Here is a 70,932-nt window from a genome sequence, read left to right as displayed (position 1 = left end):
TCTTCCCCTAAGGTCTGTCCCTCCACAGGACCTTGTCCAGCTGCCTCAGTAATCTCGGTCTCGTCCTGGTATAGGGCTTTTGTGACCGAGTCCTCTGCAACTGGACCCTCTTCCTCTGTGTGTGTTTCTGGTTCTGCCTGTTGTGTTTCATCTTTTCCAGAGAGTCCCTTGTCTGTAGCTGCCTCCTCTGCTCCCTTCTCCTCCTCCTCCTGCTCCTCCTCTTTCTGACGCTGCTTTGGGGTTTTTCTTGGTGGACCCTTCTGTACATGGTAAGACTTCCTGCCCCCCCTGAGAACTCTGACCTGAAGTTCTGGTTCTTCCTCAGTGTCCTGTTTCTCCTCTTCATGGTTTTTCTTCCTGGCAGCTGATTTGTGTCTGGGTGAAGCTCTGACTGCTGACTTTCTTCCTCTCCTGGTTTTTATGACAGCAGCCTCCTCCTCCTCTTCAGAGACAGTTCGGGTCTTACCTTCTTTAGCTGTCTCTTCAGGGACTTCTTGTGTGGTGACTGCATCCTCTGCTGTCTCCTCTACCCCCTCTTCCTCCCCTCCCATGTCCTCCTGCTCAGCTGTTTCAGCAGGTTCAGGCCCTTCTCCTGTAGTTTCTTCTCTTGTCTCCTCTCCTTCTTCAGGAGCCTCTGTCTCTTTTTCCCTTCTCTCCTCTCCTTCTTCAGGAGCCTCTGTCTCTTTTTCCCTTGTCTTCTCTCCTTCTTCAGGAGCCTCTGTCTCTTTTTCCCTTGTCTCCTCTCCTTCTTCAGGAGCCTCTGTCTCTTTTTCCCTTGTCTCCTCTCCTTCTTCAGGAGCCTCTGTCTCTTCTGCTCTCGTCTCTTCTCCTTCTTCAGGGGCCTCCACTTGGGCGTCTTGGGATGTCTCGGGTCCTGCTGGGGTTTTCTGGTCCACCACGTCACCTTCTTCCTGTGCCACAGCCTGGGGTTTCTCTCCGTCTCCTTCTCCCTCCACACGTCCCTCAGTCTCTGAAGCAGCTACTTCTTCAGGCTCTTCTCCCGCTTCCTTCTCTTCTGTCTTTTCCTCACCTACCTCCTCAGCTGCCTCTTGTGCTGCCACCTCCTCCTTCTCCTCTTCCTCTTGGACCTGTCTGGAAGGCTTTCTTGGAGTTTTTCTGGGTTTGGCCTTTGGTGTTGCAGTGGTGGATTTCCTCCCATGTCTCAGTGTTCTCGTGGTCATGGCTGGTTCCTCTTCATCTGGGTGTTTTGCCTCTGGTACCGTCTTTGTTCCACTTCTCAGAGCTCTGGTTTCAATCACTGGTTCTTCCTCTTGGTCCAGGTTCAGGACCTCCTCTGCTCCGGCTGAGGCATCTGCTCCCTCTGCAGCAGGAATGTCCCTCTCTTCATCAACAGACGTTTTGTCCTCCACAGCAGCCCCCTCTGTGACTGTATCTCCATCTGAGGCCTCCACCTCTCCCTCCACCTCCATGCTCCCTTTTTCTGCTTCATCTGTCTCCTCCTCCGTAATGGCCTCACTGGGTTTCGCCTCCTGCTGCTCCTGCGTCTCCTCTTGGGTTCCTTCACTCTCAGGTTGGCTGCTTGCTTGAATGGTCTTTCTTCCACTTCTCAGAACTCTGGTCACCACAGCCGGGGCCTCCTGTGCTCCACCTGTTTCTTCCTCCAGGGTGTCAGATTCCTTCTTCTCCGCCTCAGAGTCGTCTTCTTGAGGCTCCTCCTCTTGGACGACCTCTGACCCTGCAGATGCATCAACCGATTCTTCGTCAACGGCTTCCTTGTTGCCTCCTTCCTCCTCTGGTGACGTTACCTCTGCTGCTGCTGCTTTTAGCTCCACCCCTTCCTTTTCCTCAACAGCACCTCCATCAGCGCCTCCATCAGCTGGGGTTTCTTCTCCCTCTTTTTCACCCAGATCCTCGCAGGTTGCTCTGGCGTCCATCAGGTCGGCATGGACCTCCTGGGGCAGGGAGGTGTCAGAGCCTGAGTCCTTCTCCTGATGCTCTTCAGTGGCAGGTGCAGCGACCTGATCCAGAGCCTCATCAGGAACAGCTGTTTCAGGGGTAGGCTCCTCCCCTTCCTCTGTTTCCTCAACAGAGACGTCCTCTGCCCCTCCCTGGGCCACCTCCTTATCCTCAGAGGGAGATGTAACGTCTTCTGCTGCCTCCTCTTCCTTTGGACTCTCTTCAGATTTGTCCTCCTCTTCTTCCTCGTCCCGTTCCTCCCTCACATCCTCTTTTTCGGTGGCGTCTCCTGTCCCCAGGTCAGGTTTCTCTGCAGTGTCTTCCAGCCCATCCCCCTCTTGGTCTGTCAGGATCTGGTCTTCATGCTGTTTGTCTCCTACAGCATCCTGATTTAAGGAGGAGGTCTGGTCTGGTTCTTCTCCATCAGTCACAGCTGACTCCTCAGAGCTTTCCTGGACCCTGGTTTTTAGTTCTCTGTGGACTCTCTGGCTGTGGCGTGTGGATTTGGGAGTCGGGGTGCTCTGAACAGTCCTTCCTCTCAGAACCCTAAGTCCCTCCAGGACTGGACTTTCCTCCTTTGGTTTTCTGTGCCTCTGAGATCTCCTCCTGGGGGTTTCATTCTTCACTGTCTCTACAGCCTTCACAGGTGCTCTTCTGGTTTTTACTGCGTCCCCATTCTCTGTGGGGACCTGCTGGGTTTCTTGGTCCTCTGACTTTTCTTCAGTTTCCTCAGTTTGAGTCTCTTCCTCCTCATGCTCTTCTCTAACCTCTTCTGTAACCTCTTCAGAGGTGATGACCACAGCAGTGTCCTCACACTCCTTTTCTGCTTCCTCAATTTCTGACGCCACATTCTCCACTACCACCTGAGAGTCTTTGGAGGAGTTCAGATCCTCTAGACCTTCAGCCTCTGCTTGAGACTCCTCAGTCCCAGGAGCTGATGAAACTGTGTCCAGGTCCTGTGTGGCCTGCTCCTTTGTCATCACAGGTACCTCCCCCTCCTCCTCCTCCTCCTCAGCTTCTTTCTCTTCCTCTTGAGAGGCCGTACAGACTGCATCCTCTCCTTCCTCCTCTTCAGGAGTCACACTGACCTCATCCTGACGGGAGAGGGACAGAGTGTGTTAAAACATTGCTCTACTCCCAGGTTAGACACACACACACACCCACACACACACACACACACACACACACACACACACACACACACACACACACACACACACACACACACACACACACACCTCGGTCTGCACCAGCTCAGAAACAGCCTGCTCTTCTGTCTCCTGTTGCACAGAAAAATGCTCCTCTCTCTGCGTTTCTGCCTCGATATCTTCGATCCTGGAGGGTGCGAAGAAGAACTAGATTAAATTCTTGTTTTTCAGAGTGTATATAACAATGATCATTATCATAACAAAATACTGAACCATGTGATGACATTTAACCCTTCAAACCCCAGGCCTTCTGGCTAATACAGCTGTCCTTTCAAAGCAGGAAGCTGCATCAGGTTTTAGGTGGAACTGGACTTGAAGGATGTTCCTCTAAGGTGGAGTGTGTGATATTTTTATCATGAGGGGCCATCATCTTTCGACAGCACTTAAGGAGGAATGTGATGTATCCTGTACAGTCTAGATAATACCTCTGTGCTCAGTGACACCCCACAGGCCTGAGGTCTGGACCACTATGGGGCCCCCTACATGTGACGACTGCTTGGTGGTGATTTTCCTTTGAATGTGTTCTTGGGGTTTTGGGTTTTGGACATTGCACTGTGTGTTTTCTGTGTTCTTTTCACTTTTTGTGGCATGTTCTTCCCTCTGCGGGACCTTTTCTTTCTCTTCACATGTTTCAGACTTCAGCCTGGTTTTTATGTATTTCTGTCTTCTCCTTCAAAAGCTCCGTTTCCATCAAGTGGTTCAGTCCAGTTCGTTTCAGTACGGCACATATTTTGTGGTGTTTCCATTGACTAATCCTGGGACTGATCCCTAAATTACAGATTCCATACCATCCTACTTTTTGGGACCCTTCCATAGGGGTGCCAGAAATATTGATCTAACCCTTGAAGGTGGAACTAGAAACACTGCAGTCCATTGATTGGTGGAAAACATTGTCACTTGGTTGTTCTTTGTAACAAAGAGCCACATGCCAATCACAAAGAGGACGAATTGCTAAATGTCTTCCATCATTGCTTCTTTGTTTACTCTTTGTTTGCGTCACATTTTTCTTCTTCGTTGGATTTATTAGCGAGGTACACTGTGTCGCTGCTATGCCATCACGTTATTGACATAGCTGGCACAGCTATCTGCATCCAGCGTACATGCTGCCTACTGAGAAGGGCACAATTGGCTGTGGAAACGCTAAATGGATCAAGTTTTACTGATCCACACCAGACCACTTGGTGGAAACAGGGTTTTTTTGTCCTGATGGGGCCTGTTTTGACCTTTGCAGGTCACACGTATGAAATCTGACATTTGAACACAGAGCTGATCTCAGGTGTCTCTGGAGTGAAGGAGCCCGGCTCATACTGACCTGATCACTCTCTCAGACCTCTTGTCTTTGATCCGTTCTGTCATCTTTATTGATCTGGATCCACTGTTTCGACCCCGGACTACAACAGGGATGTCTTCATCTATAACTGGGACCAGGATTAGAGATTACAGGGTTAATTATACAATGGCACACAGTGTCCAGTTGGTACAGCCTGAATGTGAAAGAATGAGACGCTCACCTTTGTTTGCTTTCAGTACGGTCACTTCCTCCTGAAAGTTCAAAGACAACATCTTTCTGTTAAAGCTTTCAGCAAAAGCCTCTCAGAAAAAAGGCATCAGGATTATACTATGTCATAACAGTGTAATAATAATGTAACAACAGTGTAATAATAGTGTATAGTGTACCACTATTTCAACTGTGCACTCCATTGACTCAGCTTCCTTCATCCCTGAGGTTATGGCCTCCATCACCACGTCGGTCTGCGTCACCTCAGTGATCACAGACTCCTCAGTGAAGGACAGGTTCTTTGACACTGCTGAGACACAGATAAAGACTTCTCATCATCATCATCATTTTATCCTGCTTCAACTCCAAGTTCTGAGACTCTTAAAAGGTCCCAGGTGATCTACATAGGAGCCTCTGCTCTTTTTTACCACTCAGGTCCATGGTCTGGATCTTGGTGGCTATCTTGGTCCTCTGTGAGGGACCTCCTATGCTCTCTACCTCCCACAGCAGGTCTGCATCCCCCGGGTACAGATCAAGGTACTTCTTACAAACTGAGGACAGAGAGGTTGAGTTTGACTGTCAGGAAGAAGATTCACATAGACCAGTGAGGTGTGGAGGCTGCAGGGGGTCCCTGTTTACCTTTGTACATGGATTTGGTGAGGGGGTACCTCAACCCCAGACAGTCCTCTTTGAAACTGAACACAAAGTCCTCCAGCATCTGCAGCCCAAACCCTTTCCCACGCTGATCCTTTCGGACAAATATGGAGTCCATTACGGGGAGCAGATAGCTTCTGGTGCTGAAGGAGTTACACAGGCTGCCTGCAAGAGACACAATCAGGAGGACTCTAAAAACCTGTCTCATGTGGACTCAAACAGGTCTGCTGTGGACAACATCACATTTTTAAGTCTGAAATGAGTGCAGATGAGTCAGGGACATGTTTTGGAGTCGTCTCTCAGAGAGACTGCGTCACTTACCGGCTGGTTTGACGGAGTAGAAGCCCACAGCCTCCCCATTGTTCCAGAGGATCTTGGCGTGGTCTGTCTCTCCGTGACAGAGGAAGGGGAGCTCCTCTGAGCCCATCTCTTTGGCTCTGTAGACCACTCGATTCAGGACGTACAAAACGATCCTCTCTCCTAAGGTCACCACCTGAGACACACAGAGGGAGGGGCTCTGAGATGATGTTGAGGTGACTGAAGGTCCGTCCCAATAAAGCTTCTGTTTGACTGAATCAGGATGTTATCAGAGATAGACTCCCTATAGTGCTGTCTGTGACAGACTACAGACACCACAGACATCCCTCTTTGAGGCCTCTCCTCACTGTGAGTGTAAACAACTGGGTCTTGGTTTTGTCTTTGTTAAAGAGAGGGAACCTGTTTGTGAATATCTAAAAACAGAACAAAAACCAAACTTCAAGAAATATGTTAACTAGATCTGACCTTCCTGCAGCAGGTTAACTGTCTGCAACATCTGGGACTTCAGGTATATCTTGTTTTGTCACTGACAGGCTCAGATCATGGTGAGAGGTCTGCTCAGAGCAGGATGTTGTTCTTCCAATGAGGATAAACACATTCAGATCCATCAAAAACCTGCTCTGACCTCTGAAGCTCCCGCTCGAGCAGTGTCAGCTGTTTTCAGGAGGTCATCCACTGTCCACCATCGGTCCAGGAGAAACAGGGCCACTGCGTTCATCAGATCAGAGCGAGGGAAGAGGGCCAGGACCTTCTCTTTGTCACTGGATCCATACAGAGGAACAAAACCCACACTGGAAATGTCTATGGAAACCTAGAGGCAGACAGACCGATTACCAGACAGACAGACAGACAGACATACAGACACACAGAAAGACACAGAAACAAACAGACAGACAGGGAGACAGGGAAAGGATCAGAGGGGCTTCAACAGATCCTTCTCATTTAAAGACACAAAAATAAAACACACTTGGGGCATCCAATGCAAGAGCTTTACCCCCTTTGATACGTTGTCAGATGAGTGAGTGAAAGAGTAACTCCACAAATTTCTCTAACATGATCAGTGGCAACATCAGAGTCCAAGATTCAACTGTAGAACAAAAAGATGTATCATTAACTGAAAGAGTCGATCAGTATCTTGTGAGGACTTAATAAGCTCTGTAACCTGTGAGGAGTCGATCAGTAGGCTGTGTAACCAGTGAGGAGTCGACCAGTAACCTGTGTAACCTGTGAGGAGTCAATCAGTAGGCTGTGTGACCTGTGATGGGTCGATCTGTGGGCTGTGTAACCTGTGAGGAGTCGATCAGTAGGCTGTGTAACCAGTGAGGAGTCGATCAGTAACCTGTGTAACCAGTGAGGAGTCGATCAGTAGGCTGTGTAACCTGTGAGGAGTCGATCAGTAGGCTGTGTAACCAGTGAGGAGTCGATCAGTAGGCTGTGTAACCAGTGAGGAGTCGATCAGTAGGCTGTGTGACCTGTGAGGAGTCGATCAGTAACCTGTGTAACCTGTGATGGGTTGATCAGTAGGCTGTGTAACCAGTGAGGAGTCGATCAGTAGGCTGTGTAACCTGTGAGGAGTCGATCAGTAACCTGTGTAACCTGTCAGGAGTCGATCAGTAACCTGTGTAACCTGTGAGGAGTCGATCAGTAGGCTGTGTAACCTGTGAGGGGTCCTTTGTAAAACGTGTGAATAAGAGAGGAGAGCTCACTGCCCCTTGGGGTACCTTTGTCTAAATGTAGAGAGTGTACCATTTCACTGACTTGTTGTGACCTGTCAGTCAAGAGAGAGTAAAACCGTTTGATAATGACAGGGTTAACCTTTAAACTGAGGAGCTTCCCAGCAAACAGGTGAGGTCTGACAGTGTCCAAAGCCGAGCTAATGTCTACAAATAAAACTCCGTCATAAGCCTTTGAAGATGCTTGTGTATAGGATGAGACACACTGAGAACTACACCCTCTGAACCAAGACCCTTCCCACACACAAACTCCAGAGGGTGGAGGAGAGGAGGTATTACAGGTTTAATCATGTTGACAATGACCCTCTAAAGCTTTCCAGATTAGCACAAGTTAGTGAAAGTTAGTAAATCCTGAGTGACAGCAAGATCAAAAATTGGTATCTGGTTTACCACCCCTGGCTAAATGGAATATACCACTTCCTACTGGAATATTCCAATTTTTGAACAAGTTCTATAAGTGGTGTACCACTTGTTTTACACTGGTATAATCTGTCTTCTGAGTCTTGTAGTTTGTTTTATTGCCTTAATTGTCTTTTCTTGTACATTGTGTGTGTGTGTGTGTGTGTGTGTGTGTGTGTGTGTGTGTGTGTGTGTGTGTGTTACCTGTGTAGAGTCAGACAGTGTGAGGCGTTCAGGTGAATCAGGGTTGCTGTATAGGAGGTGGTTCACGTATTTCTGGGCCGACCGTTCCAGCTCTGCATGGCTGACATCAGCCAGCAGATCCACTGGGAACTCCATCCCTGCACAAACAAGCAAATTAAACACAAATAAATAAAGAAACCTTCAAACTAAAATAAAGAACCAAAAAAAACAAGTAAACAAAGAGAAATGTAGGCAGAGACAGCGACAGACACTATCCTCTGTTCGACATTTGATCTCAACTTGCTGGTTGAACCTCAGAATAATAAGACGTTCCACACAGAAACTTGCTCCTCTTTATCTTTCATGAACTTTGAACCAGAGTCCACCTCTGGTAGACTTCAGGCTGCTTCTACAAGCCCACCTCTGTCTCTGGTCTCCCCCAGTGTAACAAGCAGTGCTCTAGTTCCCTGAGGAAAAGGTTCTCAGTTTAGTTCCTGTGCAGGTAAACTTGACCTTCTCGCCTGATTTAATCCCTCTGTCACGACCAATCCCAGCTAATCCCTGCCATCTCCTGTGAGACCAATGAACTGTTCCATGAATGGAGTTTAGACTGCCAGAGACAGGAGCTGGACCAAAGTGTGGATCAACAGGGACCACTGAGGAACACCTGGAGCTGCTGTGGCCAACATGTCAATCCATCGCTTAGTGTTCAGATGAACTCCGACTTCTATTATAAAACTACGGGAGCGGTCACACTGGCCATCCAAGCTAGGCTGGATTCCAGCATGAATTGGACCTGGTGGCCCATCACAGGGCTAACATTCAGGGTCAGACTGAGTCCTTCACACCTTATATCTCCTATGATTGATGCACGACACACTGTCACGTCCTGACGATAACACCCTTCAGTCCTGTGGCGTATGTAGGCGCAGTGTGCGATCTCTGCACGGGTGGAGTGCGAGCGCAGTAAGGCCTGTTGATTATTACAAGAAAAGTTCTGTTGGTGTCCAGCAGGGGGAGACCGTGGGGATCCAGCCTGAAGAAACTTCTAACCTCAGATAACTCCACAACATCAGTCCACAGCTCAACAACACATTTCACACACTTTCTTCTGATAGGCATCCAATAAAGCATGGAGATTGATTCCAGCAGGACCGGTTTTCTCAGAGACTAACCCAGAGGGAACGTCTGTGTCTACACATGCATGCTGGTAAACAGGAAAACAGCCTGCAGGGACATCCTCATCAATACCAGAGCAGAGCCGCCACAGCTCATATTTAACCCCCTGTTAGACAGAGAACAGGTTTCAGGGCTGTGTGAAGACCTGGATCTGAACTGTCAGTCTTCACAGACCTGCTTATTTCAAACAGAGCTCTGAAGTTTTCACGTGCAGCTCTTGGTGCAGTTGGAGGGTTAGGCCTTCCTGGTATCACTTTAATGAATCTCTCTTCCTGGGTCATGATCAGTTTAAAGATCTCAGTTCTTTCCATGATACTCTAGTAATGTCACACATGTTCAGAAACGCCCTCTGGGGGACGAGAAGGGGCCCACACTGTTACACACTATAGTCCTATTTCAACCAAGTGGTCCGGTTTAGATCAGAACAGTTTGGTACGGGTTGGATCAGTAAATCCTGATCCTGTTTGCGTTTCCACAGTCAACTGTGCCCTTCTTGGTAGAAGTGTGAACTGGATGTTGTGACCCCACCAGCTACATTGTAGCATGGCGCCATAGCAAAGCAACACAGTGTACCCTCCCTGAAGAAAAGTGAAGAAGACAAACGCGAGACAGTTTTGTTTGGACAGCGCGTCACTGTTCGTGACGTCATTTTCCAAACAAACAGGAAGTGGACAGGAGATTTAAACATGGCAGGGTTGTGTGTTGTTCTTTATTACCGCTGTCACATGGGAAGTGGTGATTTTTTCCACCAATCAACTGACTGCAGTTTTTCTAGCTCCACCTTATGGGGCTGGATTAGTATGTCTGGCACCCTAACAGTAACCTGACATGCCAGATGAACAGTTTCATATATCCGCCACAGAAATATTTCACAAGTCCATCTGGGTAGCAGCTCTTCCGATTTATTTTCAGAGGCAGGACTTTAAAAAAAATCCACAGCTGGTGATTCGACGACTGTTCTGATTAACACACTCACCACGGACCAATCCGTGACGTAGCTTATGTGAGCCGATGCTTCTAAGAAACAATTGATGAAACAATAGATGAACAACTACTGAACCACGAGAAAGAGCTGTGAAAAAGGCGTTAGACGACAGCTTCCGTTTTTATAAATTTAACTTAAGAATCGTAGGAATTCTGACAAGTACGAAAGTCTGCTGACGTCACGTCTGCTCCCACAGCTCCCGCCTCTCTTGCCTGATTGGGCCGGTCAGAATTCAGTGGAGTGAATTTGTTGGACCTGCAGGAGTTCAGAAACTGAATCAGGCAGGTTCATCTGCTCTGCAAGGTTACCCTAACAGAGGGTCACAAAATAATTGGAAGTTACAGAACAGTAATTTAGGGATCCGTCCTGGTTTTAGTCAAAGGAAATGCCAAAAACTGTGCATTATACTGAGACAAACTGACTGAACCACTTGGTGAAAACAGGGCTCACGTGAACATCACAGACCACAGCTCCCAGCTTCCTGTTCAGAAACTTTTAAAACTGTACTTAGTCTCAGATTCACTGTAAACAATAAGATCCACAGAGGCCTCACCCTGCCATCCTTTAACAAACACCCCACAGCGGAGACGGCGTAACAAACAGGGACTTCATACAACAACAGAAACAGCACAGGCCAGAGGGCAAAGGGACACGCACACAGAGTCACACACTGTCAGTGACCATCAGCAGCAGGGCAGAAAGTGTGCTGAATCTTTTGTGAGTGAGTGAGGAGAGGATCATCAGGGCTGGCATCAAATGTGTGTGTGTGTGTGTGTGTGTGTGTGTGTGTGTGTGTGTGTGTGTGTGTGTGTGTGTGTGTGTGTGTGTGTGTGTGTGTGTGTGTGTGTGTGTGCGTGTGTTCACGAGCACACGTTGGGCCTGACTGAGGCCTGCCTCGGGGGAGGGGAGTAGTGAGCATACCGAGCATACATCCACAAACCACACACACCATTCACCGTGTCACAAACACTGCTCTACTTTCAGCAGCTGGTTGCACACACACAATCAGTGTTAGTGATGAACAGCTCAGTGTTTTCTCCACGGCTGGACACTCCACCATACACTCCCAAACATAAACACTCCTCAACACACTCTGTAATTTACAACTGCAGTGGAAACTTTAAACTGGGTTTAACTGATCTGTTATTACTGAATGATATTCATGTGAGATTTTCAACAGGACAGAGCTCCACAAGAAAAGTTACACAAGGTGTGTCTCAGATCTCCAGAGTTTCATCCTTCCTTCCTCCACTTGCGTCTTAGCCCCACCCACCAGAGATGATGGAGAGGTGACGGGAACAAAGAGAGGAGAGAGGATGGAGGAGATTCATTTTTAGAGCAATGAGACGTCCTTTCCTCTGAAGCGTCACATGAAGCGATGTGTTTCATTGATGACAGCATCAGCTGATCACCTCTGGATAATCTGTCAGTCAGCTCTAACAGCTGTTTGTGCGTCTGCACATGTGCGCTGTAATAACTCTGATCAAATAGAAACAGTAACAAAGCTCTGTCTGTACTTAACTGCTAAAATGCCTGATTATTAAATTATTTATGAATTATTTAGCTCTATCTAGAGCATATCTGATGGTGAACTCTGAAATTTAATATAACATGGTTTATTGTGTCTCGGGAAGATATCATTTATTAGATGTCAGTGAAAGTAGAAATCCTGTTCCTCTTCACTAACCTCATGAATAAAACTTTAGGAACTCCAAAGGAAATGGAACAAGTGTTTCATTCTGACAGACTTTTCTCTCTGACTTTAATTATCTCCACAAAGAAAAAGGGAATCAACAGGAATGAGAGAAATAGCCCATCGCAAATGAATATGATTTTTCTGTCTATTTTATCTAACAATATGAATTATTTCATTGGATGATGAATCTGATTCAAGCAAATATAAGCTGGGTATTGATCCTCTGTTTTATTGATTTGATGACGGTTGTGTTTGTGTTCTTCAAACTCACTTCAAACCCTTTTTTAATTCCAGCTTTATGACCTGATTCTGAACCTTTCTCAGTGCCTGTTTTCAGCTCGTCTTTTCTCTCATTAAACACTGTTGATGTGAAGTTTCATGTAGAGAAATCTAAGCCGCCGCAGTGTCCATTTAGTGAGTGATATCCCATGTGGGGGCACTGAGGCGTTACCTCGATCATCACTCTTCCAATCAGTCTCTTCCCTCTTCTCTCCTCTCTCCTCCGAGCACAATTATTGCTTCAATATGGTGACTCAGAAAGTACTTCCTGTGCCGTGGAGGAGAGAGGAGACTGCAGTTTATCACGTTCCTCTAGCAGTGAGTCAGTCCCTATTGAGCTCCATGTTAAAACAAACTGCAGTTCTCTGAGTGTCCACTAGAGTCTGTCCCTTTGGCGCTCATTTGTACGTTGCTAGGCGCTGCCCTCTCTTCTTTGTCCGTGAAAATTAGCTGTTAGCAGCCTGTAGCATGTCAATGCTAACTAGTGTAAGGCTTGATAATTTCCCTCAAGGTGAGGAGGAGGAGGTGAGGATGACGTGCTGGTTCTCGGGTGTGAGCTGGGAGGTGACGACGTGGACCTGTCCTTCCATCCATCGTTGTTGGGAACGTGGGATCTATCTCCGGTGTTTGTTGTTTTCTTAAATGCTGCGGTGACTCCTGAATTTCCCCTCGGGGATAAATAAAGTATTTTCTATTCTATTTGTCTCTTTATGATGAGGCTGATTTTAGAAACAGCAGCTCACTTATTTGCAGCACATTAAGGGGCCATTTACACAACAAAAGTTTTAGGTTTAAAAGCAAAAGAAGTGTTGTGTTTCGTTTTGTAGCCAACCTAAAATGCAAACTTTTGAAAACAGCCTCCAGAGTAGAATTTTTCTGAAACACTGAAGTCACTGTCGCCATGTTAACAGTTTTCATTGGAAACACTGACATCATGCTCCGCTTAACACGGACGGTCCAACAGTTGTTGTGTAACATTGCGTAACATTGTTACAATCGTTTTGGTCTACTATGTTGAGCTTGTGCTGCTTAATCTGTTGGATCTGCTGACTGTCTTTAACAAAATGAGCATCTGTTGCTCCACTTCTGCTCTTCAGTGGAGATCTCCCAAAAGACGCTTCTGGACGAGACAGTTATAGCACCAACTACAGGCCTGGCATGCTTACTGCAGCATATTCAGTCTGTCAGTGTTTCCATGTAAACGCAGATTTTTTTTTTTCACTGTGCTTTTGAGTTTTCAGGTGAAAGGTTTCCGTTTAAATGGGGCCTGATGGTTAAAGGTATAACTGAATAAGGGGCGTGGCCTCTTTGACTGACAGACTTGAGCTGAAGCTGTTAACCAGGTGGCCAGCTCCACCTCTCTGTGTCCAGATTAGCAGGAGGTTATTAGGGTCAGTGTTCCCAGCATGGGGACGTCCATCTTTGGCCTTCAGGAGGAGCTGAGTCAGCCGTGGAGCTTTCTCTCTCTGTCATGTGAAAGGTGTGAAGCTGCGGCGTAGCCGGCACTCTCTGACGGACCCTCAGTTTTCACCTCAGGGTGGATGTTTCAGGTGAACTGAGGAGCAGATGATCCATCAGTGTCTGTCCACATGAGCTCCATGAAGACCCCGCTGACCCCGCAGAGAGCTCGTCTGTGCAGGAAGAGAGGGGGGAGGGGGGACGCTCTGCTCTCTTACATCACAGGATCCCTTTTAAAGGGGCATTCTGAAAGTTTCAGGCCCTTTGTGAGTAACACAGCTTCAGTCATGTGGTGTTTATTCCAAACAAACTGATCAGTCTGCCCACTTTGAGGTCTTCTTTTTGTCCCTGACAGGCTCAGGTAGTTACTCTAAGAGTTTGAGCGCCTTACAGAGAGAGGGAGAGCTGTTTGTTAGAGAGGAGGAGGGTTTACAACCACAAACACAGGTTACATCACTCCACACACTACACACTACACACTTAACACACTCTGAGGAAAGACTTAGCCTTCATGACTGAGTAAGGAGCAGACACTCTGCAGGTACAGATCTTTATACAGGTGAGAATGAGGACAGAGAGAGGGTTAGTTAAGGGACAGAAAGAGGGACAGAGAGCCCCAGCAGCTGGACTCTGGCTGCAGGAACACGGTGTTCTGGTCAGAGGCAAAGGGCATTTTGAACATGTTTCCTTTTTTTAACCCAAAACACTGAAGAAGATGGTTCCAGAGCCCAATGAACCCACAGCTCAAACTCCAACACAGCCCATCAGAGACAGAGAGACAGGGAGCGCAGAGCGGCAAACAGCAGCGCTGAGTGCGCACTTTGTCTCCGTTCAGCGCACAAACCGAGCGACACAAAGAGCTCAGCCTGACCGAGAGAAACCGCGCTAACCTAAAGAATTCCACAGCCACTGGAGGTGGGAAAGGGGCTGGGTGGGTGGGTGTGTTTGAATGACTGGGGGTGGGGGTGTGAGTGAGAGCGCGGGCATGGGTGGGTGTGTGCTCTCCTGCCGCCGCGCTGCGAGATGAAGAGTTAAAGAGTGAAAATAACTTTCTATCAAACACTGAGGAGTCCCCTCCGTGGGTCTCAGATGAGTCCCCACCGTGGGTCTCTGATGGGTGAGGGTCTCCCCTCTGTGGGCCGGTCCTGTCTCTCTGTGAGAAGAAGTGACAGAAACCCCAGTGCTCACTGAAAGCCGCGCTCTGTGCGTCAGAAGAGTCCCAGAGCCTGGACAAAGTGCCAGAAAAGTTCGGATAAAAGCTCCAGGAGCGCGTTCTGTGGACACACACTGCAGCACCGTCACACACACTCCCTCAGACACACACTCACACTCTCAGGTTGAGTCCACAGAGAGCAGAGAGTGAAGCAGCAGCAGCTCCTCTCCATTCAGAACATTTTGTTCCAGATAAAAACAAGTTTGCAGCGCGCACCCCGCGGCCCTCTGCGTGTTGGAGCGCTGACTCTGAGCTGGCTGTGAGTGTGTGGGAGTGAGTGTGTGTGTGATCACACACTCACAGTCAGAGCTGCACTCTCTACTTTTAATGCTGCCTGCTTTTCACTCCAGCAGATGCCGCGGCCGCCCTCAATTCTGCCTCCAAGTCCGGAGTAAAGGCGCACAAAGAGACACACAACGACCGGACCGCGTGCACGGACACACACTCTGAACACACTCTCTAAAAACACACACTCAGAGCTGAGCTACAGGAAAGTGCAGAAACTCACCTCTGCTCTGCACACGACGCTTCTTCTCCTCCGAAAAACTCTCCTATGTTTTTAAATTCCGTGAACACGCGTTGAGTTTATTGTTGGTAGGTGCGACGCTCCGCGCATGCGCAGACCATGCCACCAATCCTGGTGAGCTCTCTTATGTAACCGAGTATAATCCAATCTCACCCGCGATAACCCGTAAAGCACTCTGCCTCAGTTGGAGCTCCATCCCTCCGAGAGCCGACACCTGGAAATAAAACCACTTCTAGCGGCATGCTTCCACCGTCACGGAATACAAAGACACACATCCTCAGACTTAGAGCTCCACAGCAGAAAGAGTCACAGCAGACCCGGAGTATTCAAACTATTAGCAATAGCATTTCCTCACACTAACAGATTTAATCTGAAATCATTGAGTGTGAACCCTTCACCTGATTGGATCAACCAGCTGTCCCACAATAGAAACCACACTTTAAAGAACAATGAAGTCTTCAGCCTGTGCATACTTACTAATGTAATCCTGAGATCTACTTAATCACATGCATTATTAAGATACAGTTGAAGTGACTATATTTTTAAAAATTATTTTATTCATCACTTTCTGTTGGGAGTCAGCTGTCCCAGCCTCAAAATCCTTAATTACAATTTATGAAAATAGCATTGAAATGTTTTAAGCCAGTTTCCTAAATACTGAGGTTGGATAAAGGTTGTCAAATTAAAGCATTAATCAGATTGATCCCATCATCATATATAATCTGATTAAAACTCTTAATTTATATATATATATATATATATATATATATATATATATATATATATATATATATATATATATATATATATATATGATATTTGATTACATTAAATAAATAAACAAATACAAAAAATAATAGTTGACCGACATAAAAAATTATGCACACTGTAACAAAAAAAATCAAAATTTACGGTTAATAACGTGTATGATAACTTTAAAATAACTCCACGATAAATAGTTGGATTGCTTTGCATGACAATACAAGGCAAGGTCACGGTCATTTCTGACACATGTAAAAGTACAATCCAGATCCTGGCAATATTCTGGATACTAAGATCTGGAATATGAAATATGTACTGAGTCATCATCATTTTCAACACTGTCAGGGAACAAATTATGGTACAAACCTGCAACTAACACCAAATTGTAGCAGACAGTCTGCTGAAAGGGAGCATAACATTTAAGTAGGACTAAAGTGTTGGTGACAATCACAATATGCTTGGCAGAGATCTGCGCTCTCTGTGTGCTTTTCTTGTTTTTATTGCGACAGCTCACTGAAACCATGAATGAGGAGGGAAAGCAGTGCATATGAGACCCTGCTGTGCATTGCGATGGTGCTTAGGGGGCACAGTATGCCTGTGCTTGGAGGGTATGGACTGGCTGTCTGTGCTCCATATGGCCCAGCCAAGGTTGTAATAGTTAACTAAAATGAAACTAAAAACAAAAAATAAGATTTGAAATACATTGCAGTTAACTCAAACTAATAAAAACTAGAAAAGAAAACAAAAACGCTAAGTAAACTAAAACTGTATCTTGTGTTCAGAAACTAACTGAAACTAACTGAAATGAAAGACAAAATGTCCTTAGTTATAGTTTTTGACAATATTAATAGCCTTTAGGATTTAAATTAATCTGACACGTTTTCCCAACCAATTTTAGACAGTTTTAGGCAGTTGTCAGCGCTGTACGGCACCATCATAGCGGTGTATAGGGATGAGCTTGTTTACTGCACTGACTGGCTGTGCGCTGTGCTGCGACGAAACGTAGTGGAGCAAGGAATCAGAGCATCTGTCATAGTTTGATTGTTACAGTGTCCAAGTTTTTATTTATTGAAGCTCATATTATATTGTTTTTTATAATTTATATTAATATTATTTTTATGCATTTATGTCAACATTATTTGATATAATTTATGCTTATATTTTTATAATAAGTTTATATTATTTTCATGTGTTTAAGGCAGCAGCCAACATTTCGGTATCAGCATTGACTGAGCAGTGAGCACTATGTTGGACTTGAAAATACACAGTATGACAAAATATTTACTCTGACCTTTTTGAATCCTGCGCCTGGTTAATAAGGTATGAAAAAACTAAAAACCTTGTTGCAAAAACTAAAACTAAATAAAAACTAGAATGCCTGCTCTAAAACTAATTAAAACTAAACTGTAATGGAAAATAAAATGTCAAAACTAACTAAAACTAAACTATAATGACAAATCCAAAACTATTATAACCTTGGGCCCAGCCCACGTACCCAGTGATTTTTACATTTTGTTTGATAAACGCCCCTATCTCACAATGATAAAGAATCCTTTAAAAAAAGTCCTGGATCCAGACGGTGAACCGGTACTTTTTGAGTAATGTTGTTTGCAGACAAAGTGACTAACTCCTTGGTGGAGGTAATTAATAAGTTTGTACCAATTATGTCCAGATGCACCCCTTGCAACAGCAAGTGGATTGTTCCCCACATACCCCAGGGCATCAACTTGCACCCTCCAAGGTGATGCCCACATCATCCAGGTTAACCTCTGGCTCTGCTCTCCGATGGATAGGACCTAGTGCACATTACTGCCACCTCCTGCTCTGGAGAGGTGTTGCAGATGGGATTCCTACCTAAACCAATTAGGTTGAGTTTACATATAGCAATCATGCAGTTTGAATGATTTTGCACATCATGCTAATAATAATAATGATAATAATAATAATAATACATTTTATTTGTGGGCGCCTTTCATGACACCCAAGGCCACCTTACAACAAAAGATAAAAGCAACATTGTAAAACATCATTAAAACAAATCATCAGAATAAAAGCAAGTGAGGTGCAATGTTCAATTAAAGTGAGTAGGCCAGTTTAAACAGATGAGTTTTGAGTTGAGATTTAAATAGGTAGATGGAGTCTGACTGTCGTATGTGTGGGGGGAGCGAGTTCCAGAGTCTGGGTGCTGAGCAGCTGAAGGCTCGGGCACCCACGGTTGTGAGGTGTGAAGTAGGGATTGTGAGTAGTCCAGCAGAGGTTGAGCGGAGGGTGCGGGAGGGAGTGTATTCATGGAGTAGGTCACAGAGGTATGAGGGGGCTAGGTCATGCAGAGCTTTGTAGGTGAGGAGAAGGTTCTTATATTGAATGCGGTATTTGACAGGGAGCCAGTGTAGTTGAATGAGAACAGGGGTGATGTGGTCCGAAGATTTTGTGCGAGTGATGATACGGGCAGCCGAGTTCTGAATGATTTGCAGTTTATTGATGAGTTTGGTGGGGAGACCGGTGAGGAGGGCATTGCAGTAATCAATTCGGGAGGTGACAAATGCGTGAACCAGAATTTCAGTGCTGGATTGGGACAGTGTTGGGCGGAGTCTGGAGATGTTGCAAAGGTGGAAGAAAGCAGTCCTGGTGGTATTTGAAATATGAGGTGTAAATGAGAGGGTGCTGTCCAAAATGACGCCGAGGCTCTTGACCTGGGGGGAGAAGGGTATAGGGAAGCCGTTGATGATGATCGGAGGAACTGGGGTGCATTGTGATCTGGTGAGGGTGGATTTGGAGCCGATGAGCAGGGCCTCTGTTTTATTGCTGTTGAACTTCAGGAAATTCCTGCTCATCCAGCTCCGAATATCTTCCAGGCAGAGGATGAGGGAGGTGGGAGGGATGGCAGCGGTAGGTTTGGATGAGATGTAGACCTGAGTATCGTCGGCGTAGCAGTGAAAGTGGACCCCATGGTGGCGGAGGATTGTGCCCAGAGGTAGGAGATAAATGATGAAGAGAAGTGGACCCAAGACTGACCCCTGGGGAACACCCAGTGAAACACCCAAACATCCTGACTTATGGTTCCCTAACTGTACAAATTGTTGGCGGTCGGTGAGGTAAGATGTGAACCAGGAAAGTGCAGCACCAGTGATCCCAATGCCAGCCAGGCGGTCCAGGAGCAGTGGATGGGAGATGGTATCGAATGCTGCACTGAGATCGAGGAGGATGAGGATAGTGAGTAATCCAGAGTCAGCTGCACAGAGGAGGTCGTTGGTGATTTTGACCAGGGCTGTTTCAGTGCTGTGTTTTGGACGGAAGCCAGATTGGAAGGGTTCATGAAGGTTGTTAGTGTCGAGGTGAGATTGCAGCTGTGCAGCAACCACCCTTTCGAGAGTTTTGGCGATGAAGGGGAGGTTGGAGATGGGACGGTAACAATTAAGATCGGCAGGGTCAGCACTGGGTTTTTTCAGGATAGGTGTGATTGCTGCCAGTTTGAGAGCGGGGGGTATAGTACCAGTGATGAGGGAGGAGCTAATTATGTTAGTAATCATGGGGGTAATGGATGGCAGACAGGCTTTGAGAAGGGAGGTGGGAAGAGGGTCGAGCTGACAGGTGGTGGTTTTGGCTTTATGAATGAGTTCGGAGATGGTGTGTTCTGAAACTGGGGTGAAGTCAGAGAGGGAGCTGATGGGATGTTGGGCAGTGGTGATCATCCAGGGTGGATCATTTGAGGAGGTGCAGCATGAGGCCAGTTCTTGGTCAATGATGTTGATTTTGGAGCTGAAGAAATCCAGGAAGGCAGTGCACTGATCAGTGGATATGTTTGGAGGGAGGGTTTTAGGGGGCTGGAGTAGGTGACTAACTGTGGAAAAGAGGACTCTGTTGTTGCCTGTACCAGTGTTAATGAGATTTGAGTAATATGAGGATTTTGCTGTAATGAGGGAGTTCTTATAATGTTGAAGGTGATCCATGTACATCTGGGAGTGTACAGTGAGTCCGGTCTTTTTGTACAGTCAATCCAGTTGACGGCCTTTGGCTTTGAGCTGGCGGAGGTCGGGGGTAAACCAGGGAGCAGTATGAGTAAATGAGACTGAACGGGTTTTCAGGGGGGCCATGGTGGTGAGGGAAGAGGAGAGACAGTTGTTATAGTGAGTCACCAAGTCAGCAGGGGAGGATGTTGGTGGAGGGCTGGGGTAGGAGCTGATCAGGGTGGAGAGATCTGTGGTGTTGATATGTTTGATGTTTCTGAAGGAGATGGTCCGTTGTTCTCTGGCTTTGTGTAATTGGATAAAAATGTCAAAAAGTACAGCACTGTGATCAGAAATGGGGAAATCAGTGACATCAAGGTTAGTGGGGGTGATGTCAGTGCAGCAGATTAAGTCCAGTATGTGACCTTTCTTATGGGTTGGAGCGTTGACATGTTGTGTGATACCAAGACAGTCCAGGAGTGATGTGAAGTCGTTTGCAAAGATACAAGATGGGTTGTCTATATGAATGTTGAAGTCACCAAGGAGGATAACAGTGGGGGACATTGCACATACAGTCGTTAGCAGTGATGAGAATTCATTGAGGAAAACTGCAGAAGGTTTTGGTGGTCGGTAAATGGTAACAATGATTGTGGGTTTGGGGCCTGTGAGTTTGACAGCTAAGCACTCAAAAGAAGAGTGATGGGGGACAGTGACAGTGGTGACTTTAATGTTATCACGATGAAGGAGAGCGATGCCACCTCCCCTCCCTGTTGTACGGGCTTTACTAATGAAAGAAAAAACAGGTGGAGCAGCCTCATTAAGCAGTGAGAAGTCATTTGGTTGTTGCCAGGTCTCAGTAAGGCAGAGAATGTCCAGGCTGTGATCCACAATAAAATCAGCAATCAACAGAGCCTTGTTACTGAGAGATCTGATATTCAACAGACAGAGTTTCAGACAGGTGAGTGGTGTGTATGTGGTCGCTTTGCATAGGGGGGACAGTACAGTGTGGTCGACAGTACGGGCACTGCGGGAGGGGGGGCGGGGCTTAGTGGACCAGAAGGAGCGGATGTTTGTATTACAGCTGTGTTGTGTGTACTGCAAGCTCCGTCCAGAGCCACGGTGGATGTATCTTGGTCGTTTGAGGATGGAGTAGTGGGGTGCAAGCTGAAGTGGTGGGGTCCTCGTGAAGGTCCGGAGACGTAGCATCTCCGCAACAGAGTAACGGAGCGGCGGAGTTGCGCTCGTGAGAGTCAAACATAGCGCAATCCAGAGGAACAGGTTAAAAATCCACATGATGTGAAATTGGCAGCGCCTTAATCCAGCAGTAGGTGATCCAGGTGATTATGGTGTAACCGCAGAAACAACGCGGGAGATGCAGGGGAGCGGAGTATGCTGGTTGTAGCTTCACTGGAGACAGGGAAACCAGTTGGACGGCGCCAGGGATTAGCAGCCGGCTAGCCGGCCGCCAGGCGGACACCAGCAGAGTATCGGTGTGACGGGGAGGCGGCGTCCTTCGCGTTGACAGCAATCCGTGGGCACAGGTAAGCGTCCAGGAAAGCTGGCAGGGAAGCAGCGGAACGGTCCGAACGGGTGTGCTTCGTGGGGCACACCAGGGCAGGTTATCCAGCCACAGCGCGGACAGGAGCCAAAGTATAGTCCAGTTACAGGTGAGCCCTTAACCAGCGAAGCTAGCTCCAAGCTAACGAGTAGCAAAGTAGTAGCAGACAGGTAGAGACTGCTAATTTGCTGAAAAACTGCTGTTGTAGAGTCACATAATGTAAGGTCAAGCCAGCCGTATATATCAGTAGTGTCAGAAGACCAGCAAGCATACAATACAATGTATATTGGAGACAAGAAGCATTAAAAAAGAGCGATCAACAGCGGGTGAGGCGCGGGTGAGGCGCGGCAGCAGCTTGCCAGCGGTCCCCTCTACCTCTACGTTACCTCAAATGCACTCTAAGGGGTTGTTGGTCAGCTAAACCAACATGATTCAATCATTTTTAACCACTAAAAAAGAAATAATGTAGAAGTAGTAGAAGCAACACGTTTCTACGGCCAGTTTCTGATCAGAGAGTCTGTATTTAGTGAGTGTCTGTCTTTGAGGGCTCTTTAATTACATACCACCTGAAATCTGTCAGTAATTATTACTCAAACTTCCAATTAGTGCAAGCCAACATAAGCTGGGCTAGAGCAAATTGATGGTCCTATAAAAAAGGTTGTTTTTTCACCAAGCAGTTAAATATGACACACCTCATGATGGGTAAAGGCAAAGAGCTCTCTGAAGACATTCACAACCTGATTGTTGCTCAGCATCAGAATGGAACTGGTTACAGACTAATATCAAAGCACCTGAATATTCCAGTCAGTACAGTTGGGGCCATTATTCACAAGTGGAAGAAGCACCACCTTCCCATCAACAGGCCACGCACAGGAGCTCCTTGCAAGATTTCTGACCAGGGAGTCAGAAAGATAGTCAGAAGAGTACTCAACGAGCCAAGGACCACCCTGAAAGTGCTCCAGAAAGACTTGGAGGCAGCAGGTACAATTGTCACAGAGAAAACAATATGCAATGCACTCCACCGCCACGGCCTCTATGGACACTCAGCCCGCAAGACTCCATTCCTCAAGAAAATGTTGAAGCTGGTTTAAAGTTTGCTAAACAGCATCTTGACAAGCCTGTAGAATACTGGGAGAATGTTGTCTGCTCAGATGAGACCAAAATTGAACTTTTGGCCTGTCATACTACAGACCATGTTTGGAGGAGAAATGGCTCTGCACATCACCCAAAAAACACTACACCAACAGTGAAGTTTGGAGGGGAAGCATCATGGCATGGGGTTGTTTCTCATCTCATGGTATTGGCAAACTTCATATAACTCACGGAGCAATGAATGGAGCCATGTATGGGGAAATTCTTGATCTGAATCTGCTGCCATCCACCAGGATGATGAAGATGAGACATGTCTGGACCTTCCAGCAGGACAACCATCCAAAGCACACGGCAAAGTTGACTCTCAAATGGTTTCAAAAAAAGAAAATCAATCTGTTAGAATGGCCTAGTCAATCACCTGACTTAAATCCATGAACATTTGTGGAAAGAACTAATGAAAAGGGTTCACCAGAGGGCACCAAAGAATATTCCAGATTTAAAGACAATCTGTGCAGAGGAATTGGCCAAAATCACACCTGAGCAGTGTGGGCCATTAGTTCAAACATACAAGAAGCTTCTGGAAGCTGTCATTGCAAACAAAGGCTTCTCCACTAAGTATTAGATGAGTCTCAGTTTGTGTGTTCAATACTTTTTTCCTGTGTTATCGTACTTAATTCCACATAATCATTATTTATGGACCTGAACGTTGTGATTTTTTTTCATGTGTGGATTATTTGAGTTAATACCAATGTCTGGTAGAAATTTTGTTTGAATTGCAGCTTTGGAAATAAATGTGATGAGAAAAAAGTTGATGCATTCAATACTCATTTTCCCCACTGCATCTCTTGTTTCCAGTCTGTGTCAGTGATCCTCTTCACATGGCTACATGCTGTGACAGCACTCACACATTTGGATCGTACATAGTATCTCTGGGATGTAGGTTGAGACAGGGTAACTATAGTTGATGGCCAGTTACTCACAGTTGTTGAGGTAAAGTCAATCTCTGAGTAGGTGTAAGTAATGACTGTTTGAAACTGTAAAGTAACTGGATATGGGCTCACTCTCTGAGAGGGACCAGTGTTGTACACTTTGCCTGTGACCTGAATAAATGAGGATCTGCCCAAGTTTCTGAAGTTTGGAATGGTATGCCCCGAGAGCTCATTAACCACTGGGTGTCATAATAACAGCCCTATGAGTGTCCCCAGTGTGTCGTCAGCATTTTGTTTCATCACTTTATTTGACAGAGGCCATCCAAAACAAGAAAGCTGTCAAGTTAGAGTTAGCTACAGAGCTAATTTTCATCTGTGGTCCCTGGTTCCCTGGTCAAAATTTTTCAAATTTATTTGGTCAAAATTGTTTTTGGTCAAAAAAAAGAAAAAAAAAAGAAGGGGGGCGGGGGCCTTCACAACCCTGTTATAAGTTCAATGAACACGAAAAAACCACACACAAAAAAAGAACAATGACAGCTTATGTACCCCATTGGTGTATTTTTTGGAGCCCGTTTTATTTCTATTCTTTATTTCAATAGGAACATGCACTAATTTTTGGCATTTTATTTTTGGGCAAATTTTCCAAAAAAAAAAAAAAAAAAGATAAAATAAAAGGGTTAGCCCACTTTTTTTCCCCCATATTTCCCAAAGTTTGGGGGAAAAACCTCTGAGAGCCTGGATGTTTTTATTAGAGCCCTTATGACCAGTGATCAAACCAGATCAATGCTAGAGCTTCACACAGCTAACCTTCAAACAGAGGATTGTTCTCTGACTGAGGATCATCTTCTGTTCCTCCACTGGAGTCTGACATGGATCACAAACACAGACCAGGTCTTTTCTATCTCTCTTTCCTGTTTGCTTCATCTCCTGCTGGCTCTGGCCTTCTTTCTTTCTTTCTTTCTTTCTTTCTTTCTTTCTTTCTTTCTTTCTTTCTTTCTTTCTTTCTTTCTTTCTTTCTTTCTTTCTTTCACCAAATAAACTGGAAACATTTTCATTCTTTCTTTTTATGTTGGCCTGAAGGTGGTAAGATCACCTCAGGGTTTAACTCCTTGTCTAATATTTCAAAGGAGCAGAAGTATTCAAACATATGAGACTAGCAAAGATCAACCACATGCTCCCAAGCCCTTCTGTTCTGCCTCCCTGTTTCCCCTGTCCTTATTGACCCAGGTGACAGCAATGGTTCACTCTGATAGAAATGTGCAGCTTCATAAGGTCAGATCAGCTGGTACTGATCCACAGAGCTGTGCAGAAATTTGGGTTGAAAAAGGCACTCATCATCCTGATCACCGACTCTAATCTCCAAGATGGCGCTCCATGATCTGCTCCCTGCACTGACCACCCTTCATTTCTACATCACTGTGAGCTCCTTAGACCGCCGCCTTCAGCATTCAGACACAACAGCTTCACAGCAGAGGAGAGGTCTGTTTGAGCTTGATTTTAAAAACAGAGGGGTAACTAGAGGGGCATATCCACCCCTGCCTCTGGATGAAGATGAGGCGATTATAAAGGTCTCCAGAGCCTCGATCTTTTCATCATCGTCCTCACTGATTCAGCCTGGCTGCATTGCTGCCACCTAGTGGACAACTAAGGGAAAGTTAAACAGGAGAGCTTTGTGAAATTTACCCAGAACCAGCTTCAGAGGACCAGTTCATGAGCACACATCAAGGGACTACAGTAAAGCTCCATACCTCTAGAAAGAAAGGCTCTGAATAAAGATACAAAAGATATTGTTTTCAGTTAAATGAGTAAAAAGAGTTTATTACATGATCAAGAACCATGAAAAGTTATCCAATCTGTGGTCTCAGTCTCTGACAAACCAGAACCACACATGTCATTGATTCACCTTAAAAACAAACACTCAGTATTTTCCTCATTTTTAAAGGAACTCACTGAAACACATGCATCCAGGGTCAGACCAGAAGCAGATCAGACCAGCAGCAGATCAGACCAGCAGCAGGTCAGACCAGCAGCAGGTCAGACAAGCAGCATGTCAGACCAGCAGCAGGTCAGTCCAGCAGCAGGTCAGTCCAGCAGCAGGTCAGTCCAGCAGCAGGTCAGTCCAGCAGCAGGTCAGAACAGCATTAGGTTTGACCAGCAGCAGGGCAGACCAGCAGCAGGGCAGACCAGCAGCAGGTCAGACCAGCAGCAGGGCAGACCAGCAGCAGGGCAGACCAGCAGCAGGGCAGACCAGCAGCAGGTCAGACCAGCAGCAGGGCAGACCAGCAGCAGGGCAGACCAGCAGCAGGGCAGACCAGCAGCAGGTCAGTCCAGCAGCAGGTTAGACCAGCAGCAGGTCAGACCAGCAGCAGGTCAGACCAGCAGCAGGTCAGACCAGCAGCAGGTCAGACCAGCAGCAGGTCAGGTGTGTGTTATCATGTTTTTTCTGTGTTAAGTTTCACTGCTGTTATTTCTATCAATTAATGAACTGAGTTAACATTAGACAGGGAGTATCATTTTAATCATTCTTATCTTATCATTTGTTGTAATTATTTTAAGATTTATACTGAACACTGCTGGTTTCCATGATGGAGGCAGAGTTCATCACCTTTGCTGCAGACAGCCTCCAGGGGGAGCAGGTTTAGTGAAAGGTTTCCCCCCAGGGGGAAAGTATTGAAAGTGTACAGCCTATAATGACATGCATAAAATCCCCATCTATAGCCTACCATAACAGTACATAAGTCTACCAGGCACTCAACAGTCAAGATTAGTCAGCAATCAGCTTCCCAACATCTAAATTCACAAGACAACATTAGATCTCAGAGTAGAATCAGGTCATTCAGAGCTTCTCACCAGATCTCCCTTACCTGCACACAACAAGCAGTCCTGCCACGCTGCCACAGGACTCAGACAAAGAGAGGCACTAAGTGCTCACACCTGACCTTACACAGACAGGAAACCTTACCTAGCCCTACCTGCAGAGGGGAGTGTTTTATCTCTTTGTTTCAGGCCTTACATATAGTTCAGGTAACAAGCATTAAAAGGACACAGCAGCACATTTTAACTGATGTCCTAACAGAAGGCATCAAATCAAAAGGACAGAGCGAGGGGGAATCCTCCTGATAAAGATCTGAACCATGCTACAAACACAAAACCAGCTCTGCCTTCATTCACTGCAGAGTTTTCATGGGTTCCTCTGTTTACCTACATCAGAGGGAGCCGGAGCACACACAAACAGGGAGGCTGAGTGACGCAGGATCCCCCTGGTGGCCGTACCATGAACACGTCGCTTATTAAACCTCCATAAAAAAAATGAACTATCCCTTTAATAGAATCTGCCAGCTGTGTTCAGTGTCTCTCATGTTTTTTTTTTCTTTCTTCTGTTTGACTCTGGAGCTCTTTATCCCTCCTCTGCTCCTCCTGTATTCAGCCTCCTGGGGTACAGTGTTCTCCAACATGACCACGTTCTCCAGGATGATGCTGGTCTTGGCTCAGTGCTGAGGAAAACTGGGTCCAATGAGAGCTGCCCCTCCAGAAGGTGTTGAGGAGTCCTGGTTCTGCAGAGGTGTTCCTTCCCTCTGGTTCTGATGAGGCTGATGGTTTCTCCTTGAGGTGTCTGAGGCAGCCACTGGTCACTTTGACCCTAAACGTCACAATGATCACTCTGTTCTCTGACCCCCTCTGACCCCACAGGGAGGACTTCACCCTCTGAGGGTGAGTGTGGAACATTTCAGGGGCAGGCCACGCTGAGATAAGCCTGGCTAACACGACAGGGTTTTAAAAATAGCCATATCATCTCATCTCGTCGTCTCACCTGTAAGCGTGACCAACTTTTGTCTTTTGTCTTTTGTCGAAACAGCTGTGATAATTTTTGCAGGACATGCTGTACAGACATTCATGGTCTTGCCACAAGTCAACAAGATTGCCCTGCAACCAGGGGCGTATTTAGTCTTTTGGGGGCCCAAGGCAAACCCAGTCAATGGGGCCCTCCATGTCCTTGTAACTCATCTTCCTCAGAGCTAGACTGGCCTTCCCTGGGTCCACTGTCTCTTTCTGAGAATCAAGGCATGAGACAGTGCTAATCTTGTACATGGTAACTTAACGCAACTCAATGCATTTCCTCAAGTTTTGTACTTTAGTTTGATTTTGAAAAAAAGTGAATACATCATTTAGTCACTTTGTCCTGGATTTGAAATCTTTATGGTCAATTGACAGCTTATTTGTCCCACAGTGGGGAATTTACAGAGTAACAGTAACAAACAAGAAAGTATGAAGTGAAAAACATTACAATAGGTAAATATTGAAAAAAATAATTTAGTAAAGAAAAATATGTAAATATCAAGCACAACATAAAACTGGAAAAAAATCTACTGAAAGAGGTGATATTTACAGTTACCATACTTTTTGGTACTATTATTTTAAAGTTGATGTATTTTTATTTGACCCCCTGTCCAGTGAGTTATGTTTCCAAAAAAGAGATTTTGTACAATAATCACCAACTCAAAAAGTTTGATTTATGAGAAAATGATCCTGTTTCCTGGGCTAGATAAAGTCCTTAAAATCCTAAAAGTCTGATATGTTTATCTCAGATCTCAGAGCAACATTGTTTTTATTTCTGACTTGGTTGGAAAATAATAAAAAATTGGGGAAAAAAGTGTTTTTACCACTTTCTTCCTGAATCAAATTTTCAGATGTGTTGTAACATGGAATAGCCCACTGAATAAGAAGGGAGGGGGAGTACCCAAAACCATCATTAAAGATGAAGCCTTTTGATGTATTTTGGAGCATGTGAAGTAAAATTTAGAAAAAAAGAAATGCTTTCAATTGAAGAGAACTTCATAAATCAGCTTTTAAGAGATGCTCTGGGGGCCCCTGGGAATCTTGGGGCCCCAGGCAACTGCCTGTGTTTGACTAATTGTAGCTACGCCCCTGCCTCCAACTCCACTGACCAACACACCCTGACAGTCTGCTCCTTCGTAGTCACCATCTTTGTCCCTCATAACTTCTCATCATTTTTGGTTCCTTGTAGGCGGCTCTCTCTGATTAGCTACTGTCATCCTCAGTGAGAATGAATAGCGTAATCATCCTGATAAATATCAAACATGTTTTAAAATGATCGGGCGGCTCTGATGAGTCTGTGCCATCACCCACTCAGGCTAGAACAGGGCCGTTCACTCTGGGGCCAGTGGGCCAAAGTTATATATATATATGTATGTATATATATATATATATATATATATATATATATATATATATATATATATATATACTCATTATTATTTTCACACTGCAAACAGCTTGACTTTCTAATTCATTATCCATTTATTGTTGCGCATCCTCTACTGACCACAAATGAACACTGTGTTACATTTGGAGTAGGGTGGCGCTTGTCCCGTCAGCTCACCTCTGAACGTCCATGACCAGAGAGTGAGAAGATGCAGGGTCATGGCTGGGATGGAACGTATGAGGCAGTGTCACTCTGACAAGAGAAAGTTTAAAACTAGTTGAAAGTCAGAAAGTCACTGTTTTAAAATAGTATAATCTTGGTAAATTAATGTAATACAGCTGAAATTTAAAGGGGGAAAAAATTGAGCAGAATTTCTGTTTTATTTATATTCTTTATTTTGGTTTTATGGAGCATGTTGTGTCCCATGTTGTTTTGGTTATATTGCACTAAATGTCTTTGAAGACATAGGCCTAGTATTTGTGCAAGTATTGATGTTTAGTAATTTCATGCTGTGAAATAAGTAAAGAAGGGATTTTTCATTTTCCAAATTACTTTTATGAGTATTTATTTTGCATAATTCTGCTATAGTCATATTTAATATCATGCACTGCAACATGAATGTTTTGGCCCACCACCCTCCACCCTGATTCATTTTTGGCCCTTCACTAAATAAAGAGTTTGGGAACCCCTGCACTAGAAGATAATCTGGACCAAACATTAGGCCCAACATTGGTGCTGGATCAGACTTCTCTGACGATTGTCCGGAGGGCTGAATCAGGGCTAAATGGGCCTGAGAATCCTGTAGTGTGAGTCAGGTGATATGAGAAGTGTTCTCCAGGTGTAGAGAGCTGCAGTTTCCACGGAACTGGACCTTCTTCACCCTGACTCCATCTCACTGACTTTGTGTCTTCTTCCAGAGGACCATGAAATCACCCTCTGTCCACAAAGCCTGAGCCCTACAAGTGTGTGTGTGTGTGTGTGTGTGTGTGTGTGTGTGTGTGTGTGTGTGTGTGTGTGTGTGTGTGTGTGTGTGTGTGTGTGTGTGTGTGTGTGTGTGTGTGTGTGTGTGTGTGTGAGCAGCTATCACATACAGTGCTCTCTGTATTCAGCCTGATTACCTCATGTCGTGAGGTGTTGGTTGGAACCAGCGGCTGTCTGCTCAGACAAGGCCTCCATTATCCAGAGAGCTGTGCTCCATGGGCGTTCCCCTCAGCCTCCATCAGTTATAAAGCTGCCTTTTCATGCTAATGAAAACACCAGGTCCATATCTATCAGGACGATAGAGCAGAGAGTGAGTGGCAGGGAGACGAGCAGAGCCGTCCTGAGTCTGCAGCAGACTCTGGAATGATCTGAACGTGTGCCTCTGGTTCAACATGAACCCCTAGACATGCTGTTTCCTTGTGTGCCTATAAAAAGCTACCATGTTGTGCACTCAGCAGATATTTGCATTTCACTGAGAGTGTTTGTGAATAGAGTAAACAGAGAAGTGTTCCCGGCACCAGGTAGAGACAGAGAGGAAAATCAAGTTTCTGTCCAGGATCATAACCAAATTTTTATCCATCGGCTGTGTTATATATTCTCATTCTTCAGCACAGGGTCAGTTTCAGGTTTGAGGCGTGCCCTATCTTAGACAAACAGCAGGTGAACTAGTAACAGGGCTCCCCCCCCTCCTCTCAGACCTGAAGCCTTAATCCTGAAGCCGGAGCCTGCTCCACTCCTCTGGAACAAAGACGGGCTGTTCTCTCAGAGGTTTTTCTGGTCCATCCAGGTCCCAGGCATCACCACAGGATCTGGGCTGATGACAGCCGGCTGAGGGGCCTCACTCTGGACCAAGCTCTGTGAAGGTGGGGCAGTGTGCGCTCAGTGTGCTGAGTGTTTACCCACCATGAGTCGTTAACGCTGAGACACACAAACAGGAGGGTTTTCACAGAGCCCGCCTGCACACAGAGGGCAGGGACCACTCCCCTTATATAGGTGTGTTACCTGTTTGGAGCTAACTGTCTGTGCCACGCAGCCCAAACGCTCACCTAGCCTGACCAGTGGGATGTAGCTCCACATGTTTGGACCACACGCTTCACGAATCACGTGTTTTTGCCCCCTGGTGTCGGACAGGACTAACCCTCTTTAAACCATCTGACAGAGGAGTCACAGCAACACGCTTCACTTCCTGGAGCGGTTAAGTATGCAGTGACGTTTTACAGTGACGCAGCAACATGGCCCTGAATTGGCTCTTTGCTGATGGAAAACCAAACTGGTCCTAGAAAGATTGTGATTTGAACAAACTAAGCACTAGCACTAGCACCACCACCGAACAAGCACTGGTGGAAAAGGGGGACACTGACAGCTCAGGTCTGTCACTAACAGCCTCAAAACCTTCCAGCTGACCACTCTCAGGCTCAGGGTTGTGTTTTTATGGCTCCATCCTGTCCAGGTTTCCTGCTTCCTCTAGGGCCGCTGGTGGTTTGTATGAAGAGGTCACCTCACAGGATCAGAGCTCAGGCATGTCGTAGACCTCTGTTTCCCCCCAGACCCGAAGAATCACAACAGTTTTACAACAGTTAGCATTTTCTGTCCAAACATCATGAATATAAAGAAAACACCAAGTGAAACTGAAGTTTAAGGAATGTTTATGTGAATAAATGTAGAAACATGATGCCTCAGGGATCTGACCTCCTGGACTGGTTCTCCTTTGACCTGGGAAACAGGGAGAGGTGAGATAAAGTCAGGGGATATCACAGATCAACTAAAGCCAGGCACTTCGCCTTCCTGTGACAGGAAATGACATCACAGATGTCAGACTGACTGCAGAGAAAACATCAGTGAAATTGGTCGTGACTCATTTTGCCACACGAGAAAGCCACTGGCCCACTGACAGAGCAATAAGCATTTATTTCCCAGAAGTCCTTTGGGATCAGCTCCTCCAAATACTGCCACTATGGGTGCGTCTCAAAGCAAAGTGATAAACTGTAGTCTCCTCTCTCCTCTCTTTGCTTTCTTCATCTCTCCATCCAGGGGCGTAGCTACAAAGCATCTCTTAAAAACCGATTTATGAAGTTTTTCTTCAATTGAAAGCATTTCTTTTTTCTAAATCTTACTTCACATGCTTCAAAATACATCAAAAGGCTTAATCTTAATTGATGGTTTTGCCCCCCCCCCCTTCTTATTCAATGGGCTATTCCATGTTACAACACATCTGAAAATTTGATTCAGGAAAAAAGCGGTACAATACACTTTTTTCCCATTTTTTTTTCTTATTTTCAACCAAGTCAGAAATAAAAACAATGTTGCTCTGAGATCTGAGATAAACATATCAGACTTTTAGGATTTTAAGGACTTTATCTAGCCCAGGAAACAGGATCATTTTCTCAAAATCAAACTTTTTGAGTTGGTGATAAACATTATTGTACAAAATCTCTTTTTTGGATACATAACTCACTGGACAGGAGGTCAAATAAAAATACATTAACTTTAAAATAATAGTACCAAAAGTATGGTCACTGTAAATATCACCTCTTTCAGTAGATTTTTTTTCCAGTTTTATGTTGTGCTTGATATTTACATATTTTTCTTTACTGAATTATTTTTTTCAATATTTACCTATTGTAATGTTTTTCACTTCATACTTTCTTGTTTGTTACTGTTACTCTGTAAATTCCCCACTGTGGGACAAATAAGCTGTCAATTGACCATAAAAGATTTCAAATCCAGGACAAAGTGGACTAAATGATGTATTCACTTTTTTCAAAATCAAACTAAAGTACAGAGCTTGAGGAAATGCATTTAGTTGTGTTAAATTACCATGTACAAGATTAGCACTGTCTCATGCCTTGATTCTCAGAAAGAGACAGTGGACCCAGGGAAGGCCAGTCTAGCTCTGAGGAAGATGAGTTACAAGAACATGGAGGGCCCCATTGACTGAGTTTGCCTTGGGCCCCCAAACGACTAAATGCGCCCCTGTCTCCGTCATCCCTGGCGGGAGGGGCTTAGACGCAAGTGGAGGAAGAGAGGAAGAAACTTTTGAGATGAACTGACCAAAACAAAGATGGCAGCCTTATAAATCAGTTGTTTTAGATACAATCATTTCCACAGAGCAGCTGCAGGTCCCACAGTCAGAGGAGGTCTGATGATGAGTGCTGAAACAGGAACAGGTGAGTGTGTGGTCATCTCATAGGGTAGCAACACATTTCCTGCCTTGACCAGCTAATTTGGTACACAGCAAAAAGAAGAAAAAAAAGGCAAATAAACTTAAATCTTATCAAGTGTTTTTGTCTTATTTTCAGTAGAAAATGTCTTTGTAGATTTAATACGAGCCACATTCACCTGAGCAGTACAGAAAACATTTTATTTCAAGTCATTGAAGAAAAATATGAGGTCTGAATTGTATAAGCCCAACAATGACTGATATAAAGTGTACTGCTCCTGGATATTGAGGCTCATTCTTTTGAGAATGGCGCTGCAACCTTACCTTAACCAGTATAAATCCTGAACTGAAAAATGGATCCTCTTCATGGGATATTTGGGAGTTGTCTGACTAAAGAAGTGGGATAATATATTGACACATCCTCACTAGATGTGCACTCACAAAAGGGCAAAGCGGAAGAAGTGGGACTGGCCCTTTAACTCCAGGAGACTCTTTGAGCAGGGAGAGAGTCACTCCATCAGAACACAGAGTTGAAACATTTTGTGAACATCTGACTCCACTTCACTCACATTAATCACCATCAGGAGCAGAAACAACTATCTGCCTGGGCTCTGGCTGAGGCCCAGCTGCTGTTTGGCTGCTCATTCCTCCTTTTCCCTGCAGCCAGTCCTGGAGCCGGGCTCTGCGCTCTAATGTAATTACTTAAAGAGGGGGTGGGAGCACTTCATTTCTTGCACTTCTGCAGCCAAAGAAGGCTCAAAAACAGATCTGATATTTAACTGGACTACCTGGGGGATACCAAGGGGTTTGCCAAAAGTTTCTGTGCTGAAACTGAGTCGTTCCTTCCTGAAGCAGGAGGATGACACAGCAGCTCTCTGAGAAAGAGGAAAAAAACACCGGCTCAGTTTGGACTCACTTCAAAATACCAGAGCAGAGCGAGAGAATGATGCTTATTGTTCACTGTCTACCTGCAGACACACACACACACACACACACACACACACACACACACACACACACACACACACACACACACACACACACACACACACACACACACACACACACACAGAAGGGGCACAGGCTGAGTGTTCACATTTCACCTGTCCTCTACAGCCCTGGGCTCTGAGGAGCAGCCCTGAATCGGCTCCATTGTGAGAGGAAGGCCGATGAAGAAGAGGAGACACCACAGCGAGGCCTCCTGCCCACTCCACAGATCCCCACCGTGAAGAAAGAACACCTGATCCTTGGCCATGAGCTGGAGCCTCTGTGAGCACAGCTTCAGGAACATTAAAGTCAAAATGTCCCTGAGTCAGTGTCCTGCAGTCAGCTGGGTCTGTGTAGGGACTCTGATGGGGGCTGGAGGTCCTGATCTAACAGAGACAGATCAATTTAAAAAAAAAAGCTGCAGTGTCTGCAGCAAAATCCTACATCTAACTCACACTATGTCAACTCACACTATCAGAGTCTATCCTATCAGAGTCTTTCAGCTCAAAGTCTGTCCTTTCAGAGTCTGTCCATTAGTGTCTGTCCATTCAGTGTCTGTTCACTCAGAGCCTGTCCACTCACAGTCTGTTCATTCAGAGTCTGTCCATTCAGGGTCTGTTCACTCAGACTCTATCCACTCAGAGTCTGTCCACTCAGATTCTATCGACTCAGGGTCTGTCCACAAAGAGTCCGTCCACAAAGAGCCTGTCCACTAAGAGTTTGTCCATTCAGGTTCTGTTCGCTCAGATTCTATCAACTCAGACTCTGTCCACTCAGAGCCTGTCCACTCAGAGTCTGTCCACTCAGAGAGTGTCCACTCAGAGTCTGTCCACTCAGAGCCTGTCCACTAAGAGCCTGTCTGTTTAGGGTCTATTCACTCAGACTCTATCCACTCAAAGTCTGTTCATTCAGAGTCTGTCCATTTAGAGTCTGTCCACTTAGAGCCTGTCTGTTCAGAGTCCGTCCACTCAGAGTCTGTCCACTCAGAGCCTGTCCACTAAGAGCCTGTCTGTTCAGGGTCTGTTCACTCAGACTCCATCCACTCAAAGTCTGTTCATTCAGAGTCTGTCCATTTAGAGTCTGTCCACTAAGAGCCTGTCTGTTCAGAGTCTGTCCACTCAGGGTCTGTTCACTTAGAGTCTGTCCATTGAGAGTCTGCCCACTTAAAGTCTGTCCATTGGGAGCCTGTTCACTAAGGGTCTGATTACTCAAAGTCCTTCCACTCAGAGTCTGTCCACCCAAAGCCTGCCTGTTCAGAGTCTGTTCTATCAAAGTCTGTCCATTGAGATACTGTTCACTTAGAGTCTGTCCATTGAAAGTCCGTCCACTCAGAGTCTGTCCACTGAGAGTCCGTCCATCTGAGATGTGTCCACTTAACAGCCTGACAGATCTTGGAAAGTGACTCCACAGCTGAATCATCAGCTCTCTGAAAGAGTTTAACTCACTCTGAGTGTTATTACTTTCGAGAAGGGAAGAGTTATAGACCTGGCTCCAGGTTTTGCTGACTGAACAGGACTGAAGTATATTAGTGAGCTGGAAGCTGGTGGGCCAAAAAATCTTTTCTGAAGACAGTCTCCTTATTCAAGCCGCTGAAAAACCTGGGGACATTTCAGGAATTCAAGCATGAGAGGAGAGAGCAGAGCACCGTGGAGGACCTCTTAAACTAAACTTGAGGGTTGACACTTCCACAGGTGATACTTCAACCTTCTGATCTGAAGCTCAGTCTCCAATGGGACTCAACTTTTTTTTTCATGAACCCACCACAACACTTCCAGACCTATACCTTTAAGGTTTCTGGTCTGATCTTCCAGCAGGGCAGGAGAGTCTGTTCTTTTAGACATCAGGGGCCTGTGTCATAACTCTGGACAGGGTTTGATATGTCACCTTAAAGGACCCTGTGAGGAGTTTCTGGAAAAAGTCCCCCTTCTAGACATATTCCTAATCCTAATCCACACTTTAAAACGAGGTTATCAGCACCAGTAATGGTTATTTCTTAGATTTCTGATCAGGTTAGACCACAGACTGTGAAATATAACCCTCATCTTGCTCGGTTCAAAGTGAAGCATCTACAAAAACTCACAGCACAGAGGAAGCTTCAGTAGTGTTTGGCTGGATAAGACACCAATTTATTTATTAATATTTATTTATTTATTATGACAGATTTATTTATCTCAGACAGTTTCTGACTGAGGAAACAGCAAAGGGACCAGGGCTGCAGTGCATCCTGGGATATTAAGGCACTGCTGTAATGGCTCCAAAAGCATGAGAACTCAGCACCAAGAAAAAAAACAATAAGACAGTAAGTAAATAACCTCAGATGCAGAAATAAAATCATTTCAGAAACAAGGCAAACATCTTAAAAATACAAGAGTCCTGAATCTGTGGAAAAGAGAGAATGAACCTTTAGAGAAATCTCTGTCCATGTTCAAACCACTGATGGATTTTACACTCAGAGTTCAGTGATGGATGGAGTTCAGCTCTGACTGAGCAGCAGCTCCTCAAACTCACACAGTGTGTGTTAGCATGCTGAGGCTTTACAAAATAAATACCTGAACACCTGCTTCTTCACTTTACTTCACTCTCCTTTCTCTTCTTACTGCCCTTCACTCTTCATACTCTACTTCACTCTTACGCTTTATTCCCTTTAATCTCCTTTACTCATCTTCATTCTCCTTTATGCTCCTTTAGGCCTCAAATACACCAGAAAGATCTCCGCCTCATTGTGTCTTGACAGTGTCTGTCAACTTACACCAGCTGCATGTTCAGTCTAACAAACTGTATGACTGACAGACAGCTAGAGTCACAGACCGAGGAGTTCCTGCTCTTCCTACTCCATTGATAAGTCTCTCTTCATTCATGTTGGGCTGTAAAACCTCAAACCAGTTGACTCCTGGTTTGGCTCTGCTCATTACGTTTTTTTTTTTTTACCATTTTAGTCAAGATAAATACAAACTGATTTTGACATGTTTTTTTTTTTTTTTTGAAAGTCACTGGGTGTTTTTAGCTAGTTTGGAATGAAAACCAATCTGGTCCGTTTGCATGGCTGTGTATTACCTGCAACAAGACAGACCAGCCAGTTGATATGTTGATTTGAACGTAGGGATGGGTACTGAATTAGGTACTTTTATAGATATCCACTGAATTCCTGTCAAAAGTACAGGGAACTGATTCACGAAAAATCAAAAGGTACCATGTTTAGGTACCTAAATACATCCTTGTGACTGTGAGGGAGTGGGAGAGTAGGTGATTTTCCATGCTGGACATGAACACAGCTTTATAAGGATATATATTGGAAAAATAAATATATTAAAGTGAAAAAAACTTACATTTTATTATTTAAAAAATTGATATTTTTTACCACATAAACACAAAAAAGTACCGTAAATTGGTAGCGTTGAGTGCCGATACCAACTGCCAGGTATCGTATCGTTTCAAATGTGAAAGGTACCCATTCCTACTTGAATAAAAACCTATCTGATCCATTTGCCGTGATGGAAAAGAGATTGTGTCTGCAGTGCGTTTCTGTTCTATTATGGCAAACGGATCAAAAAGGTTTCCATTCCAAACTAGCTAAAAACACCCAGTGACTTTCAAAATAAAAAGCAAAAATGTGTCAAAATCAGTTTGTATTTCTCTTTACGTCAACAACAAACAGACATGATGAGTGGAGCCAGATCAGGAGTCAACAGGTTTTAGGTTTTACAGCCCAACAAGAATGAAGAGAGACTTATCAATGGAGGGGGAAGAGCAGGAACTCCTCGGTCTGTGACTCCAGCTGTCTGTCAGTCATACAGCTTGTTGGACTGAACACACAGCTGGTGTAAGTTGACAGACGCAGTCAAGACACAATTAGGCGGAGTCGGACAGCAGACGTATCTGGGGTATTTGAGACATTACTCTCCTTCGCTCTTCAGCTCTACTTCACTCTTCTTACTCTCCTAACCTCTTCCCACTCTCCTTCACTCTGGTCACGTTTCTACTCTCTGGCGTTTCTCCATCAGCTTCTCCTCCAAACACCTGATCAGGACTGGGTCAACCTTTGGGTCAAACTTGTTTGCGAACCAGTGTCCAAAGTTTAGGAGCCAACGGAGTTCAGCCGCGCCATAGATACAGACACTCCTCATGTGTGTTCCTGTGCATGCTGGGTAAAGACTTCCCTCTAAGTAGTTCCATTTGACAAGGCGTGTTTTGCTTCTCAGGTCTGTGATGTCCCCCTCTGACCTGGGAATGTGTCCGGGGACCCCTGGGACCCGGACCAGGGTGGCCCAGAAGTGTTCATCAGGAGAGTATGTGTCAGCAGACCACGACAGGAAGTCCTTCACCACGGCGCTGCTGCTGATGTGATCCACAAACTCCCGGGACAGGACAAAGTACGCGCTCCCGATGAACACCTCAAATCCGGGGGGTGGAGCCTGTTTGGCAGTGGCGGTTTTGACAGGGATTCGTCTATACTCGTACGGAACGTTTCTCAGCTCGTGTGTGAAGCTGAAGCGTTGTTTCTTCAGCTCGCTGGGTCGGCTGGACTCCAGCATGTTGCTGCCGTTCAGCTGCTTCAGCTCCGTCACCAGCTCGTAGTTTGTCTTCAAAGGAAAGTCCTGACCACACAGGTTGATGACATACCTCCACTTGACCTCTGACCTCAGCAGGTCAGAGAGACAGTTGAGGTCAGCGTTGAGCCTGCTGATGTGGGCGTATTCCACAGACTCCAGTTTGGAGGCAATGAAGACATTGGGCATGCACTGGGCCAGGTTTTTAACGGCCTTCACAAATGCCGGAGATGACTTCTGGTCGTAGTGGATGCAGTAGATGTTGTGAGGAGCGTAGATGGCGTGAAGGATCCGCTCCACCATGGGGGCGTTCTTATGCACCACCAAAGAGTAAGCCAATGGGAAACTCCGCTCGGTGTCTGACACAGGGACGTCATGGTAACCCCTGGCTCTGATAAACATCTGGCACTCTGCAGTGAGACTCACCGTGCTCTCGTCGTCCAGTTCAACGATCACTTTCCGTTTCAACTCCAGAGCCTTCCCGATCTCCACCGGGTCCAGCTCGTAGATGGCAGAGCAGTTGACATCATACCCGTGGTGGTTTCTGGACCAGCTGCCAGTGATCCCGTACGGCTCCAGATAGACGCCGTCCCTCACGGTGACTTTGATGTAAACCACCTTGAGCAGACAGACAGCCAGCAGGGACAGGGAGAACAGCAGACACCTGTGTCTCACTCGGTGGGTGTGGGGACTACATCTTACTTTCATTCTGGGGACAGAGATGAAAAACAAAGAGCATGGAGGCGTTAGTTCACCTGTGGAGGCTCTGATGTGGGCTCAATGAGGTTCTGAAGGTGCAGACTACAGTCCGCACGGTTCGGGCTCAGAGGGCAGGTCATAGGACGGATAGACTCACCTTGCTCGTGAGGTTTTTCATGTGCGGCTCTCTTGCTCTGCAAACATCTCCCACAGGTTCACCAGAGACCCTTCAACACAAAAAGGAGCCATCAGTGTCCAAACACCCCACACACTCACTCTGCTTTAACAAAATCAGACATTTAGAGCGTGGTCACACTGGCCATCCAAACCGTGTCGTGCTTGAGCACGTCTGCCCCCCTGCAGCACTGTTCCCCAGCTGTAGAGCACGGCCAGCGGTCACACTACCCCTACGTGAACCAGACTTTAGCGGGTATCACACACGCGCATGGCCCGCCTCCATCATCATGAAGCCTCTGTTTACATGAAGTGCGATCTCATCAGAGTCAGCAATGAGACACAGAGACCACTGCTACAACTTTACAGACTTTTGGACTTATGGTGAGTCGTTTTCACCCGACACAGCCCTCTAACACCCCCGCTTTGTCTAAAATGATTGTCGAGAGGCGCTCGTGGTGATTATACGTAATGGATCGCACGCGCTGTCCGCTTGCTTGTGCTGGTGCATGAAGTAAACCGTGCTGAAGCCCACCTCTTCGAAGCGTGCCAAAGCACGGAAGGGAATCGTGCTCAAGCATGGCACAGTTGCTGTCACACTGGGCTTTCCAAACGTGCTTTAGGGCTGAAGCGTGCTTAGGCGGGATTGGCCAGTGTGACCGCGTCCTTAAACACCAAGTGGAAACCTCTGCTGTGTCCAGGAGGAACAGTGTTGGATCAAAATGATTTTACTTCAGTGCCTTAACCCTTTAACTCTGGCTGACTGTCATTCTGATACAGTTTGTGAAAGCTGAGACGCTGCTCTTTCAGCCAAAACGTGGATTTGGGGGTAATTTCACTCAGACACTGAGGGAAGCCTGTAAATACACAAAGCTAGGAGCAAATGGGTAAAAGCAGAGAAAACAGAACTGAGCTTTCCTGAAAGGGCCAAAAAGGGTCCTTAACCTGGGGCTCTGGAGCCTCATGCAGCTCTTTGACTCCTTACCTGTGGCTCGTTGTGGCCTTTTATTTTTCTTACAGAGGGTATTGATGATTAAAGACACTGACACTAAATAAAATCATGCATTAACATTTTGTTGCACTAAATCTTCTGTTAATAAAGCCCACAACTGCTCTACTTCACCTCCTACAACATCAACAACCCACCAACTTTATTAAATTTCATTTTTTTTTAAATATTTGTAGACTTCTAATAAATAACCAAGACTTTGCATGTACAAATTCATACATTTGAAATAAATAAACAAATAAAACAAAAACAAAAAAAACCCTTGTGATTCAGATAATTATTCACTAGATTTTAACTGTTTGTTTGTAACTTTATGCACTTTATTGTCTTTATTGTGAAGATAAAGTAGATTTTGTGGCTCCTGAACGACTCTAATCCAGGTGTGCTGAGGCAAAATGGCTCCTAGGAGAGTAAAGGTTGCAGACCCCTGATCTAGATTTTTCTTTATGTATGCAATTATCTGTGTGTATTGATGCTTGTGTTGTGTGGGGACTTTTTCAGAACAGTGTACCACGTCTTGTTTGTACAATATGTGCAAAATTCAAAGTTCAAAATGTGCAGTAACCTTTTTAGAATACAGCACCATGCTGTGTAAGTGTGTGTGTGTTGTGCATTGTGTAATATGGTGCATGTATTTACTGTGCTATGGTAGAACAGTGTGCCATGTCTTCTCTGTCTTGTGTGAGCTTGGTTTGAGGATTGCACTGTGTGCTATCCTTTGTAGAACAATAAGCAATGGACTGTGTTTAACAAACTAAGGGACAAAGACTGTTAAATGTTTTACTTCATTCAAATTTGAAGTTCATCCTGTGAAAAGTGTTTCCATATTTGATTGCAGTGCTTTTTTCATTCACTAAACCTCTAAAATCCAATTGTGTTCTTGTGTTTATTTTTATTTTACACTGTTTTACTCTCATATGACTTGCAGTAAACAGCTGCATGCAGATTCTTTTGTTTAGTTCTTATTCTATTCCAGATAAATCCATTTGAATTATATCAGAATAAATTGTAGTTTCTCAGGCTGAGTGTGATGCATTTTTCTCATGCTAATTTCAATCTTAGATGCTAATACAGCTAGCTAAACAATGGCTGACAGGAGTGGGGATGGTTGTAACACATCTTCAAAAAGTATTACATCCCCTTATGTACTACTGAGAACATTTGATTGATTCTAATAATGTCACATAACATATAGGCGTGCAAAAGACAGACTGACAGAGGTGTGCCTGAAGATGTTTTTAAAAAAGCATCTGTTGAAGTCACAAAGAACATCATCATCATCAACATCAGTCAAATCAGTCACAAAGGCTCATAGAATCTGCGATGTTCCTAACAATCACTGCAGAAGCTGAGGGTCCAGTGGTGATCAGTGTACATTACTGGACCCAGTGATATCCCAGTGTAGGTTACTGGACCCAGTGATATCTGACCTTAGGTTACTGGACCCAGTGATATCCCAGTGTAGGATACTGGATCCAGTGATATCCCAGTGTAGTTTACTGGACCCAGTGATATCCCAGTGTAGGTTACTGGACCCAGTGATATCTGACCTTAGGTTACTGGATCCAGTGATATCCCAGTGTAGTTTACTGGACCCAGTGATATCCCAGTGTAGTTTACTGGACCCAGTGATATCCCAGTGTAGGTTACTGGATCCAGTGATATCTGACCTTAGGTTACTGGACCCAGTGATACCCGACCTTAGGTTACTGGACCCAGTGATACCCGACCTTAGGTTACTGGACCCAGTGATATCCCAGTGTAGGATACTGGATCCAGTGATATCCCAGTGTAGTTTACTGGACCCAGTGATATCCCAGTGTAGGATACTGGATCCAGTGATATCCCAGTGTAGTTTACTGGACCCAGTGATATCCCAGTGTAGGATACTGGACCCAGTGATATCCCAGTGTAGTTTACTGGACCCAGTGATATCCTAGTGTAGGTTACTGGACCCAGTGATATCTGACCTTAGGTTACTGGACCCAGTGATACCCGACCTTAGGTTACTGGACCCAGTGATATCCGACCTTAGGTTACTGGACCCAGTGATATCCTAGTGTAGTTTACTGGACCCAGTGATATCCTAGTGTAGTTTACTGGACCCAGTGATATCCTAGTGTAGGTTACTGGACCCAGTGATATCCCAGTGTAGGTTGCTGGAGCAGTAGCAAGGTTTCCTCCGAGGGGCAGGAGGAAATGTTGCTCCTCAAATAAGAACAAAAAGCCACCACTCTAGGTTCACAAACAGGTTGAATGTGACTTTGATTAAAAATACACACACACAGACACACACACACACACACACACACACACACACACACACACACACACACAGACACACACACACAGACACACACACACACACACAGACACACAGACACACACACACACACACACAGACACACAGACACACACACACACACACACACACACACACACACACACACACACACACACACACACACACACACACACACACACACACTGTTTTTGTTAGACCTCTGTGTTCTTTACACAGCTACACGGTAGTGTTTGAGCATACATACTGTTACAGATGAACTCTTGAGTTAAACAGGAAGTGAGTTATGGTCAGTCACAGAGAGAGACATTGTTCTGGATTGTTCTATTTCAATAAACCTCTTTTTGAGGGGCATGATCTCGGTTTTTTCTTTTTTTTGTTTAATTGTAATAACTTACATCACTTGGTGAGCACTGTGATATTCTTGCAGAGGTCTGAATTGGTGCCATTTGTAGTAAACACATGTGGGAACTTTGCACTAATGTTTGAGAAAGACTCAAAAGTTCAGTGAAGTTGGAGCTGAAGCAAAAAGTGTTACAACCATACCCGGTCTTCCCTGACTCCAGTTGTTAAAAACCTCCAAGTGTCGCAGAGAAATGGGCCACAGCGCTGACTCACAGGACATTTTCTGACCTATTTAAAGTCACAATATGAAATGATAAAAAGAGCATGCAGACGTTTTGAGGCTCAGATGTTTAAGGGTTAAGTGAATTTAGACTCAGAGCTGAAATACCTTTCACTTTCCTGCAGTGTTTAGTTTCTGCATGCTTCCTCCCTAACACACTCCGGACCAACATGACTGACCTACTGCTGCCAGTGTTGGTCTGATTTCTGTGACACACTGAGCTTCCTGATCCCAAACACCAGTTGAAGCAGAAACTAAACACCTCACTCAGCGTGGTTATAAAATTGAACTCATCTCAAAAGCTTCAGTATGCCAACAACCAACACACCAATAATGGTTATGGAGCAGTGATCTAATACACTTCATCAGAACAGAAAAGAACTTCTTCTTCCCTCTGAAATGTGCTTATTAAAACCAGAACGTAGTCCCCTGACCCCGGTTAGACCTGAAGCTACATTCCTGAGGATTCACACCGAGGGATTCCTACTTTTCCGTCCGCTTCTCTCTCCCGCAGCAGCCCCACTACGTGCTGGGTAAATTGTCCTTTTAAGGAATCACATGATGCAGCAAAGAGCGGAACACAGTTTACCCTCAGATCCTGGATCATTCAGACACGGACAGTAGTCACAGAGGGAGCAGACAGAGAAGAAGCCCTGAACTCACCACGCGTGAAGAAAGGTGCGCTTCTGCGGCGCAGAGCGCTCCTCGGTCCGCTGTGCGCCCGGGGAAGCTCGCGGACTGAGGGGAGTGTCGGGGGGGCAGAGTCCCGGATCAGTCCGCCCCCTGCCCGGTCACAGCTCACAGCACGTCACAGCCACCAGTTACATTCAGCACCCTGACACTAATGATTAACCTCCACCGCAAAAAGCAGGGAAACAGCAGACTGGACACGATCCTCATCAGTATGACTCAGAGACCACACACACACACACACACGCACACACACACACACACACACACACACACACACACACACACACACACACACACACACACACACACACACACACACACACACACACACACACCTAAGACGAGCCACGCCCTCCTGGAAGTTTTTGATGACAGCATTTGTAAAGTCATCATTAGATGTGACTTGATGCTGACTCGTCCTCTGGCCACAGACACACTTGAGCTTGTTTTTAGTAAAAAATCTGATGCAAAAACATCTTAATTCATAAATTGGGCTAAAAGAAAACACATTCAATAATATACAGATGAAAAAAGTGCAGGTCCTTAAGTGTCCACAAGACTCAGTTTCTTGCAGTGGGTCAGTCCCCATAGAGCTCCACGTCTACAGGGTGGGCTGGAAAGATTTACCCATGGTATATCTCTATTTTGTTTGCTTAGCTTTTGTCCTAGAAACTTAAAATTTTGGATAGTTTCTCTTAAAAGGCATAGCTTTTAACGTACCTGAGTTCATTTCTTTACTCATAATGATTGTCAAATATGGCATCGAAGGGTAAGCGCGACCAGATCGTGGCCTTGAAGGAGGCTGGACCGACAACAATGCAAATCATGAAAAAGGTGAATGTTTGTCGTAAGACTGTCTACAATGTCATGAAACGATACAAGAAGACTGGCAATACCACCAGCAAGCCAATCCCTGGAAGAAACGTTCAGTCCGGACCAAAGGGTTGTTAAGATGGTGAGGAAGGGAATCCTCTCAGGAGCATGAGGGCAACAGTAAAGGAAGTGAACATCTCAAGAACTTCACTGAGAAGAATCGTCAAACAGGATCTTGGACTGAAAGCACCAAAAATGCAACACAAACAACTGATTTCAGCTGCTTCTAAGAAAAAACTGCTTGACAGGGAAAATGATGCTGCAGGAGATCAAGAATGCCACAAACTCCTGGTTTGGTCTGATGAGAAGATCTTCACCGTTCAGGCAGTGGTCGATTCCCAGAATGACGGGGTTTATGCACCTAGTGCACAGCACCTACCTGAAGGCTGCAGAACTTATTTTTGTTGTCAGAAGCCAGCTGGAGTCATGGTGTGGGCTGCTGTTGCATCTGATGGCTCAAAGTCTCCTTTGGTCTTCATTCAGGAGGGTGTGAAAGTGAACAGCCAGGTGTACCTTCAAATGCTTGAAGAAAAAGTGTTGCCTTGGTGCATGGCCTCTTTGACTGACAGCTTGGCTATCTATACCTGCATTTCCACCTAGCAGTCTGAGTCAGTTCGTCTTGGTACGGCACAAATTTTGTCTCGTTTCCACTGACTTATCCCAGGACTGATCCCCAAATAACCGAGACAAATGGTGGGGTACCAGACTGAACCAATCCGCTCTCAGAAGGTGGAGCTACAACACAGCAGACCGTTGACTGGTCGGTAGAATCGTCACTTACCGTGCAACAGCAGCTGTATGTCTCCTGGCGGCACACAGACTTCTCTGAAACAAAGCCTGATTGTTCTTTGTATCAAAGAGCCACATGCCAATCACAGAGAACAAAATGCTGCATGTCTTCCATGTTGCTCTTTATTTACTGTGCTACGTTTTTCTTCTACGTTGGATCTATTAGTGGGATACACTGTGTTGTGCTACACTACATGCGGCTGTTGGCATCCAGCTTATACGTCGCCTACCACAAGGGGGCACAGTTGGCTGTGATAACGCGAACAATACCAAACTTAACCAAGCCAACCCGTACCAAACCATACTGATCTGAACCGGACTGCTTGGTGGAAACGGGACTTGAGGCTCTCTGTGTCTGTCAGTTGCTATCTGTGGCTGTTTGTGATTTTCTGTGTCTTCTGGTAGCTATCTGCGGCTACCTGAGCTAACTGTGGCTTTCAGTGACTATTAGAAGCTATCCCCAGCTATCTGTAGCTTTCTGTGGCTACTTGCAGCTCTGCAGGAATCTGCGGCTATTTGTGGCTTTCTGTGTCTATTAGTAGCTATCTGTGTCTTTCAGAATCAGAATATTTCATTGATCCTAAGGGAAAGTTTCATTTCAGTTACATCCCTTTTAAGACATTTCAGAAACACACAGTGAAATGGGAGTTCAGGAATGGGAGAAACTTGGGAGCTGCTTGTGTGCCCAGCGCCCTTTTATAATAGATATGAAATAAAAACATTGGGAGAAGAAAGGGAAAAAAAAGGTCAATTCCAGACTATGCCCCAACAGGGGGTGTAGTTTGAGATTAAGAAAAAAACGCCACAGCATATAAGCACATCATAACAACGAACAAAAACTCAAGAATCGCACATATGTCACTGCACAGACATTGAGGGATGCGCACGCAGCCTCTCTCGGGCATGTACGCATCATCCCTCTTCAACTAGAACTGTAACAGAGCAAAGAAGGCATTGAGTCTAATGTTGTGTGTGTGCCATGCGACTTTATGTGAGTGTTTGTGGAAGCCTGTGGACTTCATCCCCACACCGACTCAACAATGTCTCTGCTGTCCGATGATGCCAAGGCCACAGCTGTCCCCATGGAGACGGCCTCGAAGAGTTCTAGACCAGAGACAAGCCATGGAAGGTGCCGGATGGGATGGGGTAGAGCATCTGTCTGCATACCATCCAGGAGAGAAGAGTGTTGTCAGTCTCCCAAGGCTGATGTGGAGGAGCCAAAAATGAGATAAAGATTGTTAGGGTCAGGCAGACTTTCAGTAACTTTCTGTCTGCCTTGGAGTTTTTACTGGTCATCTCTGTGGCGATTCCAAATGACCTAATTTGGTGGCCCATTACAGCCAAGCTGAGCTGACAACTTCTCCAAGTTGTTATCCATCCTATCCTGCCTGCGATTAGGTTCTATCTGCTATCTGTGTTCATCTGTGGCTAACTGTGGTTGTCTGTGTCAACTGCGGCTCTTTGTGTCAATTAGAAGCTTTCTGCAATTATCTGTGGCTATCTGTGGCTTTCTGGGTCTTTTGGTTGCTATCTATGGCTATCCATAGTTTTCTATGTCTACCAGCGGCTGTCTGCAGGTATCTGTGGTTATCCATGTCTATCTGTGGCAATCTGCAGGTATCTGCAGCTATCTGTGGCTATCTGTAGCTACTCTTGACCTGCTTGTTGTCCTCACAGTATTCAGTGATGAGGAGTCTAATGGACACCGGATGTGAAATAGCTTTGAGATTACATACAAAGTCAATGCAAAGACGCATTCGGATGCCGATTCGCCCCGGATGGCGCGTAGGACGCATTTGGAATGTCGGCGTGTTTGGTTTTCACACATGTGAAAACAGCTTGTTCCACATTCTGCATGCCAACTAGGGCTCAGTACACATCAACAATTGTCAACCACAACTGATATCAATACCTTCACTTCGATACTGGTTCCTAAACAGTACCAATTATATATGATTATATAACTAATTTGAAGTCAAAAGTCAATTTTAACAAAAAGAAAATTACATAGTACAGTACGAATCCTGAGTCTTATTTTTCTACAGCAGTTTTCTTTTAAAAAATAATAAACAACAAATAATTTTCCTGTGCAAAAGAACAGGTGCAAACGAGTACCAGGTCAGTGCCTGCTGAGTGCACCTTAATTGTGTTTTTAACTATGAACAAACTTTTATCTGATTTTTTCTATAATGTCAATATAATCCTCCTCCTTTCTCCACCAGTTTTGGGACCACCAAAACTGACCAGTGTAAGCTTGATTCATTAGCAGCGCGTCTTCTCAGGCTGCAGCATTCGTCATGGGTCATACGTGCTGTCCGTGTGCTTGTGCTCGTGCAGAAAGTGAACAGTGCGGAAGCCCACCTCTCTGAAGCGTGCCAAAGCAGAGAAGTGAACTGTGTCTGAGTGCGGCACGCTTATAGTCATGCTGGCCAAACTATCTACACTTTAGGGTTGAAGTGTGCTTCGGCACAGGGTGGTCAGTGTGTCTGCGCTCTGAGAGGAATGCTGTGTTAGTGAGGAGGATTGGTTTGTCTGCATGTTTTCGACAGCGGAGTGGCTTAGCATGGCACTCAGCGCAGCTCGTTGAGAAGCAGGGTGGGTTGGGGATCAATACAGCCTTTCACGTTAGTCTCCAAACTCCAGAGAGTCACCAGATTTGTCGGTAGTTGCTTTTTTTGAGGAAAAGATGCTGGAGCAGTCTGACAAGACGCCAATTACAGCAACAAAGCCACTAAGTTGGCAACAACCTGCATTGCAAACCCCACCCACCTGTAACATTACAGCCATTCATCATGCATTAGCAGATCATGATCACATGATTAACCCTTAGGGTGCAGAAACTTGGCACCGAAAGACAAGACATGTTTTGATGCTGGGGAATACCAAAGTAATTCGGTCAATGCCATACAAGAACCAAACTGTGGTACCCAGCCCTAATGCCAACAAACTTCCTGTACATCCTTCATCATAGAGCATTTAGAAACACAGAACCAAAGCCAGCACTCTTCAAACTGTAACAGCTCTCTTTATTGGTTTAATTTAACACTGCTTACATTTTAACTTGTCACTGAACATGGCAGAGAGGATCCCTAAAAGTCAGTTCACCACGAGTCTGAACACTCCTCATTTATGAGCTTCTCCCAGAGAGGATCCACTATGGCGTTGGGCAGAAACTCTTCATCCTCCATCAGATGAATGGTTCGAACCCTCATCAGACGCTTAAGGCTGCCGTCCCCTGCACAGACAGACAGACAGACAGACAGACAGACAGACAGTCAACCCTCCCTAATGTGCCACAGCTCACAGTGGCTGAAGGGGGACACACATGAGGCAGCTGATGAATTATTGACTCAGAAGGAGCCACGCTTCAGTGCCTGCCCGCCTGTGGTCTGTGTGAGGAATGTCAGAGGCAGGATGTCTGTAAAGCTGAACGTGGGGGACACGTCAGCTGACAGGAAGTACAAACCTGAGCTCAGATCCTCCACAGCAGAAGTGGAGGGGCTGTGGTTGTCAGGAGCAGTGTTAGCGTGTGACTCCTGGTCCAGTGTGTAAGAGGACAGAGGTTCCCCTCTCAGCATCACCTGCAGGATCAGAGGTCAGAGTTCACATGCCTGTTCATAAACCATGAATCATTGATGACGCTGTCCCAGTGTCCACCTGGAGGGAAAGGTGACACCTGGAGGCAGCTCAGGTATCTCTCATCTGCTCTGAAGCACCATAAAACAAGTGTCTGTTACATGTATGTGATCCTCTTAAAGAGCTGTACATACAGAGCCCACAACATCACAGGGAGCGCTCAATAATTTACTGACTGACCCTGAGACTGTCACAGGAAAGAGCAGAGCCCTGAACCTTATCCCAAACGACAGGAGGAAGGAAAGAGTCTGCAGGAAGGTGTTTTCACATTTGTCTCAACTACCAGGAAGAGAAAGTTCACCTCAGCATCAAAGAGCATTAAAAAGCAGAGACTGTCAGACTCCACTGTACTTCTCCTTTAACTTCATCATGTCAGCCTCTGACCTGCCTCTGTCACTCAGACATCCCTCTGTCTGCCAACAGCAAACTGACTTTTTATTTGACACGCCATAAAACCTCTTTCATCAAGTCTGACAGTGGTTCTATAATTAGGGGTGCATTTCAAGTTCATGAGGCTTATCAATTTGAGTAAATATTAATTTCTAAAAACGACCAGTTTTACAGTGAGTCACTGAGGAGCATGAGTGGAATCTCACCAGAACCCGTCCTTCTTGAAGATGAGGTGAGACGTCGAGGTGCGACAAAATATGGCTACGGCTATAAATGATGATACTTTGACCTGTGATAAAATATTGTTGTTCCAGATCTTAATATCAACACTTATGTTTAAAAGGGACATATCATGCTGATGCCTGATTTAATACTTACATATAATATAATAAATTTGAAAACAAGGCCTTACACCCTCTGAATTTTCAAAAAATGAGATATTGTATTTTTCTGATATCCTAGAACGAGATTTGATGCCTCTGAAAATAGGTCATTGCCAGTTGGCTGCGAGATTTCGATCCTCATGACGACACGAGGTACCTTTCTTTTTATTGGAGTAATCTGATAAAGCAGCTCCTCCTCTGTGATGTCAGTTAGTCACACAACCGCCACCGAGGGATACACCCACCAAGAGCTGAGTATAAATGTATAAACTCTATATGTTACAGTACCGGTTTGACTCACCACACTGAAGCGTCCTGAGATGATCTGTGTCCAGGTGGATTTTCTTCCTCCTGAGCTGCAGAACCGTCCGGGTCTGACTCGGGGTCCAATACAAAAGGACGTATCCTACACTCTGCCATTTTATTAGTGCTATCAATGCATTGCGGTGAAGTTTTAGCAAACAGCAAACTCGCTCGGTCTGCTCCATTCAATATGGTGATTTTGTAAATACTGCCATACTGCAAAAACCGCCCCCCTGGCTCTACCCCCTCCGCCCCTCTGATAGAACTGACCAATCACAGCACAAAAGGCTGTGACGTTGTGGGGTTACTGGAGGTCATTCTCCAAAAGGAGCGTTTCAACGAGATCTTCAGAATGGCCTAAAATGAGGATATTGAGAACGCTATTGTGGGACAATGAAGGAACTAAATGACTTGTACTGAGGGCAGAAATGCTTTACAGGCATCCTAGTCTGGCATGGTGAAAAGGAGAAACAAGCATGATATGTCCACTTTAAATACAATTATCATTCAAAATTATTATTATATAAAATATTTTACGTGAGTTGGAAGTACAATATTTTTTTAAATTGCCAGCACTAGTTATACTATATCATACTATTGTGGTACTGTGATATTGTATCATGAACAAAGTATCGTGATGTGTATTACATCGTGAGGTTTGCCAGTACTCATCCCTAATGAGACGGGCTGGGCTTAATTTGACTGACGAGTAATGCTGAGAAGGGGGGCCCTGGCTTTAAGACTGAGAGCCACTCAGGGTGAGCATGGTGGACCAGTATGAGTGAGCGTTTCCACAGTGGAGCAGCCCACTCACTCTGCTCACTGAGCTGGGTTTCCACAGTGAGCTAAAGGTCATGAGGAAGTTAAACACGTTTCTACATGCACTGATGTAGTGAGGTGTCAAACCTTGTCCCAGGTGTATGCTGAGCTGACAGGGACCTTGCCACCCAGCACGGACCCCAGCCAGTGTTCAGGAGATGGGTGCACTCTGCCTTGAAGGTCCTTCAGAGAAGCGTCAGCCAGGACGTAAGCACAATGCAGGTGGGGCTGCAGAGGAAACAGACACAGTGATTCACTTTCAATATCTCTCTCTGTCTCTGCTCCAGGCCTCTCTCATGAGTCTGGTTTTGATCCAGGTCTCTGCCTGGTTAAGGAGCTTTGTTCTTGCCTCTTTAACTCCCTGAGATCAGACTGAATCCTGCCTAAAGGATGGTCTTGTTGTCTGCCTGAATCTGGAGTTAGTCCAGCTTAGAGCAGGACCAGCTGTAGCTGTGCCACGGCATCTGACAGTAAACCACACTGAGCATGCTCAGTCCACAGATCAACAAAAAGCTGCCGTGGCTTTCTGCTGTTGCTTCCACTGTTTGTGGAAGCCCTTAAAAATCCCTCCCTGAGGTCAAACCTCTGGACCCCCCCTCCTATCACATGAGAGCTGGTGCTGCACAGTATCAGACACTTTTTGCAGGAAATGCTCCATGCCCACTCCACTCAACCCACTCTGTGATTGACACAGACTGCACATGGTCTCACTGTGTCATTGCACACTCTTTCAGGAGGTGCAAAGAGAAGTCTGCTTCAGAAATGTTCAACCACAGCGATGTGAATAGTCCCTTCTTCCCACCCACATCTGTTTGTGTGGCAAGAAAAATGAGGTGTGTAAAAACAGATGGACCAGCTGCTGTACAGGATTCCCACAGTAGGTGGTGTCTTATGGTGAGCTGTCTCTGTCTGTGTAGACTCTGATGAATCTGGTCTGACATGAACCAGTCTTTACAGCTGCCACTCACTGCAGACAAAGAGGAAGACGCCTCCCAGAACCAGTGCAGGCCTTCACTGTATCAACCATATTTATTGAATACATGATATATATCAGGGGGAGGGGGTGCTGACCCATTATTTAAGTAACATCTTTTTACTCGGACAAGCACTGTGTTTGGCATCATAACTTGAACACATATAGCATTTTCTTCAGCTAACCCAATATACTATGTAACCCAGTTGAGTAACTGAGATAGTTTTTGCTGTCCCACACGCGGCAGTTCTGTGGCCAAAATGTCTTGTTGATGCCAGAGGTCAGAGGAGAATGGACAGTCTGGTTGGAGCTGATAGAAAGACAACAGTAACTCAAATAACCACTGGTCACAACCGAGGTCTGCAGAAGAGCATCTCTGAACACACAACACGTCCAACCTTGAGGCAGATGGGCTACAGCAGCAGAAGACCACACCGGGTGACCCTCCTGTCAGCTAAGAACAGGAAACTGAGGCTACAATTCACACAGCAACACCAAAACTGGACAATAGAAGATTGGAAAAACGTTTTCTGGTCTGATGAGTCTGGATTTCTGCTCCACATTCAGATGGTAGGGTCAGAATTTGGCGTAAACAACATGAAAGCATGGATCCATCCTGCCTTGTATCAATGGTTCAGGCTGCTGCTGCTGGTGTAATGGTGTGGGGGATATTTTCTTGGCTCACTTTGGGCCCCTTAGTACCAACTGAGCATGGTTTAAAGTCCACAGCCTACCTGAGTATTGTTGCTGACCATGTCCATCCCTTTATGAGCACGGTGTACCCATCTTCTGATGGCTACTTCCAGCAGGATAACGCTCCATGTCATAAAGCTGGAATCATCTCAGACTGGTTTCTTCAACATGACAATGAGTTCACTGTACTCAAATGTCCTCCACAGTCCCCAGATCTCAATCCAATAGAGCACCTTTGGAATGTGGTACCTTTCAAATTGGAAATGATACGGCACTGATGCCCAGTACCTTGCAATCAGTATCAGTACTCAACAGTACCAATTTTCAGTACTTTTTTGTGTTTATGTGGTAAAAAAATATCAATTTGTTGAATAATAATAATACAATTCCGATCCATTTAACATATTAATTCTTCAATATTTGACTTAGCAATGCTGTGTTCATGTCCAGCATGACCTACTCTTCCACTTCCTCACAGTCAAAAGGATGCATTTAGGTACCTAAACACAGTACCTTTTGATTTTATTTGAATCGGTACCCTGTACGTTTGACCGAATTTGGTCAGTACCTATAAAAGTACCCATCCCTAGTGGTGGAACGGGAGATTCTCATCATGGATGTTCAGCCGACAAATCTGCAGCAACTGTGTGATGCTATCATGTCAATATGGACCAAACTCTCTGAGGAAAGTTTCCAGGACCTTGTTGAATCTATGCCACCAAGGACTGAGGCAGTTCTGAAGGCAAAAGGGGTCCAAACAGGTACTAGCAAGGTCTACCTAAAAAAGTGGCCGGTGAGTGTATGCGATATAGGGCTGGGTATCGCCACTGATTTTCTGAAAGATTCTATTCCGATCCACAAGGCCCTGTTTTGATTTGTTTCATGATCTGATTCCATTCGATTCAATATGGATTTATTTAGTAATAATGAAGTTTCAATACTTATTCTACTTTTGCCAGGGCTTAAAGAGAAAAAACAGTGCCTGAAATATCTTCTTTTTCAATAACTATGCTAAATTTGGTTTTTGCATGGTTATTTTTCTCCCTGTCACCCCTTCCACCAGGGCTGTGTTTAACAGCTCATTTGTTCACAATTTCACAGAGAAGACTCACATTTACAAAAAGACTTTTTTTATTCTGATGCTTGTCTTTTCACTTCTTCTCAAAGAACTGATTCTCATGACTTCCCAACAAAACTGGTATTATTATCTTTAAAACTAAGATTAATAGGAGCATTATTATGATTTCTCTATTTTGCTGTAATACAATAAATATAACGCAGTTCCCTTCATTGTGAAAACAACATCCCTCCACTGTAGCTATTCCACAAACAGGGCAGACTGGGGGAACAAATTAAACACACCCTTCCCAACACCGCGTGTAGGCTTTACACGATCACAATTTTTGGGCCGATCACTGATCACCGATCAGTGAGTATTAAAAAACCGATAACTGATCACCGATCCGATCACGTGAGGAGCAATATTTAAACTACTTGTTTATGTACATATGTACTTATGTGCTGTTTCCTGAGTATCAGTCTTGCCGTGCCCCAAGCTGACTGAGATACATGGGTTAAACATCAATGACCTCTGGAGGGCATTAAAGGACTGACAAGTTCAGTTAAGTTCAGTCTGGACAATCAAAAATATAACCCAAGACAAAAATAATTAGCCCAACTTATAGTAATTAAATTACTTTATTGTAATTAATTACTTTCCTGTAACAAGTAAATACTGCAAATTAAGGACAGTAATGCTGCCTCAAACATACTGCAGCATATCAATTAAATTAACAGTCACAGACTAACTCTAGTGCAAATTAGGGCTGTGTATTGATAAGGTTTTAACGATTCCAATGCCTTATCAATCCCTGCTTATCGATCCAATTCCTTATCAATTCTCTTATCAATTCTCAAAAATATGTGGACACACCCCTGCATGTCAGCGCAAATCTCTCTGCAGGTACGTTATGTTGCTTCGCTCATCAAAAGATAGATTTATGCTGAACAGAGGGTTCAACTCGTGGATTAGAGGGAGTTACAACGCAAAATGGGACTTTACTTTCCCCAGGTAAGAGTCAAACAACTCCCCAAGCATGCAACGCGTCTCTGTCTCTGTCTCTCTCTCCAGTTAAATTGATGTGGATCGCCCATCTGCGTCCCGTCTGCCTTTCTGCAGTCACAAACAGGATGAGCGCAGACGTTTGTCTCAAAATACTCAAAGGGCACGTAAAAATAATAAAAGCCATTGTAGAAAGTTGTGCTCTACAAAGCCAGCAGTGTACCTGGACACATCGTTGGCTTCTAATCCCTCCAAGACCGACCATGTCAGTCCGAGACCCATCGAGAACGGGAGACCTCGAGACCAAGACAAGACTGAGACCAAAGACTGTCGAGGCCGTGACAAGACCGAGACCACGAAAAAGTGGTCTCAAGACCAAGACCGGTCTCGAGAACTACAAGCCTAATTCCCGCATCGTCTTTTTTGGTGAAATATAGCCACACCTTGGACCGTTTAGCGGGAGCCGGTGACATCTCTGCAACTGAGAGGTCTAGCAGCAACAACAAAAAGCACATGGAACGACGTCACCGTGCATTGCTCGTGGGGTGCGTTCGTTTGCTGTGTTAGCACACCCCGGGAGGAATCGATAGGGGAACCGAAATGGAGTTTTACTAGCAATTCCAAGGAATTGGTTAACTGCGGACCTGGTTCCAAATTAGAACTGGTTATCGATGCGCAGCCCTAGTGCAAATAGAACGAAGCTGCCTCAAAACATTCATAGACATCCACGAAATTAACAGTTTTTGAATCATTAATCATTTGCTCTCGGATTCAAACAAATAAACATGTTGATGCTGTGAAGCTAGTTTGGAGTAAATGAGACAGATTAAACACGACCATGACGTCATTGATTGATCGGTGATTTATGACATGACGCCCGATCCCGATCATTACAAAAAATGCCAAATATTGGCCGATCCGTTATAGCCGATATGATCTGTGTAAAGCCTAACCGCGTGTTAATGAAGCAGCTGATGAGGATCAGTCTGAAGACAGACAGTGAAGTCATGTCTCCTGTTCAGACCTTCAGAATTAAATTGAACATCCTGTAACAAACAACCACCTGTTAATAACTTGCGCAAGCGTCAGCTGTATGACAACACAGACGTAATGTTGAAGCAGGACAAAAACACTGAAACAGGTGGTTTGACGCTGTCTCTCTATAGTTCTGATTAAACGTAACTAACGTTAAATAAAGTTTGTTAAACTGAGATGATTGTTTGCCGAAGTTATGATCTGATGAATTAAAGTCTGCTGTGCCCCGACGTAGCAGGGGAGAGCGTGAGGAGACACGCTGATCCAGATGCATCTCAGGCTGATCTTTACTTCATATAACCTTTAAAAAACTTGCTGTAAGATATACAGAGAAAATGTATGACTATATTTCCCACTTGCAGGAACGGAGTATCCCTGTGGAGCACCCACAGTCCAAAACTGAAATCTGGTGGAGAAAGGGAATATTTTCCTTTGATCAAAAGATCCATCCTTGGACTTAATGAATAGATATCAAATTTTGAAAATGAGAATACATTTTTTTAACCCAGCCCTAATGTGATATCTATATGTGTGGGAGTCTCTTCAAAGACTGAGGGCTGGCATGCAGTGAACTGTAACACTGGGTCTCTTTGGCTGGACTAGACTTCATAAGCAGCCTGAGGTCTGGTACTTTAACTGTTTATCAGGATGTTTGTGCATCACAGAATAAAGCGGGTCCAGTCCTGGGCTGTTGGTTGGTTTGACAGGGACTCATGCTGCCACTGAATCAGTGTCAGTGGATAACTCATGAAGAAGAACCTAAGAGTGCTCAGTGAGAAGTCTGACCTTAATGAAGAGATGCAGGGCACATCCAGGATTCACTAGCCCACCCTGCATAAGCACTGAGAGGGATCTGTTCTCAGATTGGCAGTGAGCAGAACGTCTGGAGGCTGCAGACCTAGGAGCTGGTTTGATCAGATCTTTCTGGTGTCTTTCTCCTGCTTTTTGTTGACGGTTCATGGGCTGAGCAGAAAGCTGGGCCTTCTTTTTCACAAACGCCTCCACCAAAAACACCTGCTTCTGAAGGATCTCCACTAACTTCCTCTGACGTGAGGCGAGGGAGACGAGTCGAGGTTTCAACACACGCTGCCACAGAGAGGCGGACACAGTCCTGCAGAGAGAATCAAACAGCAGTTATTTAGAGAAGTAGTCTGCTGGCACAGAGCGGGGCTAACAACAGCAGTTAAAGGCTGCAGCTTGATTAGTGCTGGCTTCTCTCAGGGAGGATGGCAGGAGGAGAGAGCTTCACTGACTGTTTGTTTGGAGACGTTTCCCTCAGAGCAGAGGAGGAAACTAAACCTGTGTGACTACAGCCAGCTCAGGCAGGACGAACACTACATCACACCTTTAAACTTAAGTGTGTTTTCAATTGAGTGTGTTTTTACCTGAGTGTGTTCATACCTGCGTGTGTTTAGACCTGTGGGTGTTAATACCTGGATGTGTGTTTATACTTTTGTGTGTGTTTTACCTGTGTGTGCTTTTATTCTTGTGATGAAGCCCATGTGTGTCTCTACTTGTGTGTTGACAATATTGTATTTCTACCTGAGTGTTGTATACCTGAGTGTGTTTCTACCTATTTTTGTATATACCTGAGTGTGTGTTTCAACCTGAGTGCGTTTTTTTCCTAAATGTGTATTTCTACCTGTGTGTGTATCTAACTGAGTGTGTGTTTTTACCTGTGTGTGTTCATTTCTGAGTGTGTGTGTTTCTACCTAAATGTGTTTTTACCTCTGTGCTTGTTTATTCCCTAGTGTGTGTACATCTGTGTGTGCGTGTATAACTGAGTGTGTGTTTTTAACTGTGTGTGTTTATTTCTAAGTGTGTGTGTGTGTGTGTTTCTACCTTTGTGCTTGTTTAATCCCAAGTGTGTGTACATCTGTGAGTGTATATACCTGTGTGTGTGTGTATACCTGAGTGTGTGTTTCTACCTGAGTGTGTGTTTCTACCTGTGTGTGTGTTTTTCTACCTGTGTGCGTTTTTACCTTTGTGCTTGTTTATTTCCAAGTGTGTGTACATCTGTGTGTGTGTATATACCCGTGTGTGTTTCTTCCTGAGGGTGTTTTTTTCCTAAGTGTGTATTTCTACCTGTGTGTGTATCTACCTGAGTGTGTGTTTCCACCTGTATGTGTTTATACCCGAGTGTGTGTTTTTACCTGTGTGGGTTTATTTCTAAGTGTGTGTGTGTTACTACCGGAGTGTGTTTTCGCCTGTGTGCTTGTTTATTTCCAAGTGTGTGTACATCTGTGTGTGTGTATATACCCGAGTGTGTGTTTCTACCTGAGTGTGTTTATTCCTAAGTGTGTGTTTCTACCTGAGTGTGTTTATTCCTAAGCCTGTGTTTCAACCTGTGTGTGTTTATTTCTAAGTGTGTGTTTATTCTTAAGTGTGTGTCTCAACCTATGTGTGTTTATTCCTAAGTGTGTGTTTCAACCTGTGTGTTTTTACCTGGGTGTGTTTAATCCTAAGTGTGTGTTTCAATCTGTGTGTTTATTCCTAAGTGTGTGTTTCAACCTGTGTGTGTTTATTCCTAAGTGTGTGTTCCTACCTGTGTGTGTATACACCTGAGTGCATTTTTCTACCTGAGTGTGTTTATTCCTAAGTGTGTGTTTCTACCTGAGTGTGTTTATTCCTAAGCCTGTGTTTCAATCTGTGTGTGTTTATTCCTAAGTGTGTGTTCCTACCTGTGTGTGTATATACCTGAGTGCATTTTTCTACCTGAGTGTGTTTATTCCTAAGTGTGTGTTTTTTCCTGAGTGTGTATATTCCTAAGTGTGTTCCTACACATGTGCATGTTTTCAGAGCAGCCTTATTTTAAGTCACTCTCTGACTCTTACTCTCAGTCATAAGGACACTGTGTGGACTGACCGCTGCTTCCTGGTGAGCTGATCTCTCTCCATTAAGTGTATGTCCAACAGCTCACTGAGCTGGTTCTGGATCCTTGTCAGAGCAGCACCAAATCTGTCTGGAAACACCACAAAGTTAGATGTTGATCCTGATCAGCAGGACATTTGTAGAGCTGTGTTAATGATGTGTCTTCAAAGATGAGAAAGGACTCTGCAGATCTCATTTCTGTCACCACCAGGGGGACGGCACGGTGTAGTGCAGACCCGTGGGTTTAAAGGGCAACTCCATTTTTTTTGACACCTGGACCTTATTTATAGGTGTGTGCATGCTCATATACTCACTCAGACAAACATTGTGCAGCTCGGAGTCCTTCAGAAGTTATTCAGATCGAACAGATTTTAGCCGCACTTAGCGGGGGCCACGGCAAGGGAGCTTCAGCGTAGGACATAATCTCTGCAAAATCGCTCATTTCGGCTATATTTTTTTCATCCATTGCCAGTGTTATCACAAACACACTCCTCTTCTGTTGCCAAAGGCGAACACTGTCCACAAGCCCGGATTGGCTGAAGACAGGGGGGCCTCATGTACAAAGGCCCTAAGCACAAAAACGTGGCGTATGCCCTTCTTCACGGCAAAGTTCGACCATACCAAGAGTGAAATGCTCGTGGAAATGTGAGGTGCCTCATGCCAACTTCATGGCTGGCGCACACACCTTTCTACAGCTGTTGAGCCTTTGGCGACATTAAGAGGTGATGCTGGGAAACAGTTCACACTTGTGAACAATTAATACACCCACCAGTCTGCGGTTACATGAGTGGAAATAAAAGCATGCGCAAAGTTGTGTAAAAAACGTGTCAAAACAACGACAGCTTTATCAGACTGGGGGCTCTGTAAACAGAGGAATAAGCAGAGAGTGCGTGTTCAGAGACAGAGAGGATATACTGAACCGTGGTGACACCTGGCTCATCAGACACTTTAGGTTTCTGAGAGTAATCCAGACTACAAGCTGGCAAAGTTTGGTCTTTTTAACATTTATAGTAAGAACACCAAAAAATGTTAAAAACACGGTTGATGAACAGTTAATGCGCCCCATGTACAGACAATCATTTTGATGAAATACTGATGAGAAGGAGCTGAAACATGACACACTTTCTTCAAGGTTCCCACCAGAAAAATGTGACCTCATGTGGCTTTGGAGCAAACCATTGCTGATTTATAGGGGTTTTTCAATGAGTAACACTGTTGACACAGAGTTCTCTGGCACACAAGTGCATTATTTGATCTAAATTAGTTATTTAAATAGTTTCTAAAACACGTTTGTCATGATTCAATGATTATTTTGAACAAATAAAGCTGAAAACATTGGTTTGTACCTATGACACTTTTTACTGAAGTGGACCTAACGTGCATCACTGCCCTACCTGCATCCCGTGGAGCTGAAAGGAACCTCGTTGACATTTCTGTTTGCTTCTTCCAAAGCTCCTCCAAAACCATCACAAAGCTTTCTGTTTGGCTGATCTGTAAGAAGAATAAAAGCTCAGCGTGTCTTATTCCAGCTGCTGGAGATTTTTAAAGCACATTTGAATACTATGAAGGCCTGAAGGTGTAAATAGCTCGAACACTCTTAGCCTTGGCGTGTTTTTCTCTCCGTTGAATGCCAGCCAGCTCTCTGGCGCTGGCTCTGTCACCTGACTCTCTGGGTTGTGTGTTTGGACTGAAGTTTCTCTGGCTGCAGAGCTGTTTGTGGCACTGAGCCTCAGAAGATTTACGACCTGAAAGAAGTCAGCATTCAGACCTCAGCTGCATTCAACACTCAGAACTTTAAAGGCATCAGCACAGTTTATAAATGAATTGTGCACTGCAGTGAAGACTCATTCTGTATTTCAGTCAGACAGGAATATGTTTCCTTCATTGGAGAGGTTTCTTCTGGTGTAGATTTACAACAAAGATGTGCTTGCTAAGTTTCTGTGGGATTCTTGGTTAAAGTGAAATGCTTGAACACTTTTGCTCTGCAAACTCAGAACGTGAGTGCACCTGGATGTTTGTGCTGTTCGGATGCTTCATGAGGCTTCTCTGCAGAAACCAAAGAGTCTCTGAAAGTCAGGAGCAGCCTTTTCATCTGTTCCTCCTTTGCCAAGTCCAAGGCACTAATGCCCCCAAGCGTCCTGTCACAGGTGTTTGACCCAAATTGAAGGAGAAGCTTTACCACCTGTGAAACAAACAGATTGAACAACCTTAACACTGACCCACTCCGGCCAGACTTACAATCAGATGTCCAATCAGTCACCCACTAAGCAAACCTAAACATGGTAACCGTGCATCACCAAACCCTGAAAATGACAGGTGCAAGATCTGGTGGCTCTAAAACCAGCAATCTGAGCAACCAGAGCAAATCTTTAACATGGACTGATCACAGGAAAAACAAAGTCAGATCTGATCACAGTCAAACTCACAGTCAGATCTGTTTACAGTCATATCTGTTCACGGTCAAACCTACAGTCAGATCTGTTAAAGCTATGGTCTAAGATTTGGAAGCTTTGTACATCTCAATAATACCGGTTATAGGGCTGTGATGGTCCAATGGTCCAATCTACACAATATAAAGACCCAAAAGAATGAAAAAAATGCATTCAGTATATCCGCTGCAAAGTTGCTAGTTGACCTAGCCGAACCACACATGGTATGCGCGGTTCAGATAGGTACGTGAGTCCATCCAATCCATCTCCCTCGCTTTGCACCGTCATGCCCATGGTCCCACCTCGTCCTTCCCCACTACCCCTTTCACGTCAGCTAGCTGCTCAGTTACCGAAGCGCCATGGAGCCAGAGATGACGACTGACGCCGAGACAGCTGAGTTTCTGTTGAACACTAGCGGCCATGGATCCAACACAATCACAAACATTTCTCCCCCACGTCACAGTGCCTCACCACCACAACAAGTGCTTTGCTGTATCTTCAAAAGAAATAAGTGTGATCTTAATGGCTGTCCGTTCAACTCTTGGATTTTGGTCCACACACAGCTCAGTAGCGCGTCACGGGGAAACCGAGGCTGTGCTTCACATATCAGCTGGCAAACAGCTGTTCGCAGAAACAGGTAATGACTTTGTTTCCCACAGTGGGAGATGTCAGCTGAATAACTCTGGTTAGTCTGTACCTGTACTGGCTAATGACTGAACGCTGCTGGTCAGAACAGGTCGGCTCTGTCAATGGATTTTAGCATAAGTTAGCCACACATCTTTAGCATTGTAAACTGAGCTGGTGAAGACACGCCGAGAAAGGTAAAGCCTCGCCCACAGTCTGCTCTGCTCTGATCAGCTGGTAGTGGCAACGCCAGACCTGCTTCGCCGGCTAATTCATGGTTTGATCGCGCCGGTCTAATTGAAAAAGCTACCACTGTGTGTTACAAGGAGGGTGACTGTGTTGTTTGTTACATTTTCTGCCTTCTTGCTCTGTCGGAGGGGGTGTGTTGTTAGGAGGTGAAGAAGGGCGATACGAGCTGGGGGGTGGGATCTTGGAACACGGAGGGGAGGGGTGAGTGAGGCTGCGTTTTTCAAATGTGTCTCATCAGCCAAACTGGGTTTCAGATCGTAGACCATAGCTTTAACAGTCACACCTACAGTCAGATCTAATCATAGTCAAACAAACAGTCAGATCTGATCATGGTCAAACCCAAGGCCAGATCCATTCACGGTCGAACCTACAGTCAGATCTGTTAAAAATCAGATCTGTTCATGGTCAAACCTACAGTCAGATTTGATGACAGTCAAACTTACAGTCAGATCTTATCACAGTCATATCTACAGTCAATTTCTTCACAGTCATACCTACAGTTAGATTTGATAACAGGCAAACCTTCATTCAGATCTGATCACAGTCAAACTTACAGACTACATGAACAAACCGATTCCCAGGACACAGCAGTTGCTGGTTTACTTTCTTGGGTTTTCTGTGTCTGTGTGGTTTCTGGACCTGAGGCTTCTGTGTAAAACACAGTAACAAAACAGCACACATGAACACGTGTTTATTGAGGCCTCTTGATGTGACCTCTCTGGGTGGCCCTTTACGTCTTCTTTAACTCAAACTGGACGGCGTGTAGACAGTCAGAGCCTGTCCACTATTGGATCTTTTTCTACTGAGGTTTTTTTTGTTCAATCCAGGATTCAAGATAATTCTGTTCAAATATTTTGTTTTTTATTCTATTCTATTCTATTTTATTCTATAAAACGGAGAAGAGGGATGTATTGGGCTGTATGCTCTCCTCTTTAATGAGCCAAAAACAAAGGGGCTGTTTCTCCCCCTCTCTAAACTCATTATTTCTCCTCTCCTAAATTCTCTTCTTTTTTATTGTCTTTTACAAACTCAGTCCACATACTCGCATATCTCCCTGCATTGAGACACTTAAAACTGGAAAAACCTGTCACTATAAACCACACACACAGGTTCGCTACATCTTAATGTCTTCCTGCGCTCCTCCATCACCTCTTGGTTTCCTGAATGAACGGCATCATGCAGCGGTGTGACACCATCCTGGCTCCGAGCGCAGGAATCCGCTCCAGCCTTCAGCAGCTCCTCCACCATAGGCTCACTGCCCTCAGCCACAGCCTCATGGAGCGCTGTCCAACCTGACGTACCAAGACAACATGCACTGATGGGAGCGGGGTACTTTTTCAGAGTTTCAAACTGTTAAATGACCAGAGACAGAGGTACATGTATCTGCATACTAAGCAAAAACCTGCGTGATCCTTCACGTTGACGCTGATCCCAGCCTGAATCAGCGCTCTGACTGTCTGCAGATCGCCTCTCTTGCATGCTCGGTGCAGAAGAGTCTCTCCCCAGGGGTTTCTCTTGTGGAGTACACTGGCGTTTCGTGGGACATTTACTGCTTGGAGGGAGAGAGATATGTGACAAAGGAGGACGAGGAATCAGGAAAAATGCCTCAGTTTCACTTTTTTCCTCAAAGAAAACTTTTTTCACTCTTTTCTTGTCACATGTCAGTTTTTACAGTCACACAGGGCATATAGTTGTTCATAATGAAGCATTTCAAAACCATCATCCTGCTCTGTGCTGCATGGCGCTGTGCAGTGTGATTCTTATGCTGTATGTGTAAATTAGGGGTTAGCCTCAAACTTCAGTCTCTATTTTCTTGTGGAACTTTTTGCACTTTCTATACACTTTCTTACTTTTGTTTTCTTGATTGCTGCTGTGACTCCTGAATTTCCCCTCGGGGATAAATAAAGTATTTTCTATTCTATTTATATTATATTCTATAATCTAGGTCTCAAACTTGGGTCTCTAACTCAAACCTCAGTTTCAGATTTTAGCGTCAGTCTCATACCTCAGTTTCAAACCTTGGTCTCATACTTTAGTAGGGTTGTCAAAAGTATCGATACTTAAAAAAGTATCGATACTAAAATGTTGTATCCGGATACAATACTCACTTTCAAAAGTATCGATACTACCCCCCCACCCCCCATGCCAAGCCGCTGACGCTGCGTCCCTCTCTCTCTGCCTCCTCACACACACACGAGAGCAGCCATTAGCCACAACGAGCGATTAAAGGCTGGCGTAACGTTAATGATTATAAACAGGGCTGCTAACTGTCACGCATTTGCCGTGAGACTCACACATTTGGATGGTTTCACCCGCACTCATGCCACACCTCCGATTTCTCACGCTCAAGTCAGAGGCACAGAAGCACAGAGGACGCAGAGGTCGTGTTGTGTAATATACAAGATACGCAGGTATGCACCCTATACCCACTAGAAACCCCCAAGAAATACCATATAACCACTATAAAACATAATTATAGGATGGTTGTGTAACGTATACTTTCACTTTCCGTGTACGCGCGCTCCTCTTTGTGCCGGCGTGCATAAAGGCGCAGATAGACACGCATCCCAGCAGACAGTGAGAGATTGTCAGTCACTATGTGTGATTTTATATTTCAAACTGTGTCTTGATAGCTCATGAGCACATTTTAAATGCACACAGAGACTTAAAAAAGACGAGTCAACCTTTTGATGAATCAAAATGCAGCATTGTTCATCAGTTCATCTGAGCTGCTGTTTTCACTCACTCACTGTTTTCTAAATGATAAATTCATCCTGAGGTTCCCTGGGTCACATATTCTTCATGATGTGAGCAATCTTTGAAGGATCAAGCTTCAAATACAATCTACTAGTGGCTGTTTTTTTGGCTGTTTTTAGTGGACAGTGCATACTTCAGGCAAAATTTTGTAAAAATGTCTTTATTTTTTTTTTTTTTTTGCACTACCTCAGGCCTAAAACTTTCTTTTTACACAACTGTTTGTTGTGTGTGTGGTACTGTTAATTGTTACATGTTGCAACAGAGATTATATTTGCTTTTTTTTGTTAATAAAAATGTTTCTCTTAAATATTAGGTTCTTTCTTTTTCATCCTTGTGGTATCGAAAATAGTATCGAGTATCGAATATTTTCCTGAGTATCGGTATCGAGTTGAAAATTTTAGTATCGTGACAACCCTATACTTTAGTATAAATTTTTAAATGTTGGTCTCAAACTTTAACCTTAGTCTGAAACCTCAGTCTAAAACTTTAATATCTAACAAATAATCTCAGTCTCAAACCTTGGCCTCAAACTTGGGTCTCTTACTCAAATCTCAGTCTCAAATTTTTGCGTCAGTCTCATACCCCAATCTCAAACCTTGGTCTCATACTTAAGTATAAAACTTCATGTCAGTCTCAAACTTTAGTCTCAAACTTTAATCTTAGTCTGAAACCTCAGTTTCAAGCTTAAAGTGATACTCTGGGATGGAACAAGTTGGGTCCTTTCACAAGGTTTAGGGCAGAAATTACCCCTACAGCAGTGATTTTGTGCAGCAGAAGCCCAGAGCGCTCACACCAAACACCCCCTCCCTGCTCCTCTGCCGGTTTCCTCTGCACTCAGACGGGGCCATATTTTACTTGACCAAAAACACAAATAAACGGACTCCCACTAAAAAAAATCTGATATTGGTCTGCATTCACGCTTTATTTAGAGAATTTTCAGCGCGTTACTTTCACACAAAAACACAGCTAAATTAGGCTCTAGTTCTCATTGTGTCTCTTCGTCCTGGCAGACTACCTGTGTTTGTTTATATCTGGCACGCCGTGCACGGACTGATACGAGCACCTCGTAGCCAGCTGTGGCTCTGGAGTAGAGGTAGCGCCGTTTTACAACACAATGAGAACTAGCGCCTTATTTAGCGGTGTTTTTGTGTGAAAGTAACGCGCTGAAAATTCTCTAAATAAAGCGTGAATGCAGACCCATATCAGATTTTTTTTTAGTGGGAGTCCGTTTATTTGTGTTTTTGGTCAAGTAAAATATGGCCCCGTCTGAGTGCAGAGGAAACCGGCAGATGAGCAGGGAGGGGGTGTTTGGTGCGAGCGCCCTGGGCTTCTGCTGCACAAAATCACTGCTGTAGGGGTAATTTCTGACCTTGTGATAGGACCCAACTTATTCCATCCCAGAGTATCACTTTAAGTCTCAGACTGGAACCTTAGTCTTAAACCTCGGTCTCTAACTTTAGTCTTGAGGGAAAATGTCAAGCCTTACTAGAATAGAATAGAAAATACTTTATCCCAGAGAGGATTCAGGAGGAGTCACAGCAGCAACTAAGAAAACCAAATTAAAAAAGTGTATAGAAAGTGCAAAAAGGTCCACAAGAAAATAGATGCTGACAGCTTGTCCACCACTCTCCAGCCCAGCCAGTCTCCACCTCCACAGGGTCCAGGACTGAGCCTCCCCAGCAGTCTGTTCAGTCTCTGTCTCCTGGATCCTGTCTGCTCACAGCAGGTGTAGCTCCTCCAATGTGTTGTTGGTGTCTGATGTTAGCTCTGTTAGCCATGCCAGTAAATAGCATGATGCTACTCTGCCCTTTGGTATTCCCTCTGTTGCTAGGTTAGCACAGCTAGCTCGTCCATCTTATTGAAGATAGATAGATCTTACGTTCCCAATAATGATCGATGGAAGGACAGGTCCATGTCGTCACTTCTTCGCTCACACCTCAGTACCTAAAACCTCAGGAAACCTCTGTCTCATAGTTAAATTTCATTCTCAAATCTCAGTATCAAACCTTGGTCTTAAACTTTAGTCTCAAACTTAAATCTCATACTTGTACATTTCAAACTTTAATTCTGAGTCTCACACTTCATACTCAAACTTTAGTCTCAATCTTAAACTTTAATCTCGTCTTAGTCTCAGAGGATAAGATGTATGTTACGCACAGGTGATCCAACTGAAACAGGTTTTTGTTCGGCCCTTTTGTCCTCTGCTCTAAAGAGTCTGTAAGTTGGCCTTACCTGTGTGTGAAGAGGAGTTTCTGCTTGGTGGATCTAAATCACTCATTTTCATGAATTCAGCAGCCCACTGTGCTGTAAGAGATCAAGATTCAACCACAAGTTCAGGCCCTGTCCACACATAGCCGGGTATCTGGGAAACTGCATATAATTTTATACCTCCTGTCATCCACACAAAACAGCGGTTTAATGTCACTAAAAACAATGTTCTTTGAAAACTTCAACCAAAGTGAAGATTTTGGAACAGTCTGGTTTAATGGCTTTGTTTATACCTGGAAAACAGAGTTTTTGGTTCTCAAACGCCACAGCTGAATGGCAGGATGAAAAAAAACCTGAATGTCTTTGAACACAATTTGGATCCCTGTTCTAATCTTTTATGATTAACAGTTTATGACTTATTTATGTATGAAGTGTTTGCACTGATGTCACAACTTGGGTAGTTACCAAGATGTCTTGCCACATCAGAGGTATGGAGATTCAAATCTGACATTCAAGAGCAGATATGAGATTCGCCTGAGTATATATGAGATCCGTGGGTGTGCTACAGTCTAGCCGAGCCATCGCCATCATATCCTCCCATTGTGATTGGCTACGGTCGTCGTCTCATATGATTGACTATGGTCTTTTTGCTGGAGAAAGTAAACAAGAAAGGGCAGCAAGACATTAAATTCACCTCAAAGGTTCAAGAAGAATACCAATAGCTACTGAAACACCTCACGTAAGTTATTTGATTTCACTAGTTTCCTCATTCAAACCTACGTTTATATTTTGCTAAAAAATATATAAAAGAAACTCTCTAAATTACAGGCAAATAATTCAGATCAAAATTTTTACAGTTATATATTATATAGTTAAAGGTACGTTTGACCGTAGCTAGAAACAGGGTGGGGGGGTACGATGACAATGGCTGGGCCCACCCACTGACTGCCACGGAGAGAATCTGCTTGTGAGCGAGCAGGAGAAATAGTCAAGGCCATTAAGTTCATTTTTTCCGAGGTCGTTATAGCAGCCATCTTGGAGCTTTAATAATGGCTTCTTTCTATAACGCACTTCTCTATATCTTACCTCCTAGATGACCTAAATTCATGATTGCAATGGTTGAATCTACATTTTTGGGGGCAAGGAATCCAATGAGGCTGACTGCACTGTAAATAAGACATGTATGGGTGGGTATTTTGCATTTTAATCATGTCTTAGAGTGTTTTACATGATAAAATAGCTGGCTGTTTTGATTGAAACATGCCTGGCTTTTTTTTTCTTACATTTTGTAGAATAGTCCCCTCAATAAAATAAAAAGGTCCCTATAGAGGCTTATATTTTCAGTTCACTTGATATGATACCTTCAAAAACTGTGAGCACAAATAATCTGATGCATGTAGTAACAGAACAGCACGGGTGGTTCGGATTGGTCAACTAGTACGCAGCTTTGCAGCGGATATACTGAATGGATTTTTTTTGTTCTTTTTGGTCTTTATATTGTGTAGATTGGACCATAGGACCATTACAGCCCTATAAACAGTGTTATTAAGATGTACAAAGCTTCTAAATCGTACACCATAGCTTTAAGGGACCCTCAAAGTTGATGAATGGGCAGGTTGTCTTTTAAGAGTTGTCTTTTGTAAGATGTAATAAAGAGTATTAGTGCAATATTACATTGTTTGGACGACATACATATCCATATGAACATAAAACACAATTTTATCATGTTGAGATTCAAAATACACAACCATTGGATTCATTGCCCCCAAAAATGTAGATTTAACCATTGAAACCATGAATTTAGGTCATATAGGAAACAAGATATGGAGAAATTCGTTTTTGAAAGAGGCCATATTTAATCTAAGATGGCTGCCATAACGATCTCAGAAAAAAATGGCAACATTGGTTTTCTGATTTCTTACGTTAGAAGGTTTCCAAAAATGTATAGTTTTATAAATCTCCGTCTTCATCTTACATATTGACCTAAGCAACCTGACTAAAAGCTTCGCGGGCTGAAGAGCCTCTGCCTTTGACCAAAAGTAATAGATCTGCTGGCACGGATGCCAGACTTCAGCGCGCGCGCGGCTACTTAGCAGATGTGCGCGCGGATCTCATATAGGGCCGCGCGAATTCTGACGGTATGATGAGAGTAACTCCCACATGGTCGAGCTCGATTTGATAACGTCCCGTGAAAACACTAAAGAACTGCAGAACTGTTACAGCGGTAAAGGAAGAGATTCATCCGCTGCTCTTGGTGACTCAGCGTGAGCATGTGCTAGCGAATTAACATAGTCAGTATAAACACATCGACTCAAGCACTCATACACTTAGCCAACTCGACACCACACACATCCCGTTCTTGTTGGGACAGCATTTATCCATACGACACACGGGACACATCCCTGAACAGCAAATACAACATCTACAGAAAACTATTAGCTTCCCGTTAGCCGTCGGAGCTTCATACCCGCCCTCTTCAACGGCAGATTCAAGGCAACACTCTGAACTAGGGTCACATACACCATGTCAGAAACACAAACTTGACCTTCAAACACTTCTGTTACCTATTAGCAGGGTGTTTATTACACCAAGCCTACCTGAAAGAAACATGGAAACGTAGTCCAGGTAAATGGGGATCTCTTAGCTACCGCTCTCCCTCTGCCAGCTTCTGCTGAAGGGGTTCAGTCCAGTACCCTGCTTAGCGCGCCCTCTACTGACGAGGCTGAGTAAAGCAGGAGTAACGTCACAGACATTGAAAACCCCTCTTTCTTTGCCTTCTTTCCTTTTTTCTTTCATAGTGGGGTGCCATGTATGGGTAATTTCTCATTTTCATTTCAAACTGAAGCAAAAGTTTTGTTTGAACTTCTAAATTGATTGAAAGGGTCTACAGATCAATTTTGGTTCGAGGGTCAAGCGAGTGGATCAAACAATTGCAAGCTTATAAGAAGTACATAAGGTCTTCTTTTTCTGACAGAAATCCAACAGGTGAAGAAATGGGCCTGTGCATTGACTGAAACTGCATCATATGAATGTATGCTTAGTAGATAAGGTGATTACAGAGGGGATGGGGCGACACCTTGGGACAGGTTTTGGGATTACATAAAGGTAGATGGGATCTCCAGTAGAATTCTGTTTTTCTTGTTTTGCTTTGTTGTACTTCCCTCAAGAAAAATCTTGCAATACTATATAAACCAGCAACATGTCTGTATGAAATAGGTCGAAGTAGGTTAAGTATGTGTGAGTGTGTGGGAATGCATGCTTAAAGGTATGAGTACAAGTACACATGAGCATGTATACTGATACTGTTCATGTACATATTACATATTATAATGTATCCACTCTCTTCTGCAGTTATTGCCTATTTCATATTTGGTTGTCTTTCTTTCTTTCTTTCTTTCTTTCTTTCTTTCTTTCTTTCTTTCTTTTTTTCTTGCATTTATGTATTTGCTGTCAGAGTCAATTGTCAATCGTCTGTTTCTGTATGAAGAAACATACGAAGTGTTCCCCTTATACCCTATACTTTAAGTAGTTTTGAAACCAGTACTTTTACACTCTTACTTAAATAGAAAGCTCAAGTTGATACGACAACTTCTACAAAAGTCTTTTCAAACCCTACTATCTATACTTCTACTGGGGTCACAAATGTTAATACTTTTGACACCTCTGGCACAGAGCTAGTCTAACTGAAGTAAAACACTGCCAGCAGGATTGTTCATAATTTACTTAATTCAAACTGTAGAATGAGGTACAACATCTCATTTTAGTGCCCTCAGAATTCTCCCTGGCTAAATAGATTCATAGGTATTCAAGGACTATGTCTATGGGATTTTGATACGTTACCATTTGGGATGGGCGAGTACTGGTAACAGTATCAGGTATTGGGCCTGATACCAGCCTTTTTTG

General features: G+C 44.7%; 3 protein-coding genes across 8 annotated transcripts in view; all 3 read right to left on the bottom strand.

The window, feature by feature from the left end:
• LOC141790005 (uncharacterized) overlaps nucleotides 1-15,368 on the bottom strand; it is a 20,861-nt gene extending 5,493 nt beyond the window's left edge. For 2 of the 4 annotated variants that reach the window (XM_074669630.1, XM_074669634.1), the window contains exons 1-11: nucleotides 15,229-15,368; nucleotides 7,932-8,068; nucleotides 6,221-6,406; nucleotides 5,599-5,770; nucleotides 5,263-5,442; nucleotides 5,052-5,174; nucleotides 4,803-4,951; nucleotides 4,637-4,667; nucleotides 4,438-4,543; nucleotides 3,156-3,252; nucleotides 1-3,011 (exon numbers count right to left, since the gene is read on the bottom strand). The exon at nucleotides 1-3,011 is cut by the window's left edge. In XM_074669630.1, coding sequence (XP_074525731.1) covers nucleotides 1-3,011; nucleotides 3,156-3,252; nucleotides 4,438-4,543; nucleotides 4,637-4,667; nucleotides 4,803-4,951; nucleotides 5,052-5,174; nucleotides 5,263-5,442; nucleotides 5,599-5,770; nucleotides 6,221-6,406; nucleotides 7,932-8,066 — 4,190 coding nt within the window. In that variant the 5' untranslated portion in view covers nucleotides 8,067-8,068; nucleotides 15,229-15,368. The remainder of the gene's footprint in view (nucleotides 3,012-3,155; nucleotides 3,253-4,437; nucleotides 4,544-4,636; nucleotides 4,668-4,802; nucleotides 4,952-5,051; nucleotides 5,175-5,262; nucleotides 5,443-5,598; nucleotides 5,771-6,220; nucleotides 6,407-7,931; nucleotides 8,069-15,228) is intronic. The other 2 variants (XM_074669631.1, XM_074669633.1) reach the window with 2 other exon arrangements.
• A 22,342-nt stretch (nucleotides 15,369-37,710) lies between these two features.
• On the bottom strand, nucleotides 37,711-43,974 carry gcnt4a (glucosaminyl (N-acetyl) transferase 4a). Its single transcript, XM_074670831.1, has 3 exons — nucleotides 43,906-43,974; nucleotides 39,290-39,359; nucleotides 37,711-39,142 (listed from the first exon to the last, which is right to left on the bottom strand). The coding sequence occupies exon 3, from the start codon at nucleotides 39,139-39,141 to the stop codon at nucleotides 37,855-37,857; it is 1,287 nt and encodes a 428-aa protein (XP_074526932.1). The 5' UTR covers nucleotide 39,142; nucleotides 39,290-39,359; nucleotides 43,906-43,974; the 3' UTR covers nucleotides 37,711-37,854.
• A 4,648-nt stretch (nucleotides 43,975-48,622) lies between these two features.
• LOC141790662 (ankyrin repeat domain-containing protein 31-like) lies at nucleotides 48,623-69,766 on the bottom strand. Of its 3 annotated transcripts, none has more exons than XM_074670683.1 (12): nucleotides 69,627-69,766; nucleotides 67,054-67,125; nucleotides 63,467-63,616; nucleotides 63,214-63,356; nucleotides 60,770-60,944; nucleotides 60,356-60,507; nucleotides 60,157-60,253; nucleotides 58,757-58,853; nucleotides 56,678-57,002; nucleotides 51,216-51,356; nucleotides 49,064-49,178; nucleotides 48,623-48,832 (listed from the first exon to the last, which is right to left on the bottom strand). In XM_074670683.1, the coding sequence occupies exons 1-12, from the start codon at nucleotides 69,637-69,639 to the stop codon at nucleotides 48,699-48,701; spliced, it is 1,614 nt and encodes a 537-aa protein (XP_074526784.1). In that variant the 5' UTR covers nucleotides 69,640-69,766; the 3' UTR covers nucleotides 48,623-48,698. The 3 variants fall into 3 exon arrangements, with proteins under 3 accessions (XP_074526784.1, XP_074526785.1, XP_074526786.1); XM_074670684.1 differs by having other exon boundaries at nucleotides 63,467-63,613; XM_074670685.1 differs by lacking the exons at nucleotides 67,054-67,125; nucleotides 69,627-69,766 and having other exon boundaries at nucleotides 63,456-63,612.
• Between the last annotated feature and the right edge of the window lie 1,166 nt (nucleotides 69,767-70,932).

The sequence above is a fragment of the Halichoeres trimaculatus genome, unplaced genomic scaffold (assembly GCF_033239565.1).
Source record: "Halichoeres trimaculatus isolate MK-OKI-2021-1 unplaced genomic scaffold, fHalTri1.1 fHalTri1_scaffold_5, whole genome shotgun sequence".
In the NCBI taxonomy this organism is placed as follows: Eukaryota; Metazoa; Chordata; class Actinopteri; order Labriformes; family Labridae; genus Halichoeres; species Halichoeres trimaculatus.
The sequence above is the reverse complement of the archived record's forward strand: the minus strand, read 5'-3'. Positions and strand labels throughout refer to the sequence as shown.

Coding starts and splice junctions, on each gene's coding strand:
- gcnt4a (XM_074670831.1), bottom strand. CDS start 39,141: ATGAAAGTAAGATGTAGTCCCCACACCCACCGAGTGAGACACAGGTGT.
- LOC141790662 (XM_074670683.1), bottom strand. Junction 58,854..60,156: donor TTCAGCTCCACGGGATGCAG/GTAGGGCAGTGA, acceptor TGGTGTTTCCAG/ACAGATTTGGTGCTGCTCTG. Junction 57,003..58,756: donor CAGCTCACCAGGAAGCAGCG/GTCAGTCCACAC, acceptor TTCTCTCTGCAG/GACTGTGTCCGCCTCTCTGT.